Genomic DNA, 72,089 nt, shown 5'->3' with positions numbered 1-72,089 from the left:
AGTGGCAGGTGCATTTGTAAGGCCGAATGACATAACCAAGAATTCAAAGTGCCCATATCTCGTATTGAAGGCCGTTTTTGGAATATCCTCATCCTTGATCCTGATTTGATAGTAGCGTGACCTGAGATCAATTTTGGAGAAGATCTTTGCACCTTGAAGGCGATCAAGAAGCTCATCTATTCTAGGAATAGGGTACTTGTTCTTGACTGTTGATTGATTCAACCCACGGTAATCAATACATAGTCGAAGTGTACCATCTTTCTTTTTCTGGAATAGGACTGGAGCTCCCCATGGTGAATTGCTAGGCCTGATGTAGCCTTGGTCTAGCAGTTGCTTGAGTTGCTCCTTCAACTCAATAGCCTCTGGAATGGACATTCTATAAGGTCTCTTTGCAATTGGCGCAGCTCCGAGTATTAGCCTTATCTCATGATCAACTTCTCTTGGAGGTGGAAGTTCAGTTAACTCCTCAGGGAATACGTCAGCATATTCTTTTAGCCAAGAGGGTCCCTCATGAGCCTCTTGCTTTTGATCTAACTTGTTGAGTTTGATCAAGTAAACAGGTAATCCTTTCCTAACCCCTTTTATGATCCGCGATACCTTGGCTAGCTGGATTCTCGGTACTCCTGCCTCACCTTGAGTCGTAACAAACTCTCTGTCAGAGTTTCGAAAGGAAACTTGACCCTTTCCACAGTGGATGTGGGCGTCATTGGGCTTAAGCCAATCCATCCCGAGTAGACACTCATGGATGCCTAAGTTCATGACTCTGAATTTGACTGAGGTTTTCTTTCCTCCCAGATAGAACTCCTCCTTAGCAGTTTGCCTAGCACAAGTTACCTCACGACCGTTTGCCAATTCCACAAGCAGGGTAGGTGCTTCTACTGTGGCTATTCCTAATCTCTTAGCACACGCTGGTGAGATAAAGGAATGTGTACTGCCACAATCAATCAAGGTTTTGAACCCTTTACCTTGATAGTCCGACGGCGTTTGAATTACCAAGAACTGGCGATTCGGGCCCTTCTTGTGTAAAGCGGCATGGACTGTTGCTCTTTCGAATTCCGCTTCCATAGTCGGGTCTTCCTCTTCTTCCGCATTACATCTTTGCCTAGTGGTAATGCAGGCAGCTCTTCCTCTACCACGGGTGGCGGCTCCCTGCCCGCGGCCAGTACCTTGACGGTGTCCCTCGCTAAGCTTGGGACATTCCTTTCTGAGGTGACCAAGTTCGTTGCAATGGAAACATCAGAGGTTTCGGCCATTACTGTGAGTAGGAACAAAGTTGTTGACGTTATTTGTCTTTGCTTTCTTCCTTTGTCCCTGATTGTGGCCTTGAACCCTCTTAACCTGAGGTCTGAATGCTCCTCTGCTTGGGTTGCTATAAGTCCAGTTCTTAATACTCCTTGGTTTAGCTTGCACTTCCTGAATTATGGGTGCTGCTTAATGAGTGCATCTTGAAGATCTGATGGTCTCATAGATTCGAGACGAGTATTTACAGGTGGATTTAAGCCTGCGCAAAATTTGGACACCTGCTGTGTCGTATCCATTCGTGGCGCATACTTTAAGAGTGAGACAAACTTAGAGTAATATGCGTCAAGCGTGAGTCCTAACTGTTTTAGCTCATAGAACTCATTCATTTTTTGTGTACGATATGCGGGTGGCAAATATCTCCCTTGCACGGCTTGCTTTAACTTCTCCCAGGTAACAGACCCCTCTGAAATTCCTTGATCCCTGCACCATTGCTTCCACCAAAGTCTGGCTTCACCGGTGAGTTTTAATTTGGCTAGCATGGCCTGATTGGTAGGTGCAGTGCCAGCGGCTTCGAAGTAGTCCTCCATAGATTCAATCCAAATCTCAGCGTCTGACTGGACGAATCTGCCTCTCCCGTTAAACTCGGGTGGCTTAATCTGTTTGAGGAGGAACTTCTTCTCCTGGATCACAGTCGTACTTGCTGTAGGGGGTGAATTTGGAATTTGTACCTGGGGTTGCGCCTGAGTAAAAGTTTTCTTAATATTATTATATGATAATTGACATTAACTTATCTTTAGTTCAACTATTTCATAACTCATGAAGCAACTTAACTTTTTGCAACAACTTTGATGCACAATCGGATAGTGATAAAAGAAGTCCTTATTTATATTTATATGGCGTAGCCTCATACAACAACTCGAGCGATGATAATCCAATCATTACATTTAGTTTGGGGAAAACAATATAGTATTGGATTTGTCTACAGGAACTGTGTAGTAGTAGGGTTTTGGGTCATGTATCTTTAGGAATCGATATTTCATCGGAAGTTCGGGATATCCTTTCCGCTAGAAACCATACTTCCCATGGCGTCCCAATACCTTGATCCTATCAGCTGGAATTACACGGGTTACTTCCTCATAAACATATGAGTTTAATTCAACCCTCCGACCTTGAATATGCAAAGTCGAATTCACGTGAGCTTCCACAAAAATGAACAGCTTCACGACTTTCAAATCTTCCAACCACTTGATCCTCTTCAAGTTAGTCTGTAGATAAGCGAACCGGTGGGCAGCTATGTAGTAGATTCCTGACGACCCAGTCCATCTTCGCTCTATATATAGAGGTGATGGGTTATAAATATGTTCCAAGATGTTCATCATTCCAATTCTCTGCCTATAATGCGGAGAATGCATCGCAGTCATGAACATGATCCGGAACACCAAAAACTTGTTCCACGCCTCGTAATTCTGCAAGACAGTATTGAAGATGAGAAAATGTTTGGATAGGAACAATTTCTTTACTTCACTTCTAATGAAATCTTATGAAAACAATTCCATTATAAGTCGGCTCTGATACCAACTGTAACGTGTCCACTGGAACCCTCTAGGACACGTCTTAGTAGTCCATCGGAAAGGTTGTCTAGAAAACTCCACCCAGCACTCCCATGGAATGTTGCGGGTTTTGTCATCTAGGACTTTCCGCGTCTGCCACGTAACGGAAGCGTCCTGGCCGTTCCCACTTAGGATCGGCTGGAATTGTTGGTCATTTACTAACAGCGACTAGCGTCAGACCTGATCGAACTACTTTACGCAGAACGCCTGGTCTGAAGCGGATTCATGCTGCACTTGGTTCAAGGAGAATGGGAAACGAGAGGGATGCAAGGCTCGACCTCTCTGCCAAAAGGCATAGTCCCATTCCGTTCCCCTAAAACAGCCTGAATCGGGTAATCGGTACTTCCAAGTCATTGTTCTCCTTGCTTGTTTTGGTGATGACGATCATCCTCTGTCCATCGAAGATCTTGAGAAAAGTTCCCGGCTAACCGGGACCACCCATCCGTAGGACGGACCCATGGTCCATCCTCCGCACTTTCCTCGGTTTGTTTTAGTTATGTAATTACCTACCACATTAGTTTGACATATACAAACAGCTTCCTTGATTAACCCTGTTAAGCACTCGTTCCTTCACGTAATCTTATCACAGGACATAAAGAAAACAATGTCAAACAACTTCTTTATTATCATTTTATCCTTTTATCTTTGAAATACAAGGAGTTTCCCGCCCGTAGGCGCATTCATAATCCGCCCGAAGGCTATCCAATAATCCTTCAGTGATTACTAATCCAAGTTTCCGCCCGTAGACTAGTATGCGGGCCTCGAGATCCAATCCCGAGTCACGTTAGTCTCTTGTGCAGGGCCGGGAAGGCGAGGGATTTACAGCCAGAGCCCCCCCTGGCACCCAAGCGTCCTCCTGCTCCAAGTAGAACTCAACGGAGAGACCTCTCACGGCGGGTTCGGTCCACGTTCCTGGCGCGGTTCACAACCCCCTTGGTTAGGGTTAGGCAGGCAGTCGGGGGTAACTGAAGCTGCCTCTCCCTTCAGGCTTCAACCTGAAGTATTTAGATATGTTTTCCTCCTTTAGTTCATTGAGCAAACAATGCAAACAGTGCTTTTCTAATGGTTACAAACACAAACAAATTCCAATGGTCTTTGTGGCTGGCAAACTGTCAAGGAGTGACTTCCTTTCCTCCGAATGCAATCCGCATTCGTTCCGGAATCAATTGCAACTTGGCAAGATTCCGATCATTCTTGGGTTAGGGTCATACCCTACCCATACTTTAGTGTTTAGTTGTGGTAGGTTCCAGCGGCCATGTCGCTTTGGTTTATAGTCTGGTCATTTGCTTCAAGGCAAGTACTCAACTTTCCTTTTCCTTGGCAAATTATTCCAAAAGTGAGTAACAGGATGATTAGACATCCTCCAAATCATTCCTAATTAGGTTGGCCCATGGTTCCAGAAATATGCAACTCCGTCGGAGTTTCGTCATGATCCTTAGGATAAAACCTTAGATCATTTCATGTATGAACATCTAATTGTTTCGACAATTTGTGAACGTGTGTAGGATCTTTAGATTCATGGTTTCCGTCTAAAGCTAGGTCGAATTATTATTGTACTAAACCCTAGTCAACACTTAGGATTCCTATCATATTGACTCAATCATGTCCCACGAATCCTTGTGGTTTAGATTATTTAGTCAATTCAATTATGCTTGTCTTGCGACAAGGATGATCTTTCTAAAGTAGTGAACTAAATCTAACGGAGAACAATAGATACAATTCCACCAATACGCGTAAGCATGCGGTTTATTGTTTTCACGCAACACATAGTCCATGATAACTTTATCTTTCCTTGGTAAGGTAAAATGTTTGCTAATCTGTACGCTAACTTCCCTAGGTCCTACTAGGATTTACCAATTAATCATGCCTACTACTTGTAGTCCATACTTTTGAATACTATGCTTTGACTCCTAAATGCAGCTCTTAACGATGTCATTTTTCGCATGATGACTACACAATACACATCATTCTCCTAGCTACGAAGTAGTCGATTAACTCATGCAAAACTAGTGTTAATTTATTCCATCTTACAAGCTACTTGCAAGTCCATACGTACACTTTAGTACTCTATTAATTCTTTCCGAATGATACCTTATGATGCTAACCTTTTTCCTATGAAATCATTATGAGAAGTATGTTACCTAATGTGCAGTATACGCTTATTTCTAGCATGTCTAGGACGAAGATAATGCACTTATAAATTCCATTTCTTTGCCTAGGTTTAGACTCACTACCTTGAAACGGTACCAAAACTACATGCATCTAACCTTCTAATCGTTCAAATTCATGACAATTTCAATCTTACCTAACGTTCAAGAGATGTATTTCTTTCCAATTTTCATATGCTTTGAAATTTAAGCAAAAAATGCAATTTCCTTTTATGGGCTAAGTGCGCCTAATCATTTCCTTATGCGGAATTAACACGGAAGAACCTGGACTTGTGGAGTTGGGGAGATGTCCACTTGTATATTTGGAGATGAGCCTCCCGCGGTCGCCTCTTGTGATCGTTTTGGGGCCATCGTAGTCGTAAATTCGACTTCCGATTTGCCTTTGTGGTCCACGGAGTGACGGCTCTCGGAATACGGCCTTCCGACCTCTGCCTTTATCCTTGTATGCGGGAGGGTTCCTCTTCGGGATGGTGCTTGCGACGGAAGCTTAGGAGTCTTCAAGAAAACTCGAATTGGCACGGAATTTAACCTCAGACGGCTAGCGGCTTAAAATCTTCTTGCGGACCTTTTCGATGGGTCATGCGGGGTCTTTATGGCTTCACGGTCCCCTCTTCCAAAAAATCCGGGAAGGGGTATTAATGGATCTTCTTGGAAAAGTGGCGGAAAAGGGTCTTTGGGAAGGCCTTTGGAAAAATGGTGGGAAGGGCCTTTAAGGAGGCCCCTCTTAGAAGCTTCCAAAGAAGCTTCTGCTTCAGAGAAGCACGTGGGGGGTTTGAACAGCGTGGCAGCGGGCTGGCGCAGATGACTGGTGACTGGGCGGACGGGCGGCAGCGATGGCGTTGGCTGGCGGACCAGCGCTGGCGGCGGACTGGGGCGATCTCCTACACGGCGGCGACCAGCACGGACCTCACGTCCCTCTCCTCCACGGCCCCACAGCTTCTCCCTTGCTCCCTCTCTCACAGGCCTTCCCTCTCTCACAGGCCTTCTCTCCTTAGCACACCCCCTTGATGGGGAGTGTTTTTATAGGCCTTGGGGGTGGGGAAGAGGGTCTTCACCCACGTGGAGAGCTTCCCCATGCAATCTTCACTTGGCCATCCCCCCCCTCCACACTCCCTCTCCTCCAGCCATGCATCGGCTGGGGGAAGGGATAATAGTAAAAAAAATTTGCACTAATTCAATTAAAATTGTCCCTCCCAAGAGGGTGTTTTCGTGCGGCTTGCGGTTTTGATCTCCCGGTCTTGATTTACCAAAGCGGAGGACCCTATTTCACGCGCGCGGGTCACATATTATACTGCCAATAAATTTCAATGCGAGGGATACCCTTTGCACAGGGTTTGCACAGCGTGTGGGAAGTAATATTTACGGTACGGTACATGGAAATATTACACTATCGACCTGCGTAACTTCAAATTAACTTAAAGAGAATCAAGTGGATGGAGGATTTGAAGATCGTGAAGCTGTTCATCTTTGTTGAGGCTCACGCAAATGCGACCCTACAGGTCGGGGGTCGAAGGGTTAACCAGAATAAGTATGTGTACGGGGAAGTGATTCAAAGAATCCCTGCCGACCGAATCAAGGTTTTGGGACGTCATGAGAAAAATGGATATCAAAGGAAAAGATACCCTAATCTTCCAATGAATTATCGATTCCTGAAAATCGATTACCCCAATCCGTACTACTACTTAGTTCCTGTAGCTGAATGCAACAACATCTTATTCTCCTCGAATTAATGTATCAACTTGTTCCATTGCCCCAAGAAATAATTGTACCTCGAAAGGGCTATGCTGATATGAATGGAATAAAACTTTTTTTTCAACGATTGTCTTAACTATGAATATTGATAAAGAAGTAAAGTGATTTGGTCAATTGGCTTAAGGAATACGTGGACGTAGTTTCTGAAGAGTTAACAGAACTCCCGCTTCAGAGAGAAGTAGGTCATGAGATCAAGCTAGTAATAGGAGCTGCGTCAATTGCGAAGAGACCCTATAGAATGTCTATACCGGAAGCAATTGAGCTGAAGGAACAACTCAAGCAACTGCTAGATTAGGGCTACATCCGTCCTAGCAGTTCATCATGGGAAGCACTAGTACTTTTCCAGAAAAAGAAAGATGGAACACTTCGACTATGTATTGATTACAGAGGGTTGAATCAATCAACAGTCAAGAACAAATATCATATTCCTAGAATAGATGAGCTTCTTGATAAGACTTCAGGATGCCAAGATCTTCTCCAAGATTATTTTAGGTCTGATTACTATCAGATAAGAATCAAGGAAGAAGATACCCCAAAGATGACCTTCAACACTAGATATTGACACTTTGAGTTCTAGTTATGTCATTAGGGCTTATGGATGCGCCTGCCACCCTCAATAGGTTAATGCAGGACATCTTTAGACCATATCTTGATAACTTCGTGCTCACACTCTAGTCTATTCCTAACAGGAAGGAGATCATGAACCCCAACTTCAGATTTTCCTTGAGACAAGGAGGTCACACAAGCTGTATGCTAAGATGACGAAATGTGCATTCCTCAAACATCAGATTGGTTATCTAGGGTTCATCATATCGGCAGAAGGAATCTCAGTGCAGCCGGCCTAAGTCAAAAACGTTCTAGGATTGCCAAATACCAACAAATGTCAAGGAAATACGCAGCTTTCTTGATTGACAAGATGGTATAGGATCTTCATCGAAAACTATGCTTTGATTGCAGCACCTTTGATAGACTTACTGAAGAAGCAAACATTGCATGGTCAACTGCCGAAAAAACTAGCTTTGATAGGTTGAAGCAAAGTTTGGTATCAACACCGAACCTAAAACTTCTAGACCATAGTAAGGAGTTTGAGGTAGTAACTGACACTAGCATGCTTGCCTTAGGATGTGTGCTCATGTAGGAAAGTCATCCTATAGCATAATCTTCAAGAAACTGAAGAGCCATGAGAAGAATTATGCTACCCATGATCTTAACTTTTAGTTGTCAAGGTTTGGAGACACTACCTGCTGGGTAACAAGTTTACACTAGTGACTGATCATAAAAGTTTCAAGTGGAACTTTACCTAGAACAAGAGGCAATGTCAGTGGATTAAAGCGCTAGAGGAGTATGACCTTGAGATCAAGTACCGACCTGAAAAGGAGAATGTAGTTGCTAATGCACTCAATTGCAAGGCATTCCTTAATTCAATAAATCCATCAATAGCTAGATCTCTAGCTACAAAGGTGTCCATGCCAAACAACCTAATACTTGAGCTAGCTAGAGAAGAAGCATGCCATGATCCAGCCTATCAAAAGATGCTAAGGGAAATCTCTATCAAGGACCAGGAACAAAAGCTACAGGCTAAGTATCATGAATTCTCTGTCAATAGTGGACTTGTCTACTATAGAATGAGAGCATGTATATTGGCAAGCCAGTCACTTAAGCAAAAGATATTGTGCAAAGCTCATGATTTCCCTTTCTCAGGACATCCTAGCTATGCCAATACTCTCAATGCAGTTAGGAAGAGATACTATTGGGAGAGTCTTAAAGGTGGCATTCCCAAATATGTCACTGAGTGTTTGTCTTGTCAACGTATTAAAATCGAACATGTCAAGATGCCAAGGAAGATGCAACCACTCGACATTCCCCAAATGAAATGGGAATTCATCAGTATGGACTTTGTTGATTGGCCTACCCCAAGTTCAGGGAGGATACCACTCCATCATGGTTGTGGTTGACATGTTGACTAAGGTTGCATACCTTATTCTGGTAAAGACAAACTATAAAGCCTCAGACATTGCAAGGTTGTTTATCAAGGAGATATTCAAGCTACATGGGTTACCCAGAAGAATCATTAGTGATCATGATTCTCTCTTCACATCACACTTCTGGAGAGCTATCTTTGAAGCTATTGGGACTCAAATCTATTTTTAGCACATCCTACCATCCCCAAACTGATGGTCAAACGGAGCAAGTCAATCAAGTCATCGAGGATATGCTTAGGGCACACTGCTGTCGTGAGCCAAAAAGGTGGATTCAATACTTGCCTTTGGTTGAATTTGCCTACAATGCTTCTTACCAGCAGAGCATTCAAATGATCCCTTTCCAGGCATTGTATGGTCATGATTGTCGAAGTCACCTAAACTTTTCTGATCCAACCCTAAGAGTTGAAGCTTCAAGACAAATGTTGGAGGACATGGATGATCAAATAAGGTCAATAAGACAAGACATACAAGCGGCCAAGAATAGACAAAAGGCATACGCAGATTTGAAACGTCAAGTAAGAGTCTTTGAAGAAGGAGACATGGTCTTCATTCGCGCACGCCCAAAGAAGAGTTCCCTATCCTTAGGAGATTGCAAGAAGCTAAGTCCAAGGTAATGTGGACCATACAAGATCCTCAAATGCTTAAGACCTAATGCGTATAGACTGCAACTCCCTGAGAACCTAAGGGTTCATAATGCATTCCATATCAGTCTATTGAAGAAGTATATACCTAATCCTAACCATTTACTTGATGACCAACAAGTTGTAATGCCTAGTCAAGGAGTCCTTGAACTAAGGCCTGATAGGATCCTAGATGTTAGGGGAGAGATAACTGAGATCCAGAACCTTGAGAGAATGTCTCGTCCAGTGGAAAGATTATCCCGAAGAGGATGCCACTTGGATAGATGAAAGGTCTCTCAACCATCAATATCCCCAGTTATCTCGAGATGAGGACATCTCGATTCCTCCAAGGGGGAGAAAATGTAATATTTCCGTTGTGATAATATTTCTAACCCATGTGATAGTCATGCAAGGGAATTCCAGCATCCAAAAATACACTGACGGTGTGATTTTCAAATTATCTACAACGTATATTGATCTCCACTTGCATAAACGAGTTAAAAGAAAAAGAAAAACCGTTTAGTTACGTGGGAACCTCCTCCTAGGAAGCCAAAAGGATAAGCTTTAGGAATAAGGGAAATCTTTTTAATTATTTCCCCCCTTTTTCCCCCAGCGACGGTCGTGCTAGAGGGGAGGGGAATAGCAAGGATGATTGAGCATCCTTGCTGGTTGTCGTAGAAGGGAGAATGGCCATGCAACGGGCCGTGTGGGAGAAAGAGGTCTCCTCTCTCTATTCTATATAAACCCTATGGAGGAGGGAAAGAGAGGAGGGATGAAGGGGAGAGTCGTGTGCTGATTATGACAGACCGTGAGAGTTGAGAAGGTCGAGGCTGCCATAGACCACCATGGAGGGAGGAAGGTCAGCTGCGATAGGCTACGATTTTACCATGGGATGAGGTAGCTGAAGGAAATGTCGAAGCCAGCTTGGGTGGAGGATCTGCGTAAGATTGCTGTTGCCTACTCAAGCTACCAGTTGCCGTGTTGCATCCGTGAGGAGGAGGAAGAGGGTGGATGGTGAGATGTGCCGTGAGGAGGGAAGGGAGCCGCTAGTTGCTGTCGAAAAGCCGTGCCACTCTGCTGGCCGTGAGAGAGGGTGAAGACGTTACAGAAAGGGAGGGGAGTTAAGGGTCGTGATGCTGCCGTATGAGGGAGGGAGTAAAGCTATGCCGCCTGCAGCCTGAGCCACCACCGGAAGTCGACACCGCTGCTGCCATGAGTTCACCAGCTGCTGCTGAGAGGAGGAATCTTGGAGTCTGCGCCAGCTCTCCTACCTTCATCCTTCTTCCACGTGGTCCTACATCACATGCCCCCAGAAGCTTCTTGGAAGCTTCTAAAAGGGGGGGCGCTTCCTTAGCACCCTTTCCCACTAGAACCTCCAAAAGCCCAATTTCCCCCCCCTAGGGTTTTGAAGAGAAAGCTTATAAGGCCCTTCCTACCAGATCTCCCACAAGCCCCCTAGGCCCGGTTCTTTAAGAGAAGAAGAGGGGCTTCCTTAAACCCCCTTCTCACTTGATCCCCCCAATAAGCCCATCCCTAGCCGACATTTTGAAGAGAAGGAAAGGAAGCTTATAAAGCCCCCTTCCCACCAATCATCCCTAGCCAAGAATTTTGAAGAGAAGAAGAAGAAGCTTATAAAGCTCCCTTCCCGCAAGACCCATCGTAAGAGCCTTTTTGCAAATAGGCTTCAAAGCCCACAAGCCATCCGTAAACCCATTCCTAGCCACCCGGTTTCTTCCTAAAGAAGCTCATAAAGCCCCTTTTTCCGCAAGCACCGTTCATTCAAGTCCCGCGAAGCAATCTCCTATGTATGATGGAGAAAGGAAAAGATCATAAGGCTGCATACCAAGGTGAGTAAATTGGTAGACCGTGAAGGCAAACCACAAGCCGAAATCATGCCTACGATGGCCCCTAAAAAGTCACAAGGCACGCTTGCGGGAGGATCTTCTCCTAGTATATACGTGGATATTTCCCGGAGTCCACATATCCAGGTTTTATCTATTTGGATTCCACACAAACGTATTGAATTAGTCACGATAACTTCATGGATTAAGAAGCACTCATGCATGTTCAAATTCACCTAGTCAAGTTAAATGCAATTGGAAAATGAATTGGCTATTTGAACAATTTACTAGGATTAGCTCAAAATATGAAAATTGGTCATTGGTACGTTCAATGGAATGAATGAAAAGAACATAAGATGTCTATGCAATTTTAGGACCTTACCAGTAAGTTTCCTTTTGTGCATTCAAAAGTGACGAGCCTAGGTCAAGTGTTGCCTCATTACAAGGTTGAAATTATTGAGAGGCATGGAAACATTAATGGCATGTCACAGTTTTAGATAAATCTTCTTGGTAATGATTCATTAAGGAAGTTGTTATCAACCGTAGGAAATAGCAAAGCATGGGAATAATTCTAAGGGCTGCATTAAATAGGTTAACTCTAGCTTCAATTGGCATAAATCTCATTTAACTACGTGTAGTTAGGAAAGGATCGCATGTTGCACACTCATCGCACGTAAGAATTTCATTCATTCAGTGTACAAATATTTCTTTCAGAAATGTAGTTAGGGAAAGGCTGCACGGTTCATTTTAACATAAAACCCTAAAAGCTTAGTAGCATGAATCGTGAATCCAGGTTGGTCTTAACAAGAGTAGTTAGGGATTGCGAATCTAGAGGAAATGAATCATGTGCTTACGTGAGTTATGACGTAATGCAACTAGTTTTTCACCTCTTAGATCAAGACAATATATTTAGGAATGGCTCGTCCTTGTCGTAAGACAAGTAAATGGGTTTACCCAAAACACCTAAACCGCAAAGGACTCATTTAGGATGGTTAAATCGATACAATACACTCCAAGTGATAGCTAGGGTTTAGCACATTAAGGACTTGACCTAGTTTCACGCATCTGTTACCAAGACGAACCCTTAAACCAAAGGTTCTACCCACATTCATGGAATGTAGGGCACAATTGGACGCTCATGCATAAAACGATCGAAGGTTTCTACCCTAAGGATCACTCGTTCAAATGATGAAACTCGGATTGAGTTGGAATTCCTAGGACCAAACATTGTTGGCCTAGTGTAATTACGAATGGGTTGGGTAAGAAGACACCCTAAACCTTGCTTCTCGGCCGGAGATAATTCCGTGACTAGAAAACGCCATTCAATGGGTGAAATGATCCCATGGAATAGATGCGACACTTGTGCAAAAAGTTGCAACGTCGCATAGACTTGTGATTTGTTCACAAGAAAGTTTTGCCATTTCTTGAAATGAGGTTGGCAAGTTCTTGCGCAAATTTAACTTGCAAGAGGATGAGTAATCATCTTGTTACATCACCTTTCTTGGGGAATAATTGCCAAGTAAAAGGGAAGTTAGGTATTTGCTTGGAAGCAAATGATCAATCAATAAATTGGAGCGACATGGTCACCAGGATTTATTGTTAATAAAACCTAAGGTATTGGTTAAGTTGGGTTAACAAGGTATGGCCCTAACCCAAGGACAATAGGGTGAACAAACAAACAACTTGGGGATCTTGCCAAGTCGCAATTGATCCCGGATCGAATGCTGGATGCATTCGGAGAGAAGGATTCACTCCTTAGAAATTGCCCAAATAAACGACCACTGGAATTGATTGTGCTTGTAACAGTTTAGAAAGCACTGTTTGCATTGTTTGCTCAAGGAACTAAAGGATGAAAAGATATCTAAAACTTCAGGTTGAAGGCCTAAAGGGAGAGGCAGCTTCAGTTACCCTCGACTGCCTGCCTGACCCTAACCAAGGGGGTTGTTGACCACGCCGGGAACGTGGACCGAACCCGCCGCGAGAGGTCTTTCCGTTGAGCTCTACTTGGAGTAGGAGGATGCTTGGGTGGCAGGGAGGGCTCTGGTCGTAAATCCCTCGCCTTCCGGGTCCTGCACAAGAGGCTAACGTGACTCGGGATTGAATCTCGAGGCCCGTATACTAGTTTACGGGTGGAAGCTTGGTATAGTGATCCCTGGGAATCACTCGATAGCCTTCGAGCGAATTATGGACAAGCCTACGGGTGGAACTCCTTGTATTTCAAAGATAAAATGATGAAATGATAATAAAGAATTTGTCTGATATTGTTTTTCTATGTTACGTGATAAGATTACGTGAAGGAACCAGTGCTTAACAGGAGTAATTAAAGAAGTTGATTGTTATATGTCAAATTAATGTGTTAGATAATTACATAACTAAAACAAACTGAGGAAAGTGCGGAGGATGGGCCATGGGTCCGTCCTACGGTTGGGTGGTCCCGGTTAGCCGGGAACTTTTCTCAAAAATCTCGAAGAACAGCGGGATGATCATCATCATCAAAACGAATAAATGAGAGCGATAACCTAGAGTTACGTCTTACCCAATTTACGCTGTTTTAGGGGAATGGAACGGGACTATGCCTTATGGCAGAGAGGTTGAGCCTTGCATCCCTCTCGTTTCCCATTCTCCTTGAACCAAGTGCAGCGTGAATCTGCTTCGGACCTGGCGTTTCTATGTAAAGTAGTTCGCTCGGGTTTGACGCTAGTTTCTGTTAGCTAATGACCAAATTGGGAAAACCCTAATTCAGGTCGATTCTAAGTGGGAACGGCCAGGATACTTCCGCTATGTGGCAGACGCGGGAAGACCTAGATCGCAAGTCCTGTAACATTCCATGGGAATGCAGGGCAGAGCTTTCTAGACATCCTTTCTGATGGACTGCTAAGATGTGTTCTGGATGATTCTAGTGGACACATTACAGAATAGTTAGTCTTTGTCAATGTAGGAGCAGGTTTTAAGAGCTGCTTCAATTTCTTCATTGCTTTCTGAAGCTTCCTTTCCCAATGAAATCTGTAACCTTTCCTCAGAAGCTGATATAGAGCATCAGCTACATGTGTAAAGTGAGGAATCCATATCAAATAGAACACACATGCTCCCAAGAATCTACGCACCTCTAATACATTCGTGCATACATCTTGCATTCTATCAATCCCATCTATTTTTGCTGGTGATGATCTGATGGGACCTGAAATGGGCCGGCACTGGCTATGGCACTAGCCGGACCTCATGCTCATGACACACAAACACCCTCACGGCCTCGTGGACCAGGAGCATCAATCTAATGCTAAAGGACAAACTGCCCTAAAGCTTAATCTCTACGTTTTAGTTTATAGTCCAATATTTCCCTAAAACTCCTCAAAGGGAGAACCCTTATACATTTGCAATGCCACGATCACACACATATGGAGGCAACCTCACCGACTAATAGTCGGAGCCCCACTACAGCTCTCCTACATCGCAGGGATTGGCCCTTTGATGCGCTGCTAAACATATAACACAAACGAGCACAACCTCCTCTCAAGGTACCAATATTTTACGTTCCAGGATGTACCATTCCTCACTACACTTTCCCCTTAGGACCCAACGACTAAACTACAACTTAGGACATCCTCTCATGCTCATCGTTGGTCACAACCTAAGGAAGACAGGTGCCATGCATCCAAGAGGTTTTTCTGATACCTTTAATTATTATGCTTAATTCAAATCGTGTATGGCTATGTGCTTTGACAAAAGAAAGACCAGCATCGTGCATAGTGCATAAAGCATTCTTTCCATGAATATTACTAGCGTGTGCTGCGTTGAAAGGAGGCACCGAGCCATGTGCCCATACTACCATCCTCTTTATTTAAACAGTTTCCTATATACCAAGTGCAATGCATAAATCAAATATTTTCTTTATCTTTCAGTGTTTCAGCCCCTCTTCATCCAACTCTTAGCATTTTGCATCATTGATCAGTTAGGGTTTCTATGCATTTCTCCATTTTAAAAGAACGATAAATACACACAAAATATAGAAATGGGAAAAAACTGAGGCCAACCTCGTACTTTGCCATCGTTATACATTGCACAAACATAGATATAATTTTTTCTAATTTTTCTCAGTCCATTTTCTATTTTTTCCTAATTTTAAATCTATTTTTTTATTTTTGGGTATTTTTCTCTATTTTTCTTTAATAAATAATGATTTAAAATGAAAATTTATTGTGGGTTGTGGCCCTTAGGTTCATTGACAGCAAAAACTCAGATTTAGTTGGTGTGACATATCATATTTCTCATTTATATAGCAAAAAGCCCAAATTTACCCTTAAAACGCGTGTTTTTATGTATTTTAACACTAATTCCGGCCATATAGCCTTATATTTTCTGATTTTCAAGTTGCAACCAGTTGAAACTCATGGCAAACAATATCATAATGAACTTTCATCCCATATGAACAAGGTTTCATAAAGCAAATAGCATAAAAAGATCATTTTCCTTTATAAAAATAGCATTACCGCTTATTTTCAGGTCTCGGTTTCTTGGTCTTGATTATGGGAATGATTTTCAGCATGAATTTAATGCTCAACATCTTCAAGAACATCACTCTTCATGTCTTCATCCATCCCGAAGCAATCCGGTCTCATCCAAATAAGCTTTTCTCCATCATTCTTCATTGTCTTCTTCCACACAAGAATAGCCCCTTAAGGGAGAGAGAGGGAGAAAAGAGAAAGACTAAAATCAGAAATCTTCATCCAGGCCATCATTGGATGGGCAAGGGGCGGCGATATGATCAACAAGGAGAAAGTAGTCAAGCCCCATATTGATCACTTGGGTGGGTTGTTTGCAGGCTGGGATCTCCATCCCTCCACATCATGGCGCAAAAATCAATGTGAAGATGGCGCCCTCTTCCTCCATTCTCTCTCCACGTTTTTTCATGCCCCCCAAACTCAAAAATTGAAGGGGGGTTGAAATTCCCCCAAAGGGCACCCCTTTTGGCCCTCTCCAATGTCCACATTTTCATATCTTGCCCATTTGTTGGCCATTTCCCCGTCCGGTGTCCAAATCAAGTGCTGTAAATTTTTGCGCATCCGGCTTGACATCCCGCATTGGCTGAAAACTCCTGATAACCCACATGGCAGTTTGAAAAATTATCAAAAATCAACAAGTGTCGCTTGGGCGCATTTTAAAAGTCGTATTTCACTTGGTGCTTAAAATCGTCCTAGCTAGAGCCGCCACCTTCGACGTTGAATATTTTTCCCTTGATATTCATAATTTTTAGCTATTTTTAAGCACTTCTCGACATCAAAAATCCGCTCTCATTGGTGACCACGGGATAGGGTGACTTAGCCCGCCGTCAAATCCCATAGTAGATCTGCACAAAACAACCAAAGGAAACATCAAGCTGATACAAAATAGATACTAAACATAGCACAACGCTCACCCTACCCCCTGAAAAACCAAGGCATGATATCCACAAGGAGTAGGCCTAGCATAATCTGATACAAGGTTCGAAGCTAGTCACTAACCAACTGCTCCAACACGGCTAAACTAAAAAGAACTATCAAATAAGTTGCCCTAAGTGGTGGTTTGAACCACCTACCTAACTAAGGACAACACAACCAGGAGCTCCCACTAGGCGAGGACTCCTATAGCCTGATCAAGAAGTATTTTCTTTCAGCACATTTCTTCTTTTAGGGTTTTTATATTTCCATACTTGGGCATGCAAAAAGGAGGGAGCTAAGCATAGTGACCCAAGGAGAACAGGGCATCGGCCTCAGGTCCTGTCTCGGTATCCAAGAACCTACCAAGCCCTCGCAAGGCGATACTTAATCCTTTTTTGACGCTCACTTTTATTTTCGCTCCAACCTTCCTTACTTTCTTCTTTTTCAGCAAGATGCCACCCCTAGGAAGACAAGGTATCGGCCTCGGGTCTGAATCGTCCCCAGGAACCTACCAGGCCTTCGCAAGGCGATGATCAATTGTGTATAAATTTTTTCTCTCTTTTCTTTTCTATTTTAATAGGGGTTAGAACCCCTTTTTACACACCTTTGTATATATTTATTGTCTTTAAGATATCCAGGGTTTTATTTCCCCTATCATCATTATTTTTGTTTCTGGCAGGCTTCTCTAACTGCCTCACAACTAACAAGAACTCCTAGAATGGCTGCCTAGCAGGCCAGCAGAACAGGATCACTAGGACTCCCGTCTAAAACAGGTCTTCCAATGCCTGGCAATGTCTTTACAGGAGGCAACAACTACTCAGACCTCCCTCAAACATACTAAACCTAAACCTGGAACTTCATGCCTTGGTTGGCGGTCCCCAACAAGAAACGGAAATCCCCCAACAAGTACACCAATACATATAGCATAAAAACCACAGTACTCATAAAGGAGAGATATCACCTGGATAGGGCCACGAGAAGCTTCCACGCAATAGAAGGCTCCTTCCAAGCTCTTCTTCAAACATGTCTAGCACAAAACTAAAATAAGAAACCATTAACTGCACCTGCACTAAACAGACAGCTAGCCCTTTTGGCCTAACGAAATAAAGCACTTCACCACAAAACTTAATCGGCCCTCTTGGCCTAACGAAATAAAGTAATAACACCTCGCAAGACTGGCCCTCTTGGTCTAATGAAATAAAAACAAATAGCACCTACACTTCCCTCCCTGAAATAATACAGATATACAATAATAAGCTCATTTCCAAGGAGGAAAACCACAGGGTTCGTAGCCCTAAAGTAGATGCATAAGGTTATGACCCATCCCTCCTGCATATATAGCAAGAGGTGTACGCATAACATGCTGTCTAATCAACCTACGGGTCCAGGATAATAATTGTAGATTGGTCTCGGCTACTCTTTGCATCACCCATATCAACCATCGTTTGCCATATATTGCATGCTCTGATAACATTCCCCACAAGCGAGTGGGTCCTGTTTCATCATTGATAACAATATCCAAACTAGGACCACAATTAAAGAAAATGTCTTCTTTATAAGCAAGATTTGCCAGTGAATCTGCAAACTGATTCTAGTAACATGGAATTAGCTGAAAAGACACTCTCTCAAACTCCTCAAATAGGGTCATAGCAATTCGATGATGCATACAAAGAATGGGATTCCGCACTGTGTAAGTCCCATCTAGCTGATTCAGGATCAATTGGGAATTCCCTTTTACTAACAATCGACGAATACCACCTTGTTTGGCAATATGCAGACCCATAATCAAGGCTTTATACTCCGCCATATTGTTAGTGAATCCTACCCGGAGATAAGCAGCTAACTTCATCGTAACTCTACATCGGGGATCTCGGATTACTACTCCAACACTCCCTTTTTTATTAGGGCCCCTGGACGCTCCGTCAAAATATAATGTGTACGTCCATAATGGGTTTACACAGCCTACCATCACGAACTCCCCTATAGTTGAGGTTGCGCATGGCCTAGAAGAACACCATCTGGGCGTTGCCCGCCAAGGTTTCAAGACGGCGTCGTGGTTGTACACCTAGATGCACAGGTTCAAGGGATGGCACGTGTCAGTGTATGGGAGGGGTAGGCACACCTAGTGGTCCTACATAGGTGAGCAAGCCACGCTGAGGGCTACCCACCACCATCACGTAGGGGCTCATGCTCCCAATAAGGATATGCATATGTCCTTGAGGACTTGCACCATATCAGCGTCGAGCCCTCGGCCTCATGAATATTGGCTTCTTGTTGCTGCGGTTGCTGCTGCTTCTGCTCCGCGTCTCCCCCTGACTCATCTCCTCCTCCCTTTTTTGGATTTAATAGTACCCTGCCATCCATTTCATGAATATCTTTCGCACAATATCTCCTGTACGAGCGATTGTATTCCCGACCACTGCACCAAAAATGAACCAAGGAAATAACAACTGTCCCAGGAACACAACAAGAGCAAGTCTATGCTGAGATTTCATCTCTCGCTCATGGAATATAACTAAAGAGAAACATTCATCTGAATCATCGTCCTGTCCTTCTTCATCACTCTCTATTTCCATGCGCGAGAGAGAGAGAGAGACAGAGAGAGAGAGAGATTCTTTTACACATCAAATGCTCTCAAAGTACATGTGAGAGAGAGAGAGGTATATTGAAGAAGCACACCCCAATCTTTCCCCACATACACCCCTTCGTGCAATAGTTTATTGATTGATAATATTTTTAAATATACATTGGCCTTAGCCACCATTACTTTCGGGCCTTCAAAAGGTATGCCCCTCTTTTAGAAATCTATCATTTTACAAAATATAATAAAGCTATATTGATATATTATATGCTTGATTCAGATGTGTTAGGGTGCTAGATTTTGAGCATCCATGGGCATCATCAGAAGGGCATTGTTAATTATCATATAAAATCCTTGAGTACCCTATTCATAGAATTTGTCATGTGTGCCACTCAGTTTGTTGCACCTTGCGAGGGAGTATACATCCGTACTAACCCCAAGGGAGTCTTCATGGTTGTGATATCCTTGATTTCAATTGCAAGCTAAAATTGATCATACCCTGAGTAAAGATCACCCAAAGAATAGATTGGTCTACCTGCAAAAGCCTCTGCAAATTCATCAACCACAGGACCTCCACCCACATTCCTCATGGTCACTTTATTGACTGGTTACATGTCTTGAATAAATCTCAAATCCCCATTCTTTTTGGGCACAGTAAACCAACAATTTGAGTATGAGGCTGAAGAGCACTCCAAGATCTTCATGTGAATCTTTTCATTTAGCAAATCCATCAGCTTTGGCAAGTAAGATTTAGGCACTGGAATAGGCTTGAAGTTCCATGGTACATGTGGCACAATAAATATGACCATAGGAGAGACAACATTTGGATCCACACAACCTATTTTAGTTGGCTGAAATGCAAATGTCTTTCCATGCCTAGCCAAGATGTGCATAAAACAGTCTTGTCAGCAAGTAAAAGAAACCCTTCTACACCAACTTTCAATTCGTGTAATGTGTCAGATGTAAACTTATGACCTATATCTTTAGGATCCGGTAAGCTTGGCTGCCTTGACACTTTTTCATACAAACCCTCATTTCCTGGTGGAAGTGGCAAAGCATTTGGTTTTCCCTTTTTGTCAATTGTCTTATACTTTGTCTCCACAAGTGCTTCAGCCCATTCTAATCCTTCTTGTTGAGCAAACAATGCTATAACATCATACATGTCCAAAGAACATATTGACAATACTTTGTTTTCAGCCTCATTTTTTGCATGTACAGTTGCTGAAATTTAAGCCATAGTGTCATTAATATTTAGCCCATAAAAGATGCCCAAAATGCCTTCATTTTCAGCTAACAATCCCAATGCTCTCAGTTCCTTAGTAGCTCATTTCATAGATATATGTTTAGCCTTGCACATAGCTTCCATAAGCTTAAACCAACATGAACTATTTGCTGTAAACTAAGAATAACCATTAGTAAATACATGCTTCATTCATCAAGAGGCGAGTACATCCTCTGAATAGCACTACTATAAAGCCACATTATAGGCTCTCTTTCTCTCTATCATTTTCACATGCAGAGCACATGTAGAGGTGCACATACAAAGGTACATAATTGTGACAAAATTATTGTTTTTTCATGAGACTTCTACATTGACTACTCGAGATCTCTCTTTATCACACACACACACACACACACACACACACACACACACACACACACACACACACACACACACCCCAAGGAACTAACAACATCATTGGTATATAAGCTTTGGAGATACATCTCACACATCCACCCTTGGTCCTTGTTGAGGATTAGTGAGCCTTTACCTTGTATATGATTGTCCATTAAGTGCTTAATGAAAATCTAGGTCTTTGAATTACCTTGCATTTGGAGCCAAAGGAGACTCTCGAAGTGTATCACTATTTCTTGGATGATTAACACAAATAGTAAGAAATTGGATTGCTTTCCTCCCATCCTTGCTCGTGACTCTTGCATAAGAAAAACCATCATCAAGCACCTTTGTTTCCATACACACTTTTGTAATATAGGGCTGTCCCAAAATCAGTGCATATGAGGAATTATTTTGCACAAAGAAGTGTTGCTCTTCTTGTACATCACCAATTGTCACTTTACATTAGGATATGCAACATAAAGCTCTCTCAAATAATTATTTTCAGCCCTCATATGCCAGCCATGACTAGTGTCTATAGGCGATGCACCATTGTAATATTCCACGTAAGAAACAATTTGGATAAATCGAAACTTTTTTATTCCCCCCCTTATCCCTCCAGCCGACTGATGAGCTGGAAGGGGAGGGAAATAGAAGGAGAAACTAAGCTCCTTGGTGGAGCTTTGATTGGGGGGGGGGGGGGGGGACATGCGTGATGACACGCAGGGAGGGAAGATCCCCTCCCCTCCACTATTTAAACGAGGGGGGGCCGCTGGAGATGAAGGAGGCTGGAGCCGTGAGAAATAGAGGAAGAAGGGTCGGAAGAGGCCGTGCCGCTACTACGTCGTGTGGAAACCAAGAGAGAGGGAGAGAGATCAGAGGATGACGCCGTGTTAAGGGAGAGGAGTGAGAGAGCAAGCTTCCATTGCCCCCATCCTGCTCGGCTTGCTCAAAAGAGGAAGCACATCCTCCACAACATGCTCCCCGGCCTCCAAGAACTCCCCCACCGCTTGCAGCAGTGCATCAACCTCGCCCCCATCTTGCTCGGTTGAAGGCACCATCGCACTACTGCTGACGGCCGTGGCTCCACGTGCCCAGCAAGTCCAATTCCCCCCCGGTTTTAATCCCCCCTAAGCCGGCTTGTCCCCCCCCTCCCGGGTTTAATCCCCCCTAAGCCCTTGTTTTCCCCCAACTCCTCTTAGCTCTTTAGGCTATTCGAGTCACACCCATAGGCTACTTTGTCCTTAGGCTACCTTGAAGACTTTCATTCTCTTTCATTGATTCCTTCATTCACTTTTTAGACCTTTTTGTGCATGTGCTCTCTTAGCTGAGCTTTGTTTTCTTAGTTTTATCAAACAAACCAGTGTCCACACACCCCCCATGACCTAAAATCGCCCAAGACCCCCTTCCTATACTTTTCCCCCCCGTGTTTTATTCCACTAAGCCCTTTTCACCCTCATAACTCTTTTCTTTTTTTTCCCACAATTCCCTAAGTTTTCCTCCTAATCCCCTGTATCCCCCTTATTATTTTCCCCCCCTTGAACCTAAAAATCCAATTCATCATCATCGCCTCGTATGATATCCCGTAAGGGAAAAGTAGCCGTGAGAGGAAAAAAATAGGGAGGGAAGGTAGAGGGAGTAAAAAGAAGGAGTGAAGGAGGAAGAGTGGGAAAAAGACAAAAGAAAGGGAAGGAAGGAGAAGACGGTGGAATTCCAGAAGAAAGAGGAAAAGGCTATCTCACATTCGAACTACGATGCCGCCGAAGAAAGTCCAAGGTGTAGTTGTGGGAGGGTCATCCCCCAGTATCCATGTGGATATCTCACCTCAAAGCCAGGTTTTTCTTCTTGGCTTTAATTCGGTTTTAAGTCGACCATGCAAAGAAAAATTGTTAAGGATAGGATATATTTGTTCGAGTTATTTGTAACGAAGGAGTTTAGCTTATGAATGACAATGTATACAACTTGGCTTTCTTCAAATTGCATCAAGCATTATAAATTACGAGCAAGATTAGCCATTTACTATAGTAGTATATTTTAGTTAAATCCTAAGGTGTTGAAATTATATCTTGCACCATTAGTCTTATTCCTTTCGCAACGAAACATTGTAAATGGTTAAATTCATGAAAGGTTTCTTTCGATGCTCAAATCACTAGGAAGCTATCTTTGCTAATTGCACATCTTAGCAAGGCAAATGGTGTTATTTGGCATGAGTTCATCTGTAAGGAAAACGGAAGTTAGAATTAAGCTGTATCGACTGGAAAGTAAATTATCACAAGGATAGCAAAACCGTGACAAGAAGATTAATGTTACCTTCCAAAAGATAACTAAACCAATCTAAACATAGAAACATTCATACCCTAAGCACTTGACTACTTTCCTTACCGTAGGGACAATAAATTCGTAAAGATAAGAAACTAGGGTTTGTCCCTAAGGTTCTTAAAAGAAGAAACCCTAGGCCAGACATACGTCAGCTTAAAGAATCTAAACAGATTATTCCATCGCAGGACTTGCGCAACAAGTATGAAATCATTTAGTCTTGTGATTGATTCACAAGGAGAAAGGGGTAAAAGAAGGGTAAAAACCCTCATCAAGGACGGCAGATCCCTACACAGGTTATCTTGCAAAAAGACGTATTTTTGGATATCCTTCTAAATAAGAAAAGTTGTAAACCAGAAACTAGCATATCTAAGGCACCTTAGGGTTAACCAAGTTGGGTATGCCCTACACCGGAATGTAAGAGATCTTGCCAAGTTACAAGACACCTTGGGAACGAGTGCTGATACACTCAAAAAGGAAAGAACACTTCCTTAGCAGTTTGCCAAACAACTTAGTTGATTAACGGAAATGTTTGTGCTTGCTAGAGATTTTGGAGCTCTGTTTGAAATGTGAATTACAAATTAAATGAGTACCTATACTTCAGGATAAAGGCCTGAAGGGAGAGGTAGCTTCAGTTACCCCCGACTGCCTGCCTGACCCTAACCAAGGGGGTTGTTGACCGCGCCAGGAACGTGGACCGAACCCGCCACGAGAGGTCTCTCCGTTGAGTTCTACTTGGAGCAGGAGGACTCTTGGGTGCCAGGGGGGGCTCTGGCTGTAAATCCCTCGCCTTTCGGGTCCTGCACAAGCGGCTAATGTGACTCAGGATTGGATCTCGAGGCCCGCATACTAGTTGACAGGCGGAAGCTTGGAATAGTGATCCCTGGAGATTACTGGATAGCCTTCGGGCAGATTATGGATAAGCCTATGGACGGAACTCCTTGTATTTCAAAGATAAAATGATAAAATTTTAAAAGAACATGCTTGATGTTTTTTTTCTATATCACGTGATAAGATTACGTGAAGGAACCAGTGCTTAACAGGGTTAATTAAGGAAGCTGATTGTTATATGTCAAATTAATGTGTTAGATAATTACATAACTAAAACAAACCGAGGAAAGCGCGGAGGATGGGCCATGGGTCCTTCCTACGGTTGGGTGGTCCCAGTTAGCCAGGAACTTTTCTCAAATATCTCGAAGAACATCGTAATGATCATCATCATCAAAATGATGACCTAAAGTTACGTCTTACCCTATTTACGTTGTTTTAGGGGAACATAATGGGACTATGCCTTATGGCAGAGAGGTTGAGCTTTGCATCCCTCTCATTTCCCATTCTCCTTGAACCAAGTGCAGCGTGAATCCGCTTTGGACCTGGCGTTTCTGCGTAAAGTAGTTCACTCGGGTCTGACGCTAGTTGCTGTTAGCTAATGACCAAACAGGAAAACCCTAATTCCGATCGATCCTAAGTGGGAAACGGCCAGGATACTTTCGCTACGTGGCAGACGCGGGAAGACCTAGATCGCAAAACCCATAACATTCCTTGGGAGTGCCGGGCAGAGTTTTCTAGACATCCTTTCCGATGGACTGCTAAGACATGTCCTGGATGATACAAATGGACACGTTACAAGTTGGTATCAGAGCCGACCAACAACGGAATTGTTTTTATGAGATCTCAATAAAATGAAGTAAAGAAATTGTTGCTATCCAAACATTTTCTCATTTTCAATGCTGTCTTGTAGAACTATGAAGCGTGGAACAAGTTTTTAGTGTTTCGGGTCATGTTTATGACTGCAATGCATTCTCCGCTTTATAGACAAAGAATTGGGAAGATGAACATCCTGGAGCAGATTTATAATCCATTACCTTTATACATAGAATGAAGATGGACGGGGTCTTTAGGAATCTACTATATAGTCGCCCACAAGTTTGCTTATCTACAGACCAACCTAAAGAGGATCAAGTGGTTGGAAGACTTGAAAGTCGTGAAGCTGTTCATTTTTGTGGAAGCTCATGTAAATTTGACTTTACATATTCAAGGTCGAAGGGTTGAAATGAACTCATATGTATATGAGGAAGTAACCCGTGTAATCCCAGCCGACAGGATTAAAGTGTTGCGCCACCATGAGAAGTATGGATTTCAACGGAAAGGGTATCCTGAACTTCGAATGAATTATCGATTCCTAAAGATCCATGACCCAAACCCTACTATTACACAGTTCCTGTAGACAAATGCAATACAATGTTGTTCTCCCCAAACTGAATGTAATGATTGGATTATCAACACACGAAACGTTGTATAAGGCTATGCCCATGTAAATACAAATAAAGACTTCTTTTATCAATATCTGGCTGTGCATAAGAGATGTTAAAAAAGTTAAGTAGCTACATTGTTTACGAGATAGCTGAACTAGAAATGAAAGATAAGCTAACGTCGATTATCATATAATAACGTTAAGAAAACTTTTATCAGGCACAACCCCAGGTACAGGTTCCAAATTCGCCCCCTACATCAAGTACTGCTCTGACCCAGGAGAAGAAGTTCCTCCTCAAGCAGATAAAGCCACCCGAGTTTGACGGGAGAGGCAAATTCGTCCAGTCTGATGCTGAAATTTGGATTGAATCCATGGAGGATTACTTTGAAGCAGCTGGTACTGCACCTACCAATTATGCTCGCGAAGTTAAAACTCACCGGCGAAGCCAGACTTTGGTGGAAGCAATGGTGCAGGGATTAAGGGACTTCAGAGGGGTCCGTTACCTAGGAGAAGTTGAAGAAAGCCGTGCAGGGAAGATATTTGCCACCTGCATATCGTACATAGAAAATGAATGAGTTCTATGAGCTAAAACAGCTAGGACTCACCCTTGACGCATACTACTCTAAATTTGTCTCACTCTTAAAGTATGCGCTACAGATGGACATGACGCAGCAGGTGTCCAAATTTTGTGTGGGCTTAAATCCACCCGTAAATACCCATCTCGAATCTATGCGTCCATCAGATCTTCAGGATGCACTCATTCGAGCGGCGCCTATAAGTCAGGAGGTGCAAGCTAGACCAAGGGGTAACAAAACTTGGTCCTATAGTGACTCGAACAGAGGAGCATTCAGACCTCAAGTGAAGAGAGTTTAAGGTCACAATCCGGGACAAAGGAAGAAAGCAAGGACAAATAACGTCAACAACTTTGTTCCTACTCAAAGTAATGGCCGAAACCTCCGATGTTTCCACTGCAACGAACCCGGTCACTTCAAGAGGCAATGTCCCAAGCTCAGCGGAGGACATCGTTAAACGCCTTTCCAAGGTGCAGGCCGCGGTCAAGGAGCCGCCACCCGTGGAAGAGGAAGAACCACTTGCATTGCCAATAGGCAAAGATGCGAAGAAGAAGAAGAGAAAGATCCGACTATGGAAGTAGAATTCGAAAGAGCGACAGTCCATGCCGCTTTACACAAGAAAGGGCCAAATCGCCAGTTCTCGGTGATTCAGACACCGTCGGACTATCAAGGTAAAGGTTTCAAAACCTTGATTGACTGTGGTAGTACTGATTCCTTTATCTCACCAGCATGTGCAAAAAGATTAGGAATAGCCACAGTAGAAGCACCTACCCTGCTTGTGGAATTGGCAAACGGTTGCAAGGCAACTTGTACCAGGAAAACTGCCAAGGTGGAATTCTTTTTGGGAGGAAAGAAAACCTCAGTCAAATTCAGAGTCATGAATTTAGGTATCCATGAGTGTCTACTCGGGATGGATTTGCTTAAGCCTAATGACGCCCACATCCACTGTGGAAAGGGTCAAGTTTCCTTTCGAAACTCTAAAAGGGAATTTGTCACAACTCAAGGTGAGGCAGGAGTGCCAAGAATCCAATTAGCCAAAGTATCTCGGATCATAAAAGGAGTCAGAAAAGGATTACCCGTTTACCTGATCAAACTCAACAAGTTAGATCAAAAGCAAGAGTCTCATGAAGGACCTTCTTGGCTAAAGGAATACGCTGACGTATTCCCTGAGGAATTGATTGAACTTCCGCCTCCAAGAGAAGTAGATCATGAGATTAGGCTAGTGCCTGGAGCTGCACCAATTGCAAAGAGACCTTATGGAATGTCCATACCAGAAGCAATTGAGTTGAAGGAACAGCTCAAGCAACTGTTAGGTCAGGGTTACATCCGACCTAGCAACTCACCGTGGGGAGCTCCAGTACTATTCTAGAAAAAGAAAGATGGTACACTTCGACTATGTATTGATTACCGAGGGTTGAATCAATCAACAGTCAAGAACAAGTATCCTATTCCTAGAATAGATGAGCTTCTTGATCGTCTTCAAGGTGTAAAGATCTTCTCCAAGATTGATCTCAGGTCAGGTTACTATCAGATAAGGATCAAGGAAGAAGATATTCCAAAAACGGCCTTCAATACAAGATATGGGCACTTTGAGTTCTTGGTTATGTCATTCGGCTTACAAATGCACCTGCCACCTTCAATAGATTAATGCAGGATATTTTTAGACCATAACTTGACGATTTCGTGCTTGTCTTCTTCGATGACACTTTAGTCTATTCCAAACAGGAAGAAGATCATGAACCTCAACTTCGGATTGTCCTTGAGACAATGAGGTCTCATAAGCTGTATGCAAAAATAAAGAAGTGTGCATTCTTCAAGCGTCAGATTGAATATCTGGGATTCATAGTATCATCAGAAGGAATATCAGTAGACCCAGCCAAGGTCAGAGATGTGCTTGAATGGCCAATACCAGTATCCGTCAAAGAGATACGTAGCTTTCTTGGATTGACAGGATGGTATAGGGTCTTCATCAAAAACTATGCTTTGATTGCAGGATCTCTTATAGACTTACTAAAGAAGAAGACTTCTATTACATGGTCAACTTTCGAACAAAATAGCTTCAAAAAATTGAAGCAAAGTTTGGTATGAGCACCTATTCTAAAACTTCTTGACCTCAATAAGGAGTTCGAGGTAGTAACTGATGCTAGCATTCTTGCCTTGGGGTGTGTACTTATGCATGAAGGTCATCCAGTAGCATACTCTTCAAGGAAATTGAAGAGTCATGAAAAGAATTATGCCACGCATGATCTGGAATTATTAGCTGTCATCCATGCTCTAAAGCTTTGGAGACACTACCTGTTGGGTAACAAGTTTACTCTAGTAACCGATCATAAGAGTCTCAAATGGATTTTTACCCAGAACGAGCTCAACATGAGGCAACATCAGTGGATTGAAGTATTGGAGGAATATGATTTTGAAATCAAGTACCGACTAGGGAAAGAGAATGTAGTTGCCGATGCACTCAGTCGCAAGGCATTCCTAAATTCCCTAATCTTGCAAAATCCATCAACGGCCAAATCTTTGGCTACAAAAGTATCTATGCCAAACAACCCTATACTTGAACTAGCTAGAGAGGAAGCATGCCATGATTTGGCCTACCAAACAATGATAAAGGAAATATCTACCAAGGAGTAGAATCAGAAGTTGCAAGCTAAGTATCAGGAATTTTCCATTGATAATGGACTTGTCTACTACAGAACAAGGCTGTGTATACCAACAAGCCAGTCACTTAAGCAGAAGATATTATGGGAAGCTCATGATTCTCCTTTCGCAGGACATCCTGGCTATGCTAAAACTCTTAATGCAGTTAGGAAGAGCTACCATTGGGAGAGGCTTAAAGGTGACGTTCTCAAGTATGTCACTGAGTGTTTTTCTTGCCAACGTATCAAAGCCGAACATGTCATGATGCCAGGGAAACTACAACTGCTTGACATTCCCCAAATGAAATGGGAATTCATCAGTATGGATTTTGTTGTGGGCTTACCCCAAGTCCAAGGAGGATACAATTCCATTATGGTTGTGATTGACATGCTTACCAAGGTTGCACACCTGATTCCAGTAAAGACAAACTATAAAGCCTCCGACATTGCAAGATTGTTTATCAAGGAGATATTCAAGCTACATGGGTTACCTAGAAGAATCATTAGCGATCGAGATTCTCTCTTCACATCACACTTCTGGAGAGCTATCTTTGAAGCTATTGGGACTCAACTCTATTTTAGCACCGCCTACCATCCCCAAACGGATGGCCAAACAGAGCGAGTAAATCAAATCATTGAGGATATGCTTAGGGCATACTGCTGTCGAGAGCTGAAGAGGTGGATTCAATACTTGCCATTAGTTGAATTTGCCTACAATGCTTCTTACTAGTAGAGCATTCAAATGACCCCTTTCCAGGCATTGTATGGTCATGATTGTCAAAGTCCCCTAAACTTTTCTGATCCAACCCTAAGAGTTGAAGCTTCAAGACAAATGTTGGAGGACATGGATGATCAAATAAGGTCAATAAGACAAGACATACAAGCAGCCAAGGATAGGCAAAAGGCATACGCAGATTTGAAACGTCAAGATAGAGTCTTCGAAGAAGGAGACATGGTCTTCATTCGTGTACGCCCTAAAAAGAGTTCTGTATCCCTAGGAGAATGCAAGAAGCTAAGTCCAAGGTATTGTGGGCCGTACAAAATCCTCAAATGCCTAGGACCCAACGCTTATAGATTGCAACTCCCTGAGAACCTAAAGGTTCACAATGTATTCCATATCAGCCTATTGAAAAAATATGTACCCAACCCTAATCATGTACTTGATGACCAACAAATTGTAATGCCTAGTCAAGGAGTCCTTGAACTAAGGCCGGAAAGGATCTTAGATGTTAGGGAAATACAGTTAAGATCTAGAACCTTGAAAGAATGCCTTGTCCAGTGGAAAGATTATCCCGAAGAGGATGCCGCTTAGATAGATGAAAGCTTTCTCAACCATCAATATCCCCAGTTTATCTCGAGATGAGGACATCTCGATTCCTCCAAGGGGGAGAGAATGTAATATTCCGCGTAAGAAACAATTTGGATAAATGGAAAATTTTTTATTCCCCCCCTTATCCCTTCAACCGATTGACAAGTTGGAGGGGGAGGGAAATAGAAGGAGCAACTAAGCTCCTTGGTGGAGCTTTGATTGGGGGGGGAACATGCGTGATGACACGCAGGGAGGGAAGATCCCCCTCCCGTCCACTATTTAAATGAGGGGGGGCCGCTGGAGATGAAGGAGGCTGGAGCGTGAGAAATAGAGGAAGAAGGGTCGGAAGAGGCCGTGCCGCTGCTACGTCGTGTGACAACCAAGAGAGAGGGAGAGAGATCAGAGGATGACGCTGTGTTAAGGGAGAGGAGTGAGAGAGCAAGCTTCCATCGCCCCCATCCTACTCAGCTTGCTCAAAAGAGGAAGCACATCCTCCACAGCATGCTCCCCGGCCTCCAAGAACTCCCCCACCGCTTGCAGCAGTGCACCGACCTCGCCCCCATCTTGCTCCGTTGAAGGCGCCATCGCACTACTGCTGACGGCCGTGGCTCCACGTGCCTAGCAAGTCCAATCCCCCCCCCCCCCCCCCCCCGATTTTAATCCCCCCTGAGCTCCCTTGTCCCCCCCCCCTCCCAGGTTTAATCCCCCCTAAGCCCTTGTTTTCCCCCCACTCCTCTTAGCTCTTTAGGCTATTCGAGTCACACCCATAGGCTACTTTGTCCTTAGGCTACCTTGAAGACTTTCATTCTCTTTCATTGATTCCTTCATTCACTTTTTAGACCTTTTTGTGCATGTGCTCTCTTAGCTGAGCTTTGTTTTCTTAGTTTTATCAAACAAACCGGTGTCCACACACCCCCCATGACCTAAAATCCCCCAAGACCCCCTTCCTATACTTTCCCCCCCCCGTGTTTTATTCCACTAAGCCCTTTTCACCCTCATAACTCTTTTCTTTTTTTTCCCACAACTCCCTAAGTTTTCCTTGTAATCCCCTGTATCCCCCTTATTATTTCCCCCCCCTGAACCTAAAAATCCAATTCATCATCATGGCCTTGTATGATATCCCGTAAGGGAAAAGTAGCCGTGAGAGAAAAAAAATAGGGAGGGAAGGTAGAGGGAGTAAAAAGGAGTGAAGGAGGAATAGTGGGAAAAAGACAAAAGAAAGGGAAGGAAGGAGAAGACGGTGGGATTCCAGAAGAAAGAGGAAAAGGCTATCTCACATTCGAACTACGATGCCGCCGAAGAAAGTCCAAGGTGTAGCTGCGGGAGGGTCATCCCCCGGTATCCATGTGGATATCTCACCTCAAAGCCAGGTTTTTCTTCTTGGCTTTAATTCGGTTTTAAGTCGATCATGCAAAGAAAAATTGTTAAGGATAGGATATATTTGTTCGAGTTATTTGTAACGAAGGAGTTTAGCTTATGAATGACAATGTATACGACTTAGCTTTCTTCAAATTGCATCAAGCATTATAAATTACGAGCAAGATTAGCCATTTACTATAGTAGTATATTTTAGTTAAATCCTAAGGTGTTGAAATTATATCTTGCACCATTAGTCTTATTCCTTTCGCAACGAAACATTGTAAATGGTTAAATTCATGAAAGGTTTCTTTCGATGCTCAAATCACTAGGAAGCTATCTTTGCTAATTGCACATCTTAGCAAGGCAAATGGTGTTATTTGGCATGAGTTCATCTGTAAGGAAAACGGAAGTTAGAATTAAGCTGTATCGACTGGAAAGTAAATTATCACAAGGATAGCAAAACCGTGACAAGAAGATTAATGTTACCTTCCAAAAGATAACTAAACCAATCTAAACATAGAAACATTCATACCCTAAGCACTTGACTACTTTCCTTACCGTAGGGACAATAAATTCATAAAGATAAGAAACTAGGGTTTGTCCCTAAGGTTCTTAAAAGAAGAAACCCTAGGCCAGACATACGTCAGCTTAAAGAATCTAAACAGATTATTCCATCGCAGGACTTGCGCAACAAGTATGAAATCATTTAGTCTTGTGATTGATTCACAAGGAGAAAGGGGTAAAAGAAGGGTAAAAACCCTCATCAAGGACGGCAGATCCCTACACAGGTTATCTTGCAAAAAGACGTATTTTTGGATATCCTTCTAAATAAGAAAAGTTGTAAACCAGAAACTAGCATATCTAAGGCACCTTAGGGTTAACCAAGTTGGGTATGCCCTACACCGGAATGTAAGAGATCTTGCCAAGTTACAAGACACCTTGGGAACGAGTGCTGATACGCTCAAAAAGGAAAGAACACTCCTTAGCAGTTTGCCAAACAACTCGGTTGATTAACGGAAATGTTTGTGCTTGCTAGAGATTTTAGAGCTCTGTTTGAAATATGAATTACAAATTAAATGAGTACCTATACTTCAGGTTAAAGGCCTGAAGGGAGAGGCAGCTTCAGTTACCCTCGACTGCCTACCTGACCCTAACCAAGGGGGTTGTTGACCGCACTAGGAACGTGGACCTAACCCGCCACGAGAGGTCTCTCCGTTGAGTTCTACTTGGAGCAGGAGGACCCTTGGGTGCCAGGGGGGGCTCTGGCCGTAAATCCCTCCCCTTCCGGGTCCTGCACAAGAGGCTAACGTGACTCGAGATTGGATCTCGAGGCCTGCATACTAGTTGATGGGCGGAAGCTTGGAATAGTGATCCCTGGAGATTACTGGATAGCCTTCAGGAAGATTATGGACAAGCCTACGGGCGGAACTCCTTGTATTTCAAAGATAAAATGATGAAATGTTAAAATAACTTGCTTGATGTTGTTTTTCTATGTCACGTGATAAGATTATGTGAAGGAACCAGTGCTTAACAGGGTTAATTAAAGAAGCTGATTGTTATATGTCAAATTAATGTGTTAGATAACTACATAACTAAAACAAACCGAGGAAAGTGCGGAGGATGGGCCATGGGTCCATCCTACGGTTGGGTGGTCCCGGTTAGCCAGGAACTTTTCTCAAAAATCTCGAAGAATAGCGGGATGATCATCATCATCAAAACGATGACCTAAAGTTACGTCTTACCCGATTTACGCTGTTTTAGGGGAACGGAATGGGACTATGCCTTATGGCAGAGAGGTTGAGCTTTGCATCCCTCTCGTTTCCCATTCTCCTTGAACCAAATGCAGTGTGAATCCGCTTCAGACCTGGCGTTTCTGCGTAAAGTAGTTCGCTCGGGTCTGACACTAGTTGCTGTTAGCTAATGATCAAACAGGAAAACCCTAATTCCGGTCGATCCTAAGTGGGAAACGGCCAGGATACTTCCGCTACGTGGTAGATGCGAGAAGACCTAGATCGCAAAACCCGTAACATTCCTTGGGAGTGCCGGGTGGAGTTTTTTAGACATCCTTTCCGATGGACTGCTAAGACGTGTCCTGGATGATACAAATGGACACGTTACAACCATTTTCATACAATCCACACTTAATGATATTTATATTAAATCTATGGTCAAGTAAAGCAACAGAAGGAGTTTCACATTCTCCTATTTTCATTACCATTTGAGTGGTAGCTCTAGCCCAATGATTTCTTGGGTGGGACTTTGAGGAATAAATCCTAGAGTCTCTTCCCCATATTGTTACATCTGCCTTACTCCACCATGCATATGGCTACAAGTCAATGCATTTTCAGCCACTTTTTTCTCTTTTGCACATGCTTTTCACTGATTAGCAGCATCCTGCATAGATAATCTAGTACTTACTTCATGCTCATATTCGACCCAAATACCCAACGAACCAGTTTCCTCTTCAAATTGCAGTAATGCACTAGTGGTATCACCAAGAAATTGACACTTCCTCTTAATTATGTCAATGATCTCATCGTGAAATTCTCGCTTCGCAATGCCAAGAACCTCTCCCAAGGTGAATTCCACCCGACTATTTAAGATCCATTCTTCAAGAACCTTCTTTAGATCTGTGGCTATCTCAATGTCAGACTGCAACTTATACCCTGGCCGCTTACCCTTCTTTTTGCCCTCTTGTTTGCTATCTTGTTTTTGCTCCTAACTGACCTCTTCCATAGCATGCTCGGGAGTTGGCTAAATTGTAGCTTTATGCTGATCCGCACTTCTTCTTATCATTCTTTTAGATATCCCTGCATTATATTCATCTCTCTTTTGTTTTTCTTCCACAAGTACATATGTGTTTTGTACCTTTGCTAAATATGGATACATTGAATATGCATCTACCGATAATTCCCAACTAGTTATGTCACCAATGTTTTTCCCCGCATGAGATATTTCACTATCAGTAACCTTTCTCTTTTCAGTTACATATAAAGTATGTGTCCATATTTCAACCTTTGGACCAACCATCACTTGGACATGCATTCTATCCAACTGTAGACCAGAAGTAGAAGCATGTAGCACCGCATAAGCATTTCAGATAGCCAGATATTCCAACAACTTCTGCATACCTCCCTTTTTAAAATTCAAAGCAAGAGGCAATCCCGTTTCTTGTGCATGGATCTTTCCATCTTTCCAAAAGATGAGTTGTTGTGCCAAAGCCTCTTGATAGGCAACACAATCCTTTCTCTCATGTTGCAAACTATCACACCACATACATCTTTTTCCTAGCTTAGAGGCTGTTGCACGTCCCCTTTCCTCTTGTCCTTTTTCATCCAATTTTGCAACCTTCAATTGAAGATCCTGCATCCCTCTGACCAATTCATCTAAGACATCCTCCCTAATAAAGGGAACAATAGTAAGTACAACCATAGAGTTACCCACAAAACTGGGTGTCTTACAAGATACATCAATTTTCTTGTATGTAACAGTGGGCAAGCTAGAGACATGTAATCTTTCTCTTCTTCTATGCTTCTTCACAAGTGCAGTAACAACTTCTTTAACATGTCTCCACTTAGTTTTAAGACCTATCTCTGTAGTCAGATCCTTGAGTAAATCATCAAGATTCTCTTGAAGCTTAGGATTAGCTACTTGTAGAAACAATTCAATTTTTTGACTTGCAAGAGCTTGTTGTTCTGCAAGATCGAACTGTTCAAATTGACTTTCAAATTCTCTTAACAATTGTATAGCCACAATACCCTTATTGGATTGTAAAACCTACTCTTGAAAAGTCTTGCGCGTAATCAAATTGGTATATTCAATGTAAAAATCTTCCTTGAGTCTCTTCTTGAAAGCTACCGAATCAGCATCCTACATGTATAATTAATTAATTTGCACTTTTAATTCATGTAAAATAACATGTACAAAATACCGACTCCATGCAAGTTGAGCCACTCCAAAGAATTCCATCTTTTGAGCATAGGTATGTACATATGCAGATACATTCATGCCATTGAATAACTTCATCTCAAACTCAATTGCTTGTAGAGCATTCATCACAACACTTTCTGTTTGAGTAGAAGCTTGCATCACCTGTTGTTGTTGTTGTACCTGCATAAGTATATTCATATTTTGCACCAACTGTTGCAAAACATCACTGGAGGTTGTGTTCAAAGGTTCTCCCATCTTGTCTCTCCTTCTTTTGATAACCTTTCATGTCAAGTTCACTAATGTCGGAGGGGTTTTTGTGAAAAGGTCGAATCCACCAGGGATCAGAGGTAGAAGGAAGTAGAGATAGGAGATGGAAAAGAAGATAAAGAATACACAAGAGGTAAACACAATAATGAGAAAGCACAATGAATTAGATCAATATGTATTGACAGAACCTGAAATCCTTTGTTTGGCACTACTCAAAAGCACTCGCCAGGCATTAGATCTCCTAGAGCCCCCTCGTAGAACAAAAACGTGGATCAGAGAAATAACAACTCCTTCTCTGTTTCTTGGAACCCAAATCTAATGGCTCTGTTGGCTTCAAAAGGGGGGTAAACCTCCAGGAGGATACCTATTCACGGATCTCTCAGATCACTCCTTCTTCCAATTCAAAGTGCAATTTTTAGCCTGTCAACAGCGATCGCGATGCACACAATTCATCCATCTATCTTTTTTTGTGAAAGATCTCATAACTGGCTAAAAAAGTAACTTACTTTTTGCATACCATCCTAATATAGAAGTTTCTCTAACTTTTTTGGATTTTTAGAATGAATAGTATCAAAAATAGACTAAAATTATCCAAATAGCTAATATTTTTGGACCAGTTATGCCACTCACACTAGTACTAATGACTCAGATCACATTGACTCTCTAGATCAATAAAGAAGTCGGATGATGATGCACTCCAGAGTTTTTGACACTGTGCCCGCGTAGCGGCACAGCAATGCTTCTCGATTTCCACTATCATAAGGCCCTCATCATTGTTTATTTCTTCTATGTTATGGTGGAAAATAGACTTCTGTCTCTCAATTTATCACTCCTCACTCCTACCTCTCCCTCCCTCTCTATTTCTATTTAGTTCTCTTTTGGCCTCTCCCTCTCTACCTACATATCCCTTTCTTGCTCTCTTTCTCTTTTATCTCTATATCCCTCCCTCTCCCCTCTCTATTTTTCTTTCCCTATTTCCATGTCTATTTCTCTTTCTCCCTATCTCTTTGAACCTCTCCCTCTCTTCTTATTCTTATCACTCTCTCTATTTTTCCTCCCTCAATTTTTACTCCCCTTCCGCTCACTCAACCTAAAACCCTCCCTCTCCCTCACTCTATTTCTCTCTCAATATCTCCATGTTTTTGTCTCTCCCGCCCTCTCTCCTTCTTCCTCTCACTCATTGTATCTCTTTCCCTCTTTCTACCTTTGTCTATTTATTCTCCTCCCTCTATTTGTCACTCACTATCTCCATGTCTTTATTCCCTCTCCCCCCCCAATCTTCTTCCTCCTCTCACTCATTCTATCCCTTCTCCTCTGTTTATCTCTCATTATCTTCATAGCTCTCTCTTTCCCTCCCTCTCCCCTTATTCCTCTCACTCCCTCTATCCCTTTCCCTCTTTTTAACTCTCCCTATTTCTCTCTCTTCTTGAGTCAATAGTCTCTCACTATCTCCACTGTTAAAACTATATGTATCACCTCTCACTTGACTTGGGTCTCACTAACTCTACATCAATATGAATCATTCTTTGCAAGCATGTCTTGTGTATATCTCTCGTACTCTCTCTCTCTCTCTCTCTCTCTCTCTCTCTCTCTCTCTCTCTTAACATGGTATCAGAGCACAGGAATGTGATGAAGTAGAAGTGTGAAAAGGCGAGCGATAGTGTTTTCCAAGTGCACAGTACGCACATATTCCCATACGTGGATGAGATTTAAGATCCATACCTTGCACAAGACCATGATGATGAAGATCAAGAATTTTGGCAAAATCGGAGTGTGAAAATTGTTGATGCCATAATTTGCAATCTGCATCTCTAGGGGCAATAACAACATTTGCAACCGTATCGTTCAATGATAGCTCAAATAGATTACCATGTCGAGGAGCCACTGCTATAGTATGTCTGTCTTTCTATGTACGACATTGATTATGATCAAAGCCAACAAACAAACCAAGATCAACTAGACGAGCAATAGAAAGAAGATTTCTTTGCAAATCTGGAACATGAAGAACTCCTCTTAATATTCTAGTGGATGAAACAACCCCTAGATATAAATCACCCACTCCTTTGACTTGACAAGTCATATCATCCGCAAGGTAAACAAACTTCTTGACAAGAAGAGAATGATAATTGTGAAGCCACAGCAATTGGTTCATGTTTCCACTGGCACCTGAATCAATGATGAACAGAGAACCATCATGAACATGAAGTACCTTTTCTAGAGAGATATCATGATGAACGAAATGGAGCTCCTGATGAGTATGATCATCATCAGTTGTAGTTTGTTGAACAATATAAGCTTGAGAACGTTCTTCATCATATCTGCATTTATAACAACAACAAGATGGATGATTTGTATATGCACAATAATCACAAGGAGGAAAACTTTTGGATGAGTGAGATTGCTTTGCAGTAACTCCATGCTCCTCATCATATTGACGTGCCCAGCAATCAGAAGCCACATGGCCTTTCTTATCACAATAAGAACAATGTTTGTTAGGATAAGCAAGACGATAAGATTTACCACCTTGATTAGGGTGTCCACCCTACTGAAAACGTGAAGTGGGACGCTTATGAGCAACAAAAGAAGCTAACTTTTTGGGACAGTATCTTTCTTCCCCTTCCACTATTCATTGGAGTGCTGCAAAACGTATTCTTAAGTACCTCAAGGGTACTAAGGAGTTTGGTCTTATTTATCGAGGATTCTTCTTTATCTTCTTAAACTTCTCTTGACCTTATTGGATATACAGATGCTGATTGGGCAAGTTCACATTTATCCATGCCATCTACAAGTGGGAATTGTTTCTTTGTAAATGGATGTTTGGTTTCTTGGTCTAGCAAGAAACAATGATGTGTTGCGGTTTCTACAACTGAGGCCGAATATGTTGCTGCATCATTAGCAGCTTGCGAGCTAGTTTGGCTTCGAAAACTACTTGGAGATTTGGGACATCCTTCATCATCTAGTACACCTATTTGATGCAATAACCAAAGTGCTATTAGTCTTACCAAAGACTGTATACAACATAGTAAATCAAAGCATATTGCTATTCATTATCATTATCTTCGACATGAAGTCAAGAAAGGTTCCATTATGGTGGAGCATTGACCCAAAGATCAAATGGTTGCAGACATCTTCACAAAAGCTCTTAGTGAACCTCGATTTATTTCATTAAGACATGCACTTGGTATTGTTTCAAGTTCTTGTCTCACTGATTAAGGCATGTATCATTGTATTCAAGAAAACTTTATAGTAAATCATTTTTGTATCGTAGGTATGTGTAGGGGCTCGGGTTTTTCCCTTGTTCTCCCCAAGGGTTTTTTCACTCACAGCTAGAGACCTTTGTTTGAGTGGGGATGTTACAACTATATATATCATCTCTCACTTGACTTGGGTGCTAACTCTACATCAATATGAATCATTCTTTGGGAGCATGTCTTGTGCATCTCTCTCGTACTCTCTCTCTCTCTCTCTTAACATCCACATCTTTCTCTCTCCCTCCATCTTTATTTCTCTTTCGATCTTTCTTCTTTCCTCCCTCCGTCTCTATCTCTATTTCTCTCTCCTCCCTCTCTCTCTATTTCCCCACTCTCCTTTCCTAGCCTCTCTTTTTATCTCTACCCTTCTCTCTCTTTAGTTTCATCTCTCCTTGCCTAGCCTCTATCTCCCTCTCTCCCTCTCTCTCTCTCTCTCTTCATCTCTTTCACCGTCCTCATCCCTCTCTCTATTTTCCTCTCTCCCTCTTAGTATCCCTCTCTGATTTCCCTTTCTCCTCTTTATCTAATTTTTTTCTCTCTCCCTTCCTAGACTCTCTATTTCTCTATTTCTCCCTCTCCCCCTCTCTCGCTATTTTTCTATTTATCTTTCCATCTCTCTCTTTGTTTCTCTCTCTTTATATATTTATCTCTCCCCCTCCCTCTTTCCACTTTCCATCCTTTTCTTTTATTCCTTTCTCATTCTATTTCTCTATCTCCCTCTCTCCTCTTTACCTCTATTTCTTGTGCTCTCCCTTTTTTGTTCTCTCCATTTATTTCTCTCTCTTTTTATTTCTCTCCATCTCTCTATTTCCCTCTTTTTCTTTATTTTTTCCTTCCTTTATTTCTCTCATTTCCTACCTCCATACATACATGCATGCATGTAAACACACACACATTTCTCTCTCTCTCTCTCTCTCTCTCTCTCTCTCTCTCTCTCTCTCTCTCTCTTTATTTCTCTTTCTATCTCTCCCTCCGTTAATTTATTTTTCAATCTTTTCTATATATAGCTTTCCTCCCTCTTTCTATTCCTCTCAACATTTTTCTCTTTGTCCCTCTCTTTTTCTCCTCACTCTGCCTATTTTCCTTACCTTTTTCTCTCCCCTCTCTATGTGTTTTTCTCTCTCCATTCTTCACTCTATTTTTCCCTCCCTCCCTTTATATTTCTCTCTCCTTCCTCGCTTTATTTCTCTTTCTCCTTCTCCCTTCCTCTCAGACTCCATCTATTTCTCCCTTATCTCCCTCCCTCTTTATCTCTCTCTCTATTTATCTCCCCTCCTGTATTTCTCACTCTCCTTCCCCCTCCCTCTCTTTGCTACTCTCCATCTCTCTCACTCCTCTCTTCCCTCCATATTTCTATTTCTCTCTCTCTCTCTCTCTCTCTCTCTCACACACACACACACACACACACACACACACTCCCTTCCTCTCTCAATATATCTCTCCACAAACAAAAACAAAGCCAAAAGATAAGAAAATAGAAAAACCAAGAGAGTAGAGTCAATGCACCTATCTCAAAGGCTCAAAGAAAAATCCATTTGTGCTTTCCTCCTTCTTCCTCTTCACACCCTTCTCCTCCTTCACAGATGGTGGTGGTAGAGGAGACAATGGCCTTTCTCTCTCTCTCTTTCACTCACACACACACACACACACACACACTCTCTCTCTCTCTCTCTCTCTCTCTCTCTCTCTCTCTCTCTCTTTCAGCTTTAAACTATCTTCCTTTCTCTTTTGTTCTCTCTCACTCATTTATTGTAAAAATGCCATGCTAAATTTTTTAATACTCTTTTTCCTTAGTATTCCATTGCTATATGCATCCTAAAACATGTCGCAAAGAGTTGCTATGTACATAGCAAAGCATTGTTATATGCATCTATTTGTATGCCGACATATGCATTGCTACTTACGTTTCTATATGTAGCAATGCATATATCAACACTACCAATGTGTGCTAGGAACTATTATCGCTATGGCTACATTTCCTTTAAGTGCAATAAGCTTAAAGACAAGGCAACACCACCTCTATATAAATCTTGGGAAGCCCCCATGAATGAATATGAATTATGAGAGAGCTTACATGCTATTACAGTTAGTCAACAAGCACTTCATAACCAACCCTAACTGAAGATTTACACTACAACAGAAACGAGGCATAGATGCGCATGTTAGGCGCGCAAAGTCGGGCGCGTCTATCATTGTGTCTATAAGTGCGTGTAAACTTGCGTGTATATAGACACGAATTTTGCGTCTATATATCCGCGCAAATAGACGCCAATATAGACCCGCCAACAGATGCACAATTATTTAACCACCTAAAATTGCAATTCACATAATTAAAAAACCAAAGTTAATAATTATTTAACCACCTGAAATTGATTCTTAAGCATGCACGTGTGCGCATGATAAAAACCATAGAATTAAGAATACACATTAAATCATTGAATTAAAAAAATAGAGTTAATAATTACTTTTTCATTACTCTCTAATGAATGGCAATTCCTCTAGTTGACAAGCCTGATATAAGTAATTAGCGGCAAGCGATAGAAACCTTAAAATTAGTAGCAAGCATTGCAATATGTATCTCGTAATTTCTCTACTTGAAGATGATAAAAAATACTTCCTTTTTATTATGGAAAATTCAATTTAGCTTTAAACTTGACTATTGATTCTTGAGTATGCACGTGTGCACATGATAAAAACCATAGAATTAGGAATACACATTGAATCATTAAGCAAATTAAGTATGTTACAGTGAATGATCCATCTCATCTTTGATGAGATCAGCCCTTGCTAAACTATCTACTTCTAGGTCTATGTTACCAAGAGGTAACGAAACAAATAAGTCTATCCCACTATCAGATGTGTTGCTATATTGCTCAATAACTTCATCAATATCATCGACAATCACATTATTGTCTTCTTCTGCGTTTTCTTGAACATCCTCGTGAGGTTCATCTTGTACTATATCACGCATATAATCCATTATGGTGTCATCATGCACATCATCATTAATTGTTGGATTATCATCTGCTATCTCCATGTCGGTAATATTACCATATATTGGTTTTGAACGATTAGATATAGGGATGACATACCACCATCGGTTATTGTTTACCATTGGATGATACACAACCTGTATTTGAAAAACAAAAGTAAGAAACTTAAATACTTATTATATTGTGTATATGTATCACATGTATACATATCAAAAAATTAGCCTTTGCATATATACCTGCTTGCATTGTTGAGGTAGTACTAATGTGTCATTCTTGTTTTGGTGAAATTTTGTAGAGTCAATGATTACAAAACCACTTGGATGACGTCTGATTGTGCAATGCTCACCATTTGTTACCACTTCTTTAAACCACTTCACATCCAGTATATATATAAAGAATCGTCTGAAGTCAAGCTTCAAAATATCTTGGATCAAGCCACAATAACCTTCCGTGGTACCATTGGCATCCTCGAAGTGAGCAAGGACACCACAATCTTGGGTATTTCTCTTTTCATCTATACGTTGAGTTCGAAGATGTTTACCCTCACACCAAAGTGCATTGAATAATGTGCACTAGTAGTAAAATATAAAAGATCAAACATGTCTATTATTTATATAAAATAAAACTTATAGAAACAAATTAATTGATAGTATGTCTCACCTTTGATAAGAAACCTCGTGCGTATTCCCACTCTTCTTGAGATATATTAATTTCCTCCTCTTTTTCCATTCTCTCCATTTCCTCATGTAACTAATCTATATCAATATGACGTGGGAGCGCATTTAGATGATCTGGAAATGAGACGTTACGTCCATATCTAGTGCGAAATTCTTGTCTTTCGCTTTTTCTTATTGCCCTTGCTTCATTATATAGTGTCACCCATTTGCTCATTACATCACTATTGAGCACACAAAAACTATTTAACTTACGAAGTTCTTCTTTTGTTAGCACTTTACTCATTCCTTTTCCTTGAGGTACTATAGAGGTTATCCTCAAGTCTTCATCATCTTTCCATAGTCGTGGTTGAGAGGGATCCAGTTCAGCAAGATATTCAGAGATATAAACAAGGGATGATTGCACTAACCAACCCTCAGTCATGCTTCCCTCAAGCCGTGCTTTTTGCCTCACAAAATCTTTCAAGGTTTTCATGAAGCGCTTAAGAAAAAACATCCACCTTACATGAACTGCCCCACAAAGTGCGATCTCATCAATCAAATGTACGAGTAATGTAATTGAGTAGTCAAAATGGATCGAGGAAAAATTTCCTCCACCAAACAAATCACCTCAACAGATAATACTCGAGCATCTTGCAATGTGTTTGGATCAATTTCCTTCGAGCTCACGTATCTGTCAAGATGTATTTGAGAATTGTTTATTTTTGTGTAGAAATTCAAAGATATATAATGAAAAAATACAATGTATACACACCTCACAAGCTCTCCCATCTTGTAAATGATATCACGTACATCTTTGGATACACAATGGGATATGCTAGTAGGAAGTACGAACTGAATGTAAACAATATTCATAGATCAAATTATTAGTTGAGGAAAAAGTCATCATACCCCAAAATTTACACATAGTTACTCCACTAATTACTATATTCATGGTTAGAGTGATGCCAGGAGGCATATTCCACGGTGGATTCCGTGAGGTTTTACGGGATTCCGTAAACTTAGATGACCGGGGCTCATACGCAAAGAGGATTCTTTGTGCGAGAAGTTGATGGGGACGCCTGTCCTTTTCGGGTGTTTCATTAATTTAGTGTGTACATGGGTGATTCCATAGCGGGTGATTCCGCAAAATGCATATTAAATTAATAAACGTTTATGAGTTTAGAGTGCGCACTCGTAATAAATTAAGGTTAGGATTTATTTCTAACCAGTTGATTTATTTATGTAGCTGAAGACTGCTAGGTATTCACTTTTGTCGGTTTAATTGTGTTATTTTACTAACGATTGTGAATGCTTCAGTTGATGTGTAGAGATAGCAGCAATGGCGGAGGAAAGCATTGGAGTCTAGCGGGTTTTCGACCTTTGGACTATATTTTGATAGGCGCCACGCCTATATTTTGTTATGTCTATAGAGACATCGATTATTTATTATTATTTTGTATGCGCTTATGCGCCTGGATATGTTATTTCTATTTGGACATTGAGATTGGACGTGCCAGACACTATGGGCACCGTCCATTAGCTTTATTTTCTTATTTTTGGTAGAAAGCAAACTCAAAAGCTAAAAGCTTGTCATATTTTTGTAATTGGGCTATTTTTGAGCATAAAGATTGGAAATATACATTAAATACATGCTTTGTGAAGCGCTCACACAAGGCATGGGGGAGATTGAACCCAATTTGTCTCTTGTCTCATGTCGTGCTTGCTTTTACATTGGTTTTTGTGCTAAAAAGTAGAGTACTTTGTTCTTGGGGACCTTCCGGGAATCACCACGTGAGCTATCTGCATCCGATCTGCGCACCAGTGGTATCAGAGCGGAGCAGAGATCAAGGGCTTCCAATCGCTACCAATCTCGGGCGAAGGCGGAGCTCCAGGAACAAACGGCCTCTACAGTCAATCTCGTCGCGAACCGTCGATACAGGCATATTTCTGGCGATCAAGAACCCCTATTTCCACTGTCAGATCGCGAAGGACCAGGCTCTGTCGGCGGAGGACCACTCATCAATTCTCTTCATCAAGTCGTTGCAAACAGAGATAAGATTTCTTCTTAATCAAGTTTAGTTTGACCTTAAAGCTTAGTCTTAAGCTTAAGAAGCTTTATAAGCTTCAAATCGACAAATCGACTAGCAAGAAGACACCTCCGAAAATCACGCGTGAAGAAAAAACGCCCCCCCCCTTCACGAAAAAACGGCGGCCTGTTTTCTCTTCTTAAGCTTATTAAGCTTAAGCTTAACTCATTAAGCTTAAGACACTTCAAACTCTGCAAGTCAGTGAAGGCAAACAAGTCTGCAAACTCCGGGTCTCGCACTACAGAAGTCAAGTTCAGCAAGTCACTTGTAAACAAGTCCTGCAAGCCCTGCAAATCGGCTAAGTCCAGCAAGTCTACAACTCTGCAAGTCTGTTAAGTCTGCAACTCTGCAAGTCAGACTAAAACAGAACTGACTAGTGCTTAAAACTCATAGAAGACTTGTTCGTATGCAAAAACTTTGAACTGGAAAGTTGTTCGCAGCAAGCTGTTTTACCTATCTGCAAGTTCGTTGAAGTACTTTCAGCAAACGGAGACATAAATATTTCAGAATTTCTGAAAATTGAAGAAGAAAATACCCAAAAATACATAGCCTTGTAACCCCAAATTTGAGCTACGCTCATCCCGCTAACTGATTTTGAGTGAGAAAGGTTTGTTGAGTTTTACAGGATGACTACCCCACATATGGATGATCCTATGGCTGAAGACGATCTACCCGAGCCTACCATGGAACAAAAGCTGGATCTTATCATGTTGCAATTGGAAGAAGAGCGAAGAGCTAGGCAAGCCTTGCAAGTGCAATTGACAAAGCTACAAGGAGCGTCCACTGACAAAGAAGAACCTCAAGCTGAAGATCTGATTCGCCGTACCATCGACGCCACTCTTGAAGCACAAACCATTCGCAAGGAATCCAAGATAAGTAAACGAAGTTTCAAGTTTCGCACTTTCAATGGCATAAGAGAAGGAAAGACTGTTTTATCATTCATTAGCCAGTTTGATGACTATTTCCATGAGGAAACTTATCCTGAGAAAGATAAAATCAAGTGTGTTACTAATCATTTGATAGATAGAGCATCACTTTGGTGGACTGTAGTCCGCAAGAGTATAGAATATCCTGCTACATGGGAAGATTTCAAGAAGAAGTTCATGCAAAATTTCCTTCCACCGCAATTTCATGAGAAGGCAATCAAGCAATGGGATTTACTCCCACAGCGCGATCGTGAGCCTATTCCACAGTATACAGAGCGTTTTTGGAATGCACTCCTACAGCTACGCATGCTTGAAGACGTACCAGAGACGACCCATAAGCGGAAGTACATGTCTGGACTTCTTGGACATTACTACGCTGAGGTGAATATGTTCAAGCCTGCTACCCTTGAAGATGCCATCTCCTTAGCCCACGACACTGAAGATAAGTTACGTGGAAGAGATCGACGACCACAGCCATTCCAAGCAAACGGTAATTATGGATCTAAACAATTCAATTCCAATTTCAGAAGGTTTAATCCAGGTCGTTTTTCATCACCATCTTTCGCAAGAATTGGCCTAAACCACCTGCATTACCATCCACTGTCAATTCAAAACCTAAGCCTATCCAACAAGCAAATCCAAATATGCCCAGACTCCCAGCCATTGCAAATAATGTGACCAAAGCCAAGCCCATCGTATGCTACAAGTGTCACCAGCCAGGCCATCTCGCAGCAAATTGTCATTCAAAGAAGCCATCAGCACATATCAACTACCTTGGAGCTATGGACGAAGACGAGTATGAGGATATGCCGGATTTCACTGAAGAAGAAGATGATCCTACTACTACTTCCGACACTTTACCAGGTATGCCTACTTCACATTCATTGTTGACTATGAAATGTATGGTGCATGGAAAAGAAAGAATTATATTGCATGATGACGGTAGTACCCATGACTTTATTTCAGCAAAATTGGTAAAAGAATTGAAATTGCATACAGTACCTACGCACTATCGCATAAAAGCTGCATTTTTAGGCACTAGGTACAATGGCACACAAGAAGTTCAAGATTTAGAAATTCAAATTGGTCCATATATTGAAAGAAGAAATTTCTTAGTTGTCCCATTACAGTCTAGCGACATTATTCTAGGAATGCCATGGAGACACCAACATAATCCCAATATAGATTATTCCACACACACAATGAATATTAATTTTCAAGGAAAATCTATTACATTATTTGGTATGCATGCATCTCATATGTTTCCACTGCTTTCGCATACTCAAGCAAAACGTGCACTACGCAAGAACACTAAATCATATCTCATTTGGGTGAATGAATTGCATGCAAAGGAACATCATCTGCACCCTAGACATAAGGAATTTCTTGCATATTTTAAGGACTGTTTTGCAGAAGACCTACCACCAGGTTTACCTCCATCACGTCCAGAAGATCATAAAATTGACCTAATACCTGGCACACAACCACCTTGCAAAGCCCCATATAGGCACAATCAAATAGAGCAAAAAGAAATCCAGAGTCAAGTAGAAGAATTACTAAATAGAGGTTTAATTCGACCTAGCAGTTCTCCATTCGGTGCACCTGTGCTCTTAGTCAAGAAAAAAAAAATACTTATCGGATGTGTATTGACTACCGAGCATTAAACAAGATCACTGTAAAGAATAGGTATCCTATACCTAGAGTTGATGACCTTATGGACAAACTGCAAGGATCTTCTATATTTAGTAAAATTGACCTTAAGTCTGGATATCATCAGGTGAGGTTAGATAGATCCGACATATTTAAGACTGCATTCAGGACATAGTTTGGCCACTACGAATTCTTAGTCATGCCATTCGGATTAACTAATGCACCTGCCACTTTCAGTAGAATGATGAACCGCATTTTTCTAAAATATCAATATTGTGTGATTGTTTTCTTTGATGATATTTTAGTGTTCAGTCAAAGTGAAAAAGAGCATTATGAGCATTTATCATTAGTTTTTCAATTACTGAAAGAAAATCAATTGTTTGCAAATCCTGACAAGAGTGAATTCTTTAAGACAGAAATAGAATATCTAGGTCATATTGTATCAAAAGAAGGAATAAAAGTTGATCCTAAGAAAATTGATGCAATATTACATTGGCCTGTTCCTAAAAATGTACATGAATTACGCTCATTTCTTGGTCTTGCTAGTTTCTATAGGAAGTTTGTACGTAATTTCTCATTACTTGCTTTACCACTGACCAAACTTCTTAAGAAAGGCATTGTTTATCAATGGACTGAAAATCAACAGAAATCCTTTGATTTACTCAAACGTGCATTGACCAATGCCCCTGTTCTACAATTGCCTGACTTTAACAGACCATTCTTTCTAGTTGTGACTGATGCTAGCGGATCAGGAATAGGAGCCGTGCTAATGCAAGACAACCATCCAATAGCATATTCTAGTTCTAAGCTGAAACCCTCTGAGCTTAAATATTCCACTTATGACAAGGAACTCTTAGCAGTTGTCCAAGCATTAAAACAATGGAAGCATTATTTAATGGGTTCAGAATTCATGATAAAGACTGACCAGCAAAGCATTAGACATCTACTTAGCCAACCTCAAATTTCTGACCGTCATATCAAATGGGCTTCATTCATTCAAAGTTTCCATCCTATCATCCAATATCAACCTGGAAAAGAAAATGTAGTTGCTGATGCATTGAGTAGAAGACCTGCAATTCACAACATTTCTATCATATCTTTTGATTCTTTAATTGCTATGAAAGACACATATCACCAGGATATTACTTTTCATTCTGATTGGCAAAAATTAGTTCAAAATAATTTCATTCCTGTTGATTCATTGTCATATAATGATGGATTCATGTTCTTTGAAAAGAGACTGTGTGTTACTATTCCATTCCGATCTTTTGTTTTGAATGAAATTCATTGTCCCCCATATCAAGGTCATAGAGGTATCATTTCTACATTACGCATGTTAACTGAAGATTTTTATTGGCCGCATATGGATGCAGATGTGTCTAATTTTGTTTCAGAATGTCTGATTTGTCAAAGAATAAAAAGACATCATGGTAAACAGTATGGACTATTAATGCCTTTATCCATTCCATCTAAACCTTGGGAACATATATCTATGGATTTCATTACTGGCTTACCAAATACTAAATCTAACCATGACATGATTTGGACAATTGTAGATAGATTTAGTAAGCAAGCATATTTCATTGCATGTAAGAAAACTTTAACAGCATCACAAGCAGCACAGTTATTTTTGAAAACTGTTTTTACTAACCATGGATTGCCGAAAGTGATTATTTCAGATAGAGATTCTCGATTTTGTAATAATTTTTGGATTACACTGTTTGCAAATCTAGGCACAAAGATTGATTTCTCATCTGCATTTCATCCAGAAACAAATGGACAAACAGAAGCCACAAATAGCACCATTCTAGATCTTTTACGTGCATACACTATCTCTAAACCTCAGACATGGGATACTCATTTGCATTTATTACAGTTTGCTTACAATAATACACCGCACACATCTACAAAGAAAGCACCTTTTGAAGTTATTTATGGACAAGATTATCTACACCTGTTGCATCTTTGTCTAATAGAATACAAAGTGCCGATGATATTGCTGTTATGCATAACACTATTTTTGATGAGGTCAAGGATATGATTGCTAAAGCCCAACAAATCATATACCAAACAAGCCAACAAGAAAAGACAAGCCATGAATTTCAAAGTTGATGATTATGTTTGGCTTAGAATAGAAAAGCGTAGACTGCAAAGTGTAGATAGACATCCAGTTGTCAAATTAGCCCCTAGATTCTACGGACCATTTAGAATCATTCACAAGATTAATGACAATGCATTCAAGTTAGAACTGCCATCCCATTGGAAAATTCATAATACATTTCATATTAGTTTATTGAGACCATTTAGAGGACAATTACCTATCCACCCTGTCTATGAAAAACCCACCTTTACTAGAAGAAGAGACTGAAATACTTGAACCAGAAGCCATTATAGACACTGACTACATGACCACTAGAACTGGCCGAAGGTACTCTAGATATCTCGTGAAATTTAAGAACCATCTTGTAGAGGAAGCACAATGGATGCACGCTAGAGACCTAATTGCTTTCCCCACTCTGTTAGCTCCACATTGAGCTAATAGCAATTGAGGTCAATTGCTATCCCACCCCGGGGGTATGATGCCAGGAGGCATATTCCACGGTGGATTCCGTGAGGTTTTACAGGATTCCATAAACTTAGATGACCGGGGCTCATACGCAAAGAGGATTCTTTCTGCGAGAAGTTGATGGGGACGCCTGTCCTTTTCGGGCGTTTCATTAATTTAGTGTGTACACGGGTGATTCCATAGCGGGTGATTCCGCAAAATGCATATTAAATTAATAAACGTTTATGAGTTTAGAGTGCGCACTCGTAATAAATTAAGGTTAGGATTTATTTCTAACCAGTTGATTTATTTATGTAGCTGAAGACTGCTAGGTATTCACTTTTGTCGGTTTAATTGTGTTATTTTACTAACGATTGTGAATGCTTCAGTTGATGTGTAGAGATAGCAGCAGTAGCGGAGGAAAGCATTGGAGTCTAGCGGGTTTTCGACCTTTGGACTATATTTTGATAGGCGCCACGCCTATATTTTGTTATGTCTATAGAGACATCGATTATTTATTATTATTCTGTATGCGCTTATGCGCCTGGATATGTTATTTCTATTTGGACATTGAGATTGGGCGTGCCAGACACTATGGGCACCATCCATTAGCTTTATTTTCTTATTTTTGGTAGAAAGCAAACTCAAAAGCTAAAAGCTTGTCATATTTTTGTAATTGGGCTATTTTTGAGCATAAAGATTGGAAATATACATTAAATACATGCTTTGTGAAGTGCTTACACAAGGCATGGGGGAGATTGAACCCAATTTGTCTCTTGTCTCATGTCGTGCTTGCTTTTACATTGGTTTTTGTGCTAAAAAGTAGAGTACTTTGTTCTTGGGGACCTTCCGGGAATCACCACGTGAGCTATCTGCATCCGATCTGCGCACCAGTGGTATCAGAGCGGAGCAGAGATCAAGGGCTTCCAATCGCTACCAATCTCGGGCGAAGGCGGAGCTCCAGGAACAAACGGCCTCTACAGTCAATCTCGTCGCGAACCGTCGATACAGGCATATTTCTGGCGATCAAGAACCCCTATTTCCACTGTCAGATCGCGAAGGACCAGGCTCTGTCGGCGGAGGACCACTCATCAATTCTCTTCATCAAGTCGTTGCAAACAGAGATAAGATTTCTTCTTAATCAAGTTTAGTTTGACCTTAAAGCTTAGTCTTAAGCTTAAGAAGCTTTATAAGCTTCAAATCGACAAATCGACTAGCAAGAAGACACCTCCGAAAATCACGCGTGAAGAAAAAACGCCCCCCCCTTCACGAAAAAACGGCGGCCTGTTTTCTCTTCTTAAGCTTATTAAGCTTAAGCTTAACTCATTAAGCTTAAGACACTTCAAACTCTGCAAGTCAGTGAAGGCAAACAAGTCTGCAAACTCCGGGTCTCGCACTACAGAAGTCAAGTTCAGCAAGTCACTTGTAAACAAGTCCTGCAAGTCCTGCAAATCGGCTAAGTCCAGCAAGTCTACAACTCTGCAAGTCTGTTAAGTCTGCAACTCTGCAAGTCAGACTAAAACAGAACTGACTAGTGCTTAAAACTCATAGAAGACTTGTTCGTATGCAAAAACTTTGAACTGGAAAGTTGTTCGCAGCAAGCTGTTTTACCTATCTGCAAGTTCGTTGAAGTACTTTCAGCAAACGGAGACATAAATATTTCAGAATTTCTGAAAATTGAAGAAGAAAATACCCAAAAATACATAGCCTTGTAACCCCAAATTTGAGCTACGCTCATCCCGCTAACTGATTTTGAGTGAGAAAGGTTTGTTGAGTTTTACAGGATGACTACCCCACATATGGATGATCCTATGGCTGAAGACGATCTACCCGAGCCTACCATGGAACAAAAGCTGGATCTTATCATGTTGCAATTGGAAGAAGAGCGAAGAGCTAGGCAAGCCTTGCAAGTGCAATTGACAAAGCTACAAGGAGCGTCCACTGACAAAGAAGAACCTCAAGCTGAAGATCTGATTCGCCGTACCATCGACGCCACTCTTGAAGCACAAACCATTCGCAAGGAATCCAAGATAAGTAAACGAAGTTTCAAGTTTCGCACTTTCAATGGCATAAGAGAAGGAAAGACTGTTTTATCATTCATTAGCCAGTTTGATGACTATTTCCATGAGGAAACTTATCCTGAGAAAGATAAAATCAAGTGTGTTACTAATCATTTGATAGATAGAGCATCACTTTGGTGGACTGTAGTCCGCAAGAGTATAGAATATCCTGCTACATGGGAAGATTTCAAGAAGAAGTTCATGCAAAATTTCCTTCCACCGCAATTTCATGAGAAGGCAATCAAGCAATGGGATTTACTCCCACAGCGCGATCGTGAGCCTATTCCACAGTATACAGAGCGTTTTTGGAATGCACTCCTACAGCTACGCATGCTTGAAGACGTACCAGAGACGACCCATAAGCGGAAGTACATGTCTGGACTTCTTGGACATTACTACGCTGAGGTGAATATGTTCAAGCCTGCTACCCTTGAAGATGCCATCTCCTTAGCCCACGACACTGAAGATAAGTTACGTGGAAGAGATCGACGACCACAGCCATTCCAAGCAAACGGTAATTATGGATCTAAACAATTCAATTCCAATTTCAGAAGGTTTAATCCAGGTCGTTTTTCATCACCATCTTTCGCAAGAATTGGCCTAAACCACCTGCATTACCATCCACTGTCAATTCAAAACCTAAGCCTATCCAACAAGCAAATCCAAATATGCCCAGACTCCCAGCCATTGCAAATAATGTGACCAAAGCCAAGCCCATCGTATGCTACAAGTGTCACCAGCCAGGCCATCTCGCAGCAAATTGTCATTCAAAGAAGCCATCAGCACATATCAACTACCTTGGAGCTATGGACGAAGACGAGTATGAGGATATGCCGGATTTCACTGAAGAAGAAGATGATCCTACTACTACTTCCGACACTTTACCAGGTATGCCTACTTCACATTCATTGTTGACTATGAAATGTATGGTGCATGGAAAAGAAAGAATTATATTGCATGATGACGGTAGTACCCATGACTTTATTTCAGCAAAATTGGTAAAAGAATTGAAATTGCATACAGTACCTACGCACTATCGCATAAAAGCTGCATTTTTAGGCACTAGGTACAATGGCACACAAGAAGTTCAAGATTTAGAAATTCAAATTGGTCCATATATTGAAAGAAGAAATTTCTTAGTTGTCCCATTACAGTCTAGCGACATTATTCTAGGAATGCCATGGAGACACCAACATAATCCCAATATAGATTATTCCACACACACAATGAATATTAATTTTCAAGGAAAATCTATTACATTATTTGGTATGCATGCATCTCATATGTTTCCACTGCTTTCGCATACTCAAGCAAAACGTGCACTACGCAAGAACACTAAATCATATCTCATTTGGGTGAATGAATTGCATGCAAAGGAACATCATCTGCACCCTAGACATAAGGAATTTCTTGCATATTTTAAGGACTGTTTTGCAGAAGACCTACCACCAGGTTTACCTCCATCACGTCCAGAAGATCATAAAATTGACCTAATACCTGGCACACAACCACCTTGCAAAGCCCCATATAGGCACAATCAAATAGAGCAAAAAGAAATCCAGAGTCAAGTAGAAGAATTACTAAATAGAGGTTTAATTCGACCTAGCAGTTCTCCATTCGGTGCACCTGTGCTCTTAGTCAAGAAAAAAAAAATACTTATCGGATGTGTATTGACTACCGAGCATTAAACAAGATCACTGTAAAGAATAGGTATCCTATACCTAGAGTTGATGACCTTATGGACAAACTGCAAGGATCTTCTATATTTAGTAAAATTGACCTTAAGTCTGGATATCATCAGGTGAGGTTAGATAGATCCGACATATTTAAGACTGCATTCAGGACATAGTTTGGCCACTACGAATTCTTAGTCATGCCATTCGGATTAACTAATGCACCTGCCACTTTCAGTAGAATGATGAACCGCATTTTTCTAAAATATCAATATTGTGTGATTGTTTTCTTTGATGATATTTTAGTGTTCAGTCAAAGTGAAAAAGAGCATTATGAGCATTTATCATTAGTTTTTCAATTACTGAAAGAAAATCAATTGTTTGCAAATCCTGACAAGAGTGAATTCTTTAAGACAGAAATAGAATATCTAGGTCATATTGTATCAAAAGAAGGAATAAAAGTTGATCCTAAGAAAATTGATGCAATATTACATTGGCCTGTTCCTAAAAATGTACATGAATTACGCTCATTTCTTGGTCTTGCTAGTTTCTATAGGAAGTTTGTACGTAATTTCTCATTACTTGCTTTACCACTGACCAAACTTCTTAAGAAAGGCATTGTTTATCAATGGACTGAAAATCAACAGAAATCCTTTGATTTACTCAAACGTGCATTGACCAATGCCCCTGTTCTACAATTGCCTGACTTTAACAGACCATTCTTTCTAGTTGTGACTGATGCTAGCGGATCAGGAATAGGAGCCGTGCTAATGCAAGACAACCATCCAATAGCATATTCTAGTTCTAAGCTGAAACCCTCTGAGCTTAAATATTCCACTTATGACAAGGAACTCTTAGCAGTTGTCCAAGCATTAAAACAATGGAAGCATTATTTAATGGGTTCAGAATTCATGATAAAGACTGACCAGCAAAGCATTAGACATCTACTTAGCCAACCTCAAATTTCTGACCGTCATATCAAATGGGCTTCATTCATTCAAAGTTTCCATCCTATCATCCAATATCAACCTGGAAAAGAAAATGTAGTTGCTGATGCATTGAGTAGAAGACCTGCAATTCACAACATTTCTATCATATCTTTTGATTCTTTAATTGCTATGAAAGACACATATCACCAGGATATTACTTTTCATTCTGATTGGCAAAAATTAGTTCAAAATAATTTCATTCCTGTTGATTCATTGTCATATAATGATGGATTCATGTTCTTTGAAAAGAGACTGTGTGTTACTATTCCATTCCGATCTTTTGTTTTGAATGAAATTCATTGTCCCCCATATCAAGGTCATAGAGGTATCATTTCTACATTACGCATGTTAACTGAAGATTTTTATTGGCCGCATATGGATGCAGATGTGTCTAATTTTGTTTCAGAATGTCTGATTTGTCAAAGAATAAAAAGACATCATGGTAAACAGTATGGACTATTAATGCCTTTATCCATTCCATCTAAACCTTGGGAACATATATCTATGGATTTCATTACTGGCTTACCAAATACTAAATCTAACCATGACATGATTTGGACAATTGTAGATAGATTTAGTAAGCAAGCATATTTCATTGCATGTAAGAAAACTTTAACAGCATCACAAGCAGCACAGTTATTTTTGAAAACTGTTTTTACTAACCATGGATTGCCGAAAGTGATTATTTCAGATAGAGATTCTCGATTTTGTAATAATTTTTGGATTACACTGTTTGCAAATCTAGGCACAAAGATTGATTTCTCATCTGCATTTCATCCAGAAACAAATGGACAAACAGAAGCCACAAATAGCACCATTCTAGATCTTTTACGTGCATACACTATCTCTAAACCTCAGACATGGGATACTCATTTGCATTTATTACAGTTTGCTTACAATAATACACCGCACACATCTACAAAGAAAGCACCTTTTGAAGTTATTTATGGACAAGATTATCTACACCTGTTGCATCTTTGTCTAATAGAATACAAAGTGCCGATGATATTGCTGTTATGCATAACACTATTTTTGATGAGGTCAAGGATATGATTGCTAAAGCCCAACAAATCATATACCAAACAAGCCAACAAGAAAAGACAAGCCATGAATTTCAAAGTTGATGATTATGTTTGGCTTAGAATAGAAAAGCGTAGACTGCAAAGTGTAGATAGACATCCAGTTGTCAAATTAGCCCCTAGATTCTACGGACCATTTAGAATCATTCACAAGATTAATGACAATGCATTCAAGTTAGAACTGCCATCCCATTGGAAAATTCATAATACATTTCATATTAGTTTATTGAGACCATTTAGAGGACAATTACCTATCCACCCTGTCTATGAAAAACCCACCTTTACTAGAAGAAGAGACTGAAATACTTGAACCAGAAGCCATTATAGACACTGACTACATGACCACTAGAACTGGCCGAAGGTACTCTAGATATCTCGTGAAATTTAAGAACCATCTTGTAGAGGAAGCACAATGGATGCACGCTAGAGACCTAATTGCTTTCCCCACTCTGTTAGCTCCACATTGAGCTAATAGCAATTGAGGTCAATTGCTATCCCACCCCGGGGGTATGATGCCAGGAGGCATATTCCACGGTGGATTCCGTGAGGTTTTACGGGATTCCGTAAACTTAGATGACCGGGGCTCATACGCAAAGAGGATTCTTTGTGCGAGAAGTTGATGGGGACGCCTGTCCTTTTCGGGCGTTTCATTAATTTAGTGTGTACATGGGTGATTCCATAGCGGGTGATTCCGCATAATGCATATTAAATTAATAAACGTTTATGAGTTTAGAGTGCGCACTCGTAATAAATTAAGGTTAGGATTTATTTCTAACCAGTTGATTTATTTATGTAGCTGAAGACTGCTAGGTATTCACTTTTGTCGGTTTAATTGTGTTATTTTACTAACGATTGTGAATGCTTCAGTTGATGTGTAGAGATAGCAGCAGTAGCGGAGGAAAGCATTGGAGTCTAGCGGGTTTTCGACCTTTGGACTATATTTTGATAGGCGCCACGCCTATATTTTTTTATGTCTATAGAGACATCGATTATTTATTATTATTTTGTATGTGCTTATGCGCCTGGATATGTTATTTCTATTTGGACATTGAGATTGGGCGTGCCAGACACTATGGGCACCGTCCATTAGCTTTATTTTCTTATTTTTGGTAGAAAGCAAACTCAAAAGCTAAAAGCTTGTCATATTTTTGTAATTGGGCTATTTTTGAGCATAAAGATTGGAAATATACATTAAATACATGCTTTGTGAAGCGCTCACACAAGGCATGGGGGAGATTGAACCCAATTTGTCTCTTGTCTCATGTCGTGCTTGCTTTTACATTGGTTTTTGTGCTAAAAAGTAGAGTACTTTGTTCTTGGGGACCTTCCGGGAATCACCACGTGAGCTATCTGCATCCGATCTGCGCACCATAGAGATACCCTTGAATCATTTTGTGCAAATCATGGGACTTCAAACCAGATAGTTGCTCCATACCTCTTTTATTTTTCTTTATGAAGGCTCCCTTGAGACATCTCATACATCCTGTGGGTGTTTGAAAGCTATATATTTGTTCCTTCACTATTTTTTCCTCATTCTTTGAGAACATCCAAGGTGCATGTGGGTAGCTCAATCTTTCCGTTGGGTCCAATGCGTGGCCAAGCTCGTCTCATGCGACCAATGTTACGTAAATCCTCCCTAACATTAACTAAATCACGAGCCCCTATCAAATGATCCCATAATGTAGATACAACATTTTTGAATATGTGCATGGGGTCCAACAGGTGATTGATCTTGAGTTCAGTCTAGTACGGAAGATGAAAAAATATAGAGAACCTAACAAACAAAAAATATATTATGTAAATACTTTAATATAGAGAACCTAACAAACAAAAATATAGAGAACCTAACAAATAAACAATATATTATGTAACAAACAAACAATATATCATGTAAACAATTCATTATGCTAAATACTTTAAAGTCAATCGAGAGAAATGCACTTCTTACCGACTCATGCCGAGTGAAGGGTGGTTGTCAGCATTAATCCATCTCTCCTTCCAATCTCGAATGGTTAGAGATTGTGGAGTCATTCCATTAGTAGGGAGAACATATTTGGGATGGTCAATAGGAAGAAATTGATGATGATTGTCGTAGATAACCTTCTTTAAACGTGCCGGCCTAGAGGAAACTAGAGAGGGACCGCAAATAAGACATGCATGATATCCTGACGTGGCTAAACCTGAAAAAATAAGTGAATTAATAAAATATAATTGATTCAAGTCTTGAATTTCAAATATAGAGTTATATACATGTACCTGAACACTCTCCGTATCCTGGAAAGTCATGCATGGTCCACAACAACATGGCCTTCAATGTGAAATCTCTAGAGGATGCAGGTGCACTTGTATCTTGCACCTCAATACCTTCCCATAACATTTCTAACTCTTCAATCAAAGGCTCTAAGTAAATGTCCATGTTTTTTACCTTGTGCTTTCTAGGAATTAGAGGGAACAACATTACATGTCCCTTTTTAATTGCCATGGATGGAGGAATATTATAGTTCACCAATACCACTGGCCATACACTGTATGATGTGCTTTTGATGCCAAATGGATTGATTCCATCCATACCTAAACCAAATCTCAAATTTCTTGGCTCTTCTTTGAAAACGGGCCACAAATTATCTATATGTTGCCATGCCAGTGTGTCTGCAAGGATCCTCCATTTTCCATCACTTGAACGATGACTAGCATGCCATGACATGAGCTTTCCAATAGACTTACACTTGAACATAAGTTTTATATGTGGAACAATCAGAAAATGTCACAAACCCTTACGAGGCACATCCATTGACTTCATCTCCACTTCGTATCTTGATTCGCCACAAACAGGATACTCTCGTGCGAACTCATGAATCCCACGAAATAAGGCACAATCATTGACACATGCATGGATCTTGACATAATCGAGGCCTCCCAGAGATATCAAGTAATGTCTTGCTTGCTCTCTCTTAGTTGAAAATTTATTTCCTTTTGGAAGCATTTGTGATAATAACCTACATATATTTTTAAAAGTGAGTTAAAAAACCACCAACATATATTTCTATCTGATTTCAAAATAGAACAATTAATATTATGATTCCTAAGCCAAATTGAATTGATACCTACTTCAATAACGCATCCAAACTGACATTACTCTATCCATAAATTGTTTGCAAGTTAAGTATCTCGATGGACGCACGAAGAACGGAGTACGTACAACCTTCATACAACGGAGTAGATGATGCTACATATAGTGGATCATCTGGCTTCGTAGAGTGACCTTCTCCCTGAACCGGTTGCGAAAATAGATGGTGTACCATGTTGTCCAAAATCTCATCCTCTACGACTTGATGGGGCATTTCATGAGGGCTACTATCATGGTCGTCAGTCTCTACTATTCTTGAAGACTCTGCCTCCTCGCGTTGACATTTTCCAGCCTCTCGATGCCCGGGAGGGATCATCTGAGGATGTGGCACCGCATCCTGCTCAACCACAAAAGGGAGTTTCATGTACGTTGATATATAATTTCCATAATATAGACTAGCAATCTTAGTAGTAAAAAAAAAACAATGAATACCGGTGATTTTTCTCGGTCCCATTCTCCATACAAGCTGAGGTGTGACATTGCAATTCGACGTGCTAAAAAAATACACCCTTGACAACGATCACACATGCATTTAATTTTTTGTTGTAGCCATGAATCTCGATTATGAAGACGCAATGTTCCATCCTCACTTGAGGATGTGCTCATTGACTCATCAGTATGCACCGAACTAGGTGATGAAGACGACATGATTAAACCTAATTCATGACAACATCAAATTAAAATATTTATCATTCATATGCTTACATAAGATATCAATTTTAAATAAAGAAAAATCATCATAAATACATTAAAACTTATGATAAGAATTCACTATTGAAACTTATCTTAAAAACAAAAAATTATGATAAAGCCTAAATGTGCGTCTATATCCGCATTTACATACACGTCTACTTCCGTGTCTATGTTCGCGTCTATCTAAACAATAGACACTCATATACACGCAAAAATAGACGCACATGTCAAAATTCAGACCATACTTAAATCATTTCTTTTCAAACTGCGCCTTTCCTTTCCTGCATTTTTTGCGGTTCTGAAGCTTGAGTTTAGCCCACATGCAGTCTCTCCATGCCTCACCTAGTCTCTTCATTCCTCACCTCCTCATGACTCACCTCTTCTTTCATTTCAAACACACAAGAAGGGAAAAAGGAAAGCCAAGGAGAGGAAGAAAGAGAGAACAAGAGAGAGGAGAACAAGAAGAAGCAGCAAGCAAGCAAGCAAGCATCAAGGGAGGGTAATTTACCAAGGAGAGGAAGAAGGAGAAGGAAGAAGCGCCACCACCCACCACACCAAACACCCAAGGTGAGTCTCTCTCTCTCTCTCTCTCTCTCTCTCTCTCTCTCTCTCTCTCTCTTTGTTTCTCTCTTTCTCTCTCTGCTCTGTCTATGTATTTAGGATTTCTGATTCCATTATGTATTGCATTTTGTAAATCATCAATGGCAATCGTCGGGCTAAAATTAGCCGACCGAGCGCGTCTGATAGCGCGTCTACATTTCAGTGTAGACATAGACGCAAAAAAATGTTTCCTCACATAGCATCTGAGGGCGCGTCTTAGAGCGCGTGTGCTGGCATGTGTGCAGGTCAATCTACACGCGAGGATACACGCGTGTGCAGATTGTCCTAGAATTTGCATCTGACAGCGCATCTATGCTGCATCTTAGATGCGAATATAGACACGCTAGACAGAAGGTTGACTTTGGGAGTGCGTCTGAGGACGCGTCTAACCTGAAATTTAGAGGTGGTTATACATGCGCCAGCTCTCCCAACTCTGATAGTAAACAATATATTTTTGTAATGATGAATGTGACCAATCCCATGTTTGTGTTTATCAGTTTTCTTGTTTATGAGAAGCATTAACACTTACGTTTTATGCTCAATGTCTAAAGAAAGCTATTTGAAAATGTAGGTAATATATGATTTTTTGTATGCAAATAAATTTGTCTTTTTCTTGTTTTTTTTTTGCAGATGTCATATCCTGGTTCATCTAGCAATGACCCGGATTTGAATCGCATGAATGATACATTGGCCTCATTTGGCAGGGGGTCAGTGCATTTTTTGGAGGTTTTCCTAGTAGGGAAGACTGCATGGGAGAGATGACCAGACACCTTGGCCGCTCTCCCATAGTGGACGAGGTGTTCAGTGTCATGTCTGGAACGCCTCTGACGTCTTTTCCTGGTACTACTTCCAAAACTCCACATACAACAGAAGCCACACAAGCTCAGAAAAAGGCTTATCATGACAGCTTCATCAAACACAAAGAATTCAATGAAGGTGACCTAATCCTTGCCTATAATTTATGCTTTGGAAAGTTTCTAGGGAAGCTCCAACAATGTTGGCTTGGCCCCTACAAGGTACTAAGGGCTCTATCCAAGTGCAAGCCATTGATACATGTGATGATTGGCTATCCTCATTGATAACCATGAAAACTTAGATATTTATCAATGACACAAGAAAAGAAGGAAAATGGCACATACTTCTAAAATAAGTTGGAATACCTCCAAGCATATCAATGTCTAAACCATATACAAAAGCATGCAGGCCACATGATCATGAAGATAATGTAGGTCACATGGTCATGACTAGCTCCATGATACTACTGAACCCGGTGCAATTGCAATGTGTAGGGTTGAAGGTCACCATAGGGGTTTGGAAAGAGAAGAATGTATGGGGGTTCAAGATCTTAGACTCTAGAGATGGTAGAGATAAGAGAAGGGTTGAAGGTTTCAAGCCAAGTTCTTGAAGATAAGTGACAGCAGGGTGAAGGTAGATTTAAGGAGAGGAGTAGATGAAAGATAAGGGGTTCGAAGAGATTGAAGATGTAGAAGAATACTTCCAAAAGAATTAGAAAATATAGAAGAATACTAATAGAGATTAAGCCAATTAGTTTTTTTCAACATTATGAGAAAATATATTTCTAATATACAAAAATGTGTACAAAATAATACCTTCCTCTATGCTACTCAGATCACCAATTTGATCCTTCCACAATGGCTTCGAAAGGGGGGTTAAATAGTAGGACACCTGGCCAGAATCTTGCCAAATCACTCCTTCATCTCCCACTTTCGGAGTGATGTTCACTGCCTAAAAATAGCGATTGCGCATCCCGCGATTTCGCTAATCTCTCTTTTTACATAAAATCCTCTCAAATTAGTTGAAAGCTACATGCTTTATTTTACATGTCATCCTAATCTAGAAGTTTTCTATAGTTTTGTAGATTTTTTTTTCAAGAGATAATATCTAGAATATTAAAAATTGACTAAAATCTAATATTTTTGAACCATGGACACTAACACTAATGTCTAAAATGGCATTGGCTCTCTAAATCTAAAAGGAAGCCACACCCTCAACCCTACACATCCTCCAGCATGTGCCAAAGTCTTGCGAATTTGTAATGTCAGAAGAAGTATCTTCTACCATGCCAATGTCTTCATCTTTTGCCTCTTCTTCTTTCTCTATGTTTTCATGCTCTTGAATTATATTCAAGTCTTCTAGCTCATATGTTGAACTTTCTCTTTGTTTGAAGAGCTTGATTATTTTTCCAGCTATGGGTATCTTCATGCTTGTTCCATCCAATTCAGCCAATGAATATGTGGCATTGTCATGAATGACCTTTACCACATATGGGCCAAACCAATGCTTAACCATCTTCCTAGAAGCATTGTATTGATTGTCTAAGCTGCTGCCATAGACAAGCACCCAGTCATTTTCTTGAATTTCTCTTGGCCGAAGTCGATGTCCATTATCAAATCTTCTTGTGTTCTTTAGTCTTGATGTCTTTATCTTCTCAATAGCTGCTTGAACATCTTCAAGCCTTCTTTCTAGCTGCCATATGCGCAAAGTTAGCAACTCTTCTCTATTGATGCGTTCCTCCTAAGGTAGAAGACTCCATGTGAAAATAGATTTTTCAATTGGAATAATTGGTTGTTGTCCATGCATAAGCTCACTTGGCATATAGTGAGTCACTGAACTATGAGTAGTCCAATCAGCCCATAATACAAAAGGTAGCATTTTAGGCCATTCTCTGATCTTTCCTCTACAAGACTTTGCTAGAGATTTGAGAATAGGTTGATGATCTCTCACTCTTTCCATTACCTTCAAGGTTGTAGGCTAATGTTAAAGCCAACTTAATACCCAATTGAGCAAAGAATTTGCGTGCCTCATCAACATCCAACTCTCCTCTATCTGTAGTTACTTTACCCACACAATCATATCTATAAAACACTTCTTCAAGCAAAAAATGACAAATAGCTTGAGTGGCTTTGCCTTCAACTTGATTGGTTAGATCCTCTCTTGCAAGCACTAAATAGTGCATATTCCATATTCCTCTAGGCATGGTTACAAGATCAATAACCCATCTATAATGTATAGACAAGGGATAAGTTTGTTGTAACCCATCTCGATGCTTAACCATAGAATACATTTGACACACATAACAAGTTTCAACGAAATATGCTATGTCTCGATACATGTTTTGCCACCAATATTTTTCTTTGACTTTAATAAAGGTTCCCCATATGCCTCTATGGCCAGCCCACAAGCTTTCATGAAATTCCTTCATTACCTATTCTTGCAATCTTTTGTTACCTAAAACTCGGAGAGGCGCTCCTTTCTTCTTCTTTGCGTACTTCCATAGATGTCCTTCTTTAATAAAAAATCCATAATCTTTTCTCTTGATATGCTTGAACTCCTCATCAATCCAAGTCTCCTTCTTCTTCATTGTGCTCAAATATTGGCCGCAAATATTGGCCGATATTTAGCCAATCTTCTTCATAATGTTCTTCAAGGAAATGAACTAGAACTTAAGCAATCCAATGAGCATGCTGGCTTCTAGTTGACCATCCTGTTATTTTCAGCTTTGGACCAGTATATGGAGTAACTAAAAAGGTATTTTCAACAGTCATGGAATGAAATTCAGCAAGTATAGATTCTTCAGCTTTATCTTCTTCCATCAGCTCTTCTTCATTATCATATCTTGCACCTGATAGCATGTCAGCAACTCAATTTTCCTTTGCTGCAATATGCCTTAATTCGGGGTTGAGAGATTTAATATATGCAATCCATCTTAGCATAGCAATGTCAAGTGTAGAGCAGTTGAAAATCATGCCCAAGAGTGGAAGACAATCAGTTTCTACCACTAGGGAAGAACCTATAAAGTATTCATGATCACACTTTAATGCTGTTACAACTCCCCACAGTTCCCTTTTTACTTTTGTATACCTTCTTTGATGTTCATTGAGAACTTTTGCTCCAAAACGAATTGCATACATGTTACCTTCAAGATCCTCTTGGCCAATAGCCCATCCTATCCCAATGGGACTTATATCCACAGTAAGGATGATGGGTTGACCATTTGAATAATCAACCCTTTTGAGAGTGGGGGCTGATGTAACGCGTCCACTAGTATCATCTAGGACACGTCTTAGCAGTCCATTGGAAAGGATGTCTAGAAAGCTCCGTCCGGCACTCGCATGGAATGTTACGGGATTTGTGATCTAGGGCTTTCCACGTCTGCCACGTAGCAGAAATATTACGGCCGTTTCCATTTAGGATCGACCTGAATTAGGGTTTTCCTGATTGGTCATTTCCTAACAGCAACTAGCGTAGGACCCAAGCAAACTAGTTTACGCAGAAACGCCAGCTACGAAGCGGATTCACGCTGTACTTGGCTTAAGGAGAATGGGAAACAAGAGGGATGCAAAGCTCAACCTCTCTGCCATAAGGCATAGTCCCATTCTGTTCCCCTAAAACAACGTAGATCGGGATAAGACATAACTCTAGGTCAACGCTTTTGTTGTTCGTATCCTTTGATGATCATCCCGCTATTCTTCGTGATTTGAGAAAGTTTCCGGCCAACCGAGACCACCCAACCGTAGGACGAACCCATGGCCCATCCTCCAAACTTTTCTCAGGTTGTTTTAGTTATGTAATTATCTAACACAATAGTTGGACATGTAACAACCAGCTTCTTTCATTAACCCGTTAAGCATTGGTTCTTTCACGTAATCTTATCACTTCACATAGAAAAACAATATCAGACAAGTTCTTTATTAATAGGTCATCATATTTAACTTTTAAATACAAGAGTTCCACCCGTAGGCTTATCGCTCGAAGGCTATCCAACAATCCACAGGGATCACTATTCCAAGTTTTTGCCCGACAACTAGTATGCGGGCCTCGAGATGCAATCCCGAGTCATGTTAGCCTCTTGTGCAGGACCCGAAAGGCGAGGGATTTACAGCCAGAGCCCCCCTGGCACGCAAGAGTCCTCCTGCTCCAAGTAGTGCTCAACGGAGAGACCTCTCCTGGCGGGCTAGGTCCACATTCCCGGCGCGGTCAACAACCCCCTTGGTTAGGGTCAGGTAGGTAGTTGGGGGTAACTGAAGCTGCCACTCCCTTCAGGCCTTCAACCTGAAGTATAGATACTTATTTATTTTGTAATTCATTGGTCAAACAAGTCAAACAGTGCTCTAAAATCTCTAGCAAGCACAAACATTTCCATTGATCGATTTTGTTGTTGACAAACTACTAAGGAAGGAATCCTTCCTTTTGAATGCATCCAGCACTCGATCCGGGGTGTCTTGCAACTTGGCAAGATCTCTTATATTCTGGGTTAGGGCTTGGTCCAACCCTAAAGTTTATTGGATACTTCAGTTTCTGGTTTTTAACCTTCCTTGCTTAGAAGGATATCAAGGTATACATCCTCTTGCAAGATAACTTGTGTAAGGATTCACCATCCTTGTTGCGAGATTTTAGTCTTTCTTCTTGTGATTCAATCACAAGACCATATGACTTCGTACTTGCTGTGCAAGTCCTACATCGTACTATGCGATAATGGAGTTACGAAACAATCCGTTTCAGTTTCTTTAAGCTGACGTTTGTCAGACCTAGGGTTTCCTAGCTTCTCCCTTTTTACATGACATAAAAATTTTCTTTCAGTCTTAGTCATGGCCGGAAAAGACTTATAAAGCCCATACTATTGGATGCACATACATACAAATTTGCTAGAGACACAGTTTCTGTAACATAAGGAAGTTCAATCTTTTTACATGACGCACTACCACAGCCTTCTTTTATACTAGTGCAACCCAAAAACCCTTGAATTCTCGCGCATTAGGAGGCACAGGATAATCACGTAGTCGATCTCTATTTCGATGATGGTTAACGCACACAGTAAGAAATTGGATAGCTCGTTCATTATCCTTGCTTTGGATTCAAGCATAGGAAGAACCCTCATCAAGAACTTTTGTTTCCAAGTAGGCTTCAGAAATGTAAGGTTTCCCAAGAATGATAGGGTAACTATAAGAGTCTTGAACAAAAAAGTGAAAATTATATTTTATGTCTCCAATAGTTACATGCACATTAGGACGTGCAACATATAACTCTCCAAAAGAGTTGTTTGCAGCTCTCATTCACCATCCTGGATCAACATCTATGGGCCATCCGCCACTTTCATAGAGACTCCTTGCCTTGACGTTTATCTTCGAGCCATGGTTTAAGAGTGCAATACATGGTGTTTCTTTTTCTCCAATTTCAACGACTGTCTCCGTTGTTGCTCTTGCCCAATGTGTACGTGAGTAGTGACTACTTGGAATGAACCGAGCCTCTTCCTCCTCATGCAAGTGCTGTAGATGGCCTTCTTTTTGAGAGGTGGGTTGCCCAATTGGTTTGGACCAGCCGACCATTACATTTTTAACTTTCACTTATTTAAGTTTTGCATTCATGTTTTCTTTATTGTCATCTTCAATTACTGCAATTAATTATTTAACTGCTTCAAGATGAATTCCTTGTGAAGTTGGCTTCTCTTCATCCTGCACAAAAACTCAAAGAACTTGCAAAAAAACATGCATTGTGTCTTCAGTTTCATCACCAACATATTGTCTTTTCCTTTTGATTACCTTAATAATTACATCATGGAATTCACGTTTGGCAATTCCAAGAATTTCACCTAAGATGAATTCAATTTTGCTTCCTAGAATTCGTTCTTCTAGGACTTGTTTGAGATCCATTGCAGTTTCTATGTCAGACTGCAATTTGTAGCCTGGGTGCTTGCATTTCTTCTTTCCTTCAATCTTCTTTGTTTGTGGCCCATCTTCCATGTCTTGATTTGGGGTTATATTTTCAGCAAGCTTTGGTTGTTTAGGCGTTCTTCTAGTTACCCGTTTTGGAGGGCCAGAAGAGGAAGGACCTGATTCATCTTCTCTTCTTAAATTTTCTTCAATCAAGACTTTTTTATGATTGACATTAGCCAAATGTGCAAAGAAAGAAAAAGAATCTGTTAGTTCTTTCCAACTAGTTATTCCTCAAATGCACTGACAGGCGTTAGCCAAATCTTCTTTGGATGCTTTACCACATTCCATTTGATCTAGTGTCTGCATCCATACTTTAGATTGCACATTAGCTTTACATGCTTTCAAACTTGATTTAGTTGGCTCAATTTGCAGCCCATAGGTAGCTGTATCAATTGCTGCATAGGTATTCTTTACAGCTAAATATTCTAATATTTTCTTCATTCCACCATTGCCAAATTTTGGCTCCAGTGGAAAACCAATTTCAGCTGCATGGATTTTTCCATCTTTCCAAAAGATGAGCTTCTGTGATTCAACCTCACGAAAGGCAGAACACTCCCTCTTGTCATGTTGTTGGCTATCGCACCAAATACAACGCCTCTTAAAGCCTTCTCTCATGGGTCTTTGAGTTGATGATTGTCCTCGTTCTTCAACTTTGACATCCAGCTTCTTTACTTTGGAACTAATTTTTGTAAGATTCAAATGAAGGTCATGCATGATTTTAATAAGTTCATCCATAACATCATTTTTAGAATGAACAGAATAAGAAAGAGTTGGTTAATTAGTCAAAGGAATAGGGGATTTTGAAGGTGGAACAAGCTCCATCAATGGAGTTGTGGAAGTTGAAGTAGAGCCCAATCTTAGTCGCATCCGCTCTCTTCGAGCAATCATGTTAACCACATCAGTAACATCTGTCCATGCAATCTTGACTCCTGATTCGGAGGTAGCATCTTCTAGGCGATCAGCAAGCTTTTCTTGCAAAATGGGATCTGCAGCCTTAAGGAATAATTCAATCTCCTGGCATTCCATACTTTGTTGGTCTTTAGCATCAAGTTGTCCAAATTTACTTTCAAATTCATTAGTGAAACTTTTCTTTGTCTAAGGCCAAAGTCTTCTAAGAAGAAATCTTTGCATAGGGCTTTTTTGAATGTAGCTCAATCCACATTTTGTTGGAAAAGACCATGGATTCTTTCTTGAAGACCATGCTTGGCTAGTCTTGCAAAATAACGGCTCCATGCATGTTGTGGTACACCAAAGAATAGCATTTTCTCAACATACAAACGAATAGAAACAAAGACATTTTGACCATTAAATTGTTTATTTTCACACCCAACTTCTTCTAGGGCTGTAATATTTCCATTATGAGAATATTTTTAAACCCACGTGATAGTCATGCAAGGAATTCCAACATCCAAAAAAATTACGCCAATGATGTGATTTTCGAATTTCACACTATGTATCTTAATCTCTGCTTGCATAAACGAGTTAAACAAATTTACGTAGGAACCTCCTCCTAGAAAGCCAAAAGGATAACCTTTAGATTAAAGGAAGGAGGACGCTTTGCCTGGAGCCTTGAAGTTGCCGTGAGCTCCTGCGTCAGCTGGGCTACCTCAAGCTGAGCCGCCTTCAAAGGACGTTCCAAATTACTGCTACATTCCGCCTCCTGGCCGCCCTGAACTCTTCCAAGTCATCTCCCCTTTCTTCCACGTGGTTGCTGAGACCACAGAAGCTTCCAAGAAGCTTCTTGGAAGCTTCTAAGGGGAGAGATATAAGACCCTTTTCCTATGGTCTTCAAGTGGGTTTTTTTGTAATAGGGTTTAAGCTCCCATTCTCATGGGCTCCACCTAAGCCCTATCCTATTGCCTCTCAAACGGGTTATAGAAAAAACCCCTTTCCTTCCCTAGAGTTTAGACCTTTCCCAAGCTTGCCTTACGCCCTTTTCCCATCGCAATTTAAGGCTTTTCCCCCATTAAGACCCCTTCCCCTAGTGAACCCAACCCCCGTGATTTAAAGCATTATATACCCTTCCCCATTGGTTTCAGAATCATTTCCCCCCTACGTGTGTAAACCCTCATGAGCCTAAATTGCCTAAAGGTCCTTAGACCCTTACTTATAACCTTTACGGTTATTAATTTCCCTTAAAGCTTTCCTATACCTTGCGTCTTTTTCCACACCTTGATATTTCCGTTCGTGCGAGCTTACTAAGGCCATTAAGCTTGTCCCATGGCTTTAATGTGTCTTAGTGGTAAAAGTTTCTAAAACACCCTTTTCAATTCCCGAATTCAAGGAGGGAGCCTTCCAAAAACTACTTTGACGAACGGTGCAAGGAGCGACGGTGGAGTTCTAAGGAGAAGTTATAAAGCTGCTTCCACGTTCGACGGACCACACTTGCGATGCCTCCTAAGAAAGTCCAAGGCATAGCCGCGGGAGGGACATCTCCCGGTATCCATGTGGATATCTCACCTCAAAGCCAGGTTTTCTTCTTGATGTTAATTTGGGTTTTAATCAATCATGCAAAGAAAAATTGTTAAGAAAATATATATATTTGTTCAAGTTAATTCTAACGAAGGAGTTAGCTTATGAATGACAATATATATAAATCAGCTTTCTTCAAATTGCATCAAGCATTATAAAATAATAGGTAATACTATCCATTTACTATAACAATATAGTCCTAAAATGAAGAAATTATATCTTGCTCCATTAGTCTTATTCCTTTCACAAAGAATCATGGAAAAATGGCTAAATTCATGAAAGGTTTCTCTCAATGCTCAAATTACTAGGGAGTTATCTTTGCTAGTTGCACATCTTAGCAAGGCAACTGTTGTTATTTGGCATGAGTTCATCTTTAAAGAAAGCAGAAGTTAAATGTTAGAAATTAACAAGTATAAAAAAATTAGATATACGAACTCATTTAGAAAGAAAATGTAATGGGAAATTACTGGATGACACTCTATTAACACTTTTTCCCTGCAAATTGAGGACTTGGAACTAATAAATCGTGTATTCACCAATTCCTTAGCTAGGCCTTTGTCCCAAGGAGTATCGTCGCTCTTTGTATCATCATGGCATTATCCTATATGCTAAATTAAACTGTATTGATTGAGAAAGTTAATCGAAGATAGTAAAACCGTGACAAGACGAGTAAGATTACCTTCCAAAACCTGACCAAACCAATCTTTCCAAAAGATAACCGGACCAATCTAGACATAGAAACATTCATACCCTAAAACACTGGACTACTTACCTTACCGCAAGGACCATACATTCATAAAGATAAGAAATTAGGATTCATCCCTAGGGTTCTTAAATGAAGAAACCCTAGGCCTGACATACGTCAGCTTAAGGAATCTAAATAGATTATTCCGTCGCCAGACTTGCGCAACATGTATGAAATCATTTTGTGATCAATTCACAAAGAGAAAAAGGGAAAAAAACCCTTTTCAAAGACGGCAGGTCCTTACGCAAGTTATCTTGCAAAAAGACGTAGTTTTTGGATATCCTTCAAAATAAGGAAAGTTGTAAAATTAGAAACTAGCATATCTAAGGTACCTTAGGGTTAACCAAGCAAGGTATACCCTACCTCTGAATATAAGGGATCTTGCCAAGTTACAAGACATCTTGAGAACGAGTGCTGATACATTCAAAAAGAAAAGAATACTTCTTTAGCAGTTTGTCATACAACTGGGTTGGTTAATGGAAATGTTTGTGCTTGCTAAAGATTTTAGGCTCTGATTGATTTATGAATTACAAATTAAATAAGTATCTATACTTCAGGTTAAAAGCCTGAAGGAAGAGGCAGCTTCAGTTACCCCCGACTGCCTGCCTGACCCTAACCAAGGGGGTTGTTTGACCGCGCTGGGAACGTGGACCGAACCCGTCGCGAGAGGTCTCTCCGTTGAGTTCTACTTAGAGCAGGAGGACGCTTGGGTGCCAGGGGGGCTCTGGCCATAAATCCCTCGCCTTCCGGGTCCTGTACAAGGGGCTAACGCGACTCCGGATTGGATCCCGAGGCCCGCATACTAGTTGACGGGCGGAAGCTTGGAATAGTAATCCCTGGAGATTACTTGTTACCCTCCGGGCAGAGCCTATGGGCAGAACTTCTTGTAATTCAAAGATAAAATGATGAGATGTTAAAAGAACTTGCTTGATATTGTTTTTATATGTCACGTGATAAGATTACGTGAAGGAACCAGTGCTCAAACAAGATTAATTAAAGAAGCTGATTGTTATATGTCAAATTAATGTGTTAGATAATTACATAACTAAAACAAACTGAGGAAAGTGCGGAGGATGGGCCATGGGCCCGTCCTACGGTTGGATGGTCCCGGTTAGCCGAGAACTTTTCTCATAAATCTCGAGGAACAGCGGAATGATCATCATCGACAAAAAGAATAACGAGAACGATGACCTAGAATTACGTCTTACTCGATCTATGTTGTTTTAGGGGAACGGAATGGGACTATGCCTTATGGCAGAGAGGTTGAGCTTTGCATCCCTCTCGTTTCCCATTCTCCTTGAACCAAGTATAGCGTGAATTCGCTTCAGACCTGGTGTTTCTGCGTAAAGTAGTTCGCTCGGGTCTGACGCTAGTTGCTGTTAGCTAGTGACCCATTAGGAAAACCCTAAATTTCGGTCGATCCTAAGTGGTAACGGCCAGGAAACTTCCGTTACGTGGTAGACGCGGGAAGAACTAGTTTGCAAAACCCGTAACATTCCATGGGAGTGTCGGGTGGAGCTTTCTAGACATCCTTTCCGATGGACTGCTAAGACGTGTCCCAGATGATACTAGGGGATACGTTACAAGGGCCTTATAGCTATGGAATCAATCTTTTCTTCTTCTTGCCTTTGTTGTTGTTTTTGTAACATTTGGATTTGTTGTTGTTGAGTCTGCTCTAGTATACGCACCAATTGTTGTAGATAATCTCTTGAAGAATCCCCCATCTTGAAGTTCTCTTGCATCGACCTTCACCTGGGGTTCACCAATGTCACAGCGCATAGGGTTGAAGGTCACCATAGGGGTTTGGCAAGAGAAGAATGTATGGGGGTTCAAGAGCCTAGACTCCAAAGATGGTAGAGATAAGAGAAGGGTTGAAGGTTTCAAGCCAAGTTCTTGAAGATAAGTGACAGCAAGGTGAAGGTAGATTCAAGGAGAGGAGTAGATAGAAGAGAAGGGGTTCAAAAAGATTGAAGATGTAGAAGAATACTTCAAAAAATAATTAGAAAATACAGAAGAATACTAACAGAGATGAAGCCGGTCAGTTTCTTTGAGCATTATGAGAAAATATAACTCTAATAGACAAAAATATGTCCAAAATAATGCCTTCCTCTATGCTATTCAGATCGCCAATCTGATCCTTCCAATGGCTCCGAAAGGGGGGTTAAATTCCAGGACACCTGGCCACAATCCTGCCAGATCAGTCCTTCATCTCCCACTTTCAGAGTACTATTCATTGCCTGAGATGGCGCATCGCGCGATTTCACTAATCTCTCTTTTTACATAAAATCCTCTTAAATTAGCAGAAAGCTACATGCTTTCTTTTACATGTCATCCTAAT

This window comes from Lygodium microphyllum, chromosome 24 (assembly GCF_053477565.2).
Source record: "Lygodium microphyllum isolate KBCC chromosome 24, Lygodium_microphyllum_v1.1.10, whole genome shotgun sequence".
NCBI lineage: Eukaryota > Viridiplantae > Streptophyta > Polypodiopsida > Schizaeales > Lygodiaceae > Lygodium > Lygodium microphyllum.
Note: the sequence above shows the minus strand (reverse complement) of the source record.